Raw genomic sequence first — 72,089 nt, 5'->3', positions numbered from 1 at the left:
GACCCAGGTATTGAACCTGCATCTCTTATGTCTCCTGCATTGGCAAGTGGGCTCTTTACCACTAGAGCCAGCTGGGAAGCCCACTTTCATGAGTCTCTAGGTAATGCTAATATGAGCCTTCAGTCATCAGTATTCTCAGCAGCTGGGAAATGAGTGCATTGGGTTGCAGAGGGGATTTAGGTAAAATACTTTTATATGTATTACACTATACTTTTGACAACATATCCAAAATGTAATCACTTCTTACCAGGTCCCCTACTACCATCCTGGCTTAATCCAATGTCATATCTCCCATGGCTTATTGCCATAGCCTTCTAACTGGTTTTTCTGCTTGCATCTTAGTGCCTCTATTTCTTCTCCACACAGTACCTTGAAATATCCTTTTAAAATGTCAGAGCTTGCCACTTTTCAGCTCAAAGCTCATAAGTAGTTTCTATTTCACACATAGACTAATTTGCAAAACTCTTAACATGACCTCTATGGCCCTCCTTGGTCTATTCCTTACGTATTTCTCTGACCTCACCTCTTATGACTTTTCCTCTTGTTCGCTCCATTCCTTTGTTCTTTCTAGGCCTCACATATCCTAAACACACTCACATATCATGGTTTTGGAAATAGCTTTATTTTAGCCTGGAATATTCTCCAAGGCATCCATATAGCTAACTCTGTTTTTGTTCAGACATCTATCACTTTGCCAGAGACAGCTCTATGACCAACACATATAAAACAGCATTCTACTTCTGTCATTTCCTGTATTCATAGCTTGCTGTTTTTATTCTTCCACACAGTACTTATCTGCACCCGATATATTCTATATCTGTTGGTTTATTAGATTTTTCCTGCCATTAGAAAGTAAAGACTACAGAGTCAAGATCTTTACCTTGTTTGCTGTTTCTGTATTGCCTGACCATAGTAGATGCTCAAAAGTCTTAAAAGAATGAATCAAGTAGTAAACCAAAAGTCTTAAAGAAAATTTTCTTTAGGGAGCTGTTTTGAGGCTTGTTTCCCCAAATTCTGTATATCAGTCATATAAAAGGGAAGCTAACTATGTGAATGAGTTTCTGAGGCCAACCCCAGAACCTTCTTTGGACTGTAATCTCCCAATTTCCTGATGAAACATGTAGCAAGAGACTAACTTTTCACCAAAAATCAGTCTCTTCCTCATGCTATACACACAGATAAACTGCTTTTCCAGCCTTCCTTGCAGTTAAATATTACCATGTGACTGAGTTCTCACCTTTGGAATCTGAACAGAAACGATGCATGACATTTGGGGCCAACATTTTTAAGAAGTGGTTTTTCCCCTCCACGCTCTTTCCCTTTTGGGTAGCTATATGTAGACGATAATGAGACATAATGAGAAAATTAAAGGTCTCTGGGTCCTTAAAATATCACGTGGAAGAGAGACAGCCTCAAACCAGAAATACTCACCTGGGAATATCACATGAATGAGAAATAAATTTTTATTGTGTTTATATGTTTGAGGGTCTATTTTCTATAGAACTTAAACCTACACTAACTGTGTTAGTTTCCTAGAGCTACCATAACAAAGTATCATAAACTTAAACAACAGAAATTTATTGTTTAACTGTTCTGTGGGCTAGAAATCTGAGATCACAGTGCTTCTGAGGGCTGTGAAGGAAAATCTTTTCCATGACTCTCTCCTAGGTTCTGGGAGTTTGCTTGCAATCTTTAGAATTCATTGCCTTACAGATGTATGTATGCCTTCGTATGTATTCACATCATCTTCCCTCTGTTTCTGTCTCTTTCTCTTCACCTGACTTTCTTTTTATAAGGACAACAGTCTATTGGATTAGGGCTATCCTACTACTCATCTTAACTAGTTACATATTCAACTCTTTCAAAATAAGGTCAGATTCTAGGATATTAGGGACTTCAACTTAGAATTTAGGGGAATACAAACCTATAGCACTAAGTAAAATCTTCTTGCAATGCAGTTGTGGTGGGGAGTATATCTCTAGATATAAACAGTTGGACATGTCTCCAGGTCTTATGGCATAGGCTGCAGCAGGGTGGAGGCTAAGAGCAAGTATACGAAGGATTCTAAGAGGCTTAAGAAGGATGGCACCTTCTATTTCTTGACTCATACTTCCAAGTATCAATATATATGTCTCTTTTTTGTATGTGCTGTTGACTGCAGGAACTTTACTACTTTCTTCCTTTCCCATAAGTACTAATTTTGCAGATGTGATTAAGTAAAAGATTTTGAGGTGAAATGATTATTCTGGATTATCCAGGTAGACCCTAAATATGATCACATGCATTCTTATAAAAATGCAGAGGGATATTTAATGACAGAAGAGGAGAAGGAGAGGTGACCATGGAGGTAGAGACTGGAGAGATGTGGCCACAGCCAAGGAATGCTGGCAGCCACCAAAAGCTGAAGGAGAAAAGAAACATTTTCTTCTGGAGCCTCTGGGGAGAGCATGGTGCTGTTGACATCTTCATTTCTGACCACTTAAAATGATTTCAGACTTCTGGCCTCCAGAATTGTGAGAGAATGAAGTTCTGTTGTTTTGAGCCACAACATTTTTGGTAATTTATGACAAGATACACAAAAAAGTAAAACACATGACTTAATAATATCAAATAAGGATGATAAAATCTACCTCAGTGTATCATGGTAAGGATTAAATCAAGTTATTGAACTATAGTTGATCAACAATATTCTGTTGGCTTCCCTCATAGCTCAGTGGGTAAAGAACCTGCCTGCAATGCAGGAGACCCAGGTTTGATCCCTGGGTCAGGAAGATCCCCTGGAGAAGGAAATGGCAACCCACTCCAGAATTCTTGCCTGGAGAATTCTATGAACAGAGGAGCCTGGTGGGCTATAGTTCATGGGTTGCAAAGAGTTGGACATGACTGAAGCGACTGAGCACACACTATTATTGATAAAACTGGATATAATTATTTGGGGACATTTTTAGAAAAAGAATTTGGGTTCTGAGATGACCAGCATGATTGACTTGAGTGTATCTGTTTGTCAGGAGGTGAGGGATAGGATAGTAATGAAGAGTTGAGGCTCAGACAGAGCTGCTTCTGATTTTAGACCAGAGAGTGGCATCTGTAGTCATCACTTTTCTTACTTCATGATCAGTCCTTCCTCCAGTCATGTCTTACTCCAGTCCTGACCAAGGTAAAGAGGAAAATGAAGGACAATGGGTTTCTTTAGGAAGTATTCACTCTAGGGAGCCATAGAGAATTTAATCTGAGTGTTACTGCCATCCCTGGATGGTTAATATAGATAATGGCATTCAGAACTTAGTCACACAGATGTCAGGAGTCAGAGACAGCATAGTTTTTCTTGACAAATAAATGTGTTCTATTATTGAGTAAAACAATTATTTTTGCTGTACAACCCTTTTCTAGATTCATTTCATCCACTTTTTATTTTGGGATTATAAAATCAGTTTATTGCACGAGTACTCCAAAGGACTGATCATTTCATGGCAAAATTTCTACTTGTCTCTTTGTTTGTGGCATTAATTGCTATAAAATTATGGCATTACTTTGTAAAATCTGGACATTTTACCTCTGGTGTATCTTCTAGGGAAAGCAAGATCATATTTTCAATAATACCTTGTTTTCCTCAAATAAATACTACTCTATCAGTGATATATATATATATATATATATATATATATATATATATATATATATAAGTTAGCAGCAAAAACAAATAAATAGCTGAATCAGCAAACTGTGAATAAGGGGTTACAGGATTGACTCTCCTCTGACCCCTTATTCTTCTCCTTCTACCCCCATGTGGGATGGGAGCCCACAGAACTGTACATATTCAAAACAAAATAAGGAAATGAAATTCAAATTAAGATGACCATAGCAAGAGAGTCATAATAATATCTAATAGAATATTTCTGAGACCATTTCTCATATTCCTCATCTTTCCACATTTTAATATGTCAGCAAAGTACTGAACTAAAGAGTCAGGAGATGTAAATTACTATCTTCAGGTCTGAAACTAGCTAACTAGTTGATATTAGACAAATTGGTTTGCCCTTACGCACATTAGTTTCCCAGTTTCTAAAATGGCATGGTAAACTGAATGATCTCCAATAGTGCTTTCACGAGCCAACATGCTATCATTCTGTATCAGTTCGATTTTAGATTCCTTATTAAAAAAATTGCTTTTGACTTCCAAAGTGTTAACTAGTACATACTGCAGCAGAATTATTCTGACCAGAAGATTCAATGAATCCGAATTTCCCAAGAACTATTTCTATATTTTTTTCCAAAATTTGATGTTCAGCAACCTCATTTCCTGCTGCCTGTTTCTTCATTGGTACTCTCACATATGGTCATTGGTTGTTGTCTTAGTTCAGGCTGCTATAACAAATTACCATAGACTGTGTGGCATGTGACTTAAACAGCAAACATTTATTTCTCACAATTCTAGATGCTGAAAAGTCCAAGATCAGTGTGTAGGCAGATCCAGTGTCTGGTAAGGGCCCACATCTTACTTTACAGATGGCCCTCTTCTTATTGTATCCTTACAACATTGAGGGGCTTCCCCAGCGACTCAGCAATAAAAAATCTGCCTGCAGTGCAGGAGAGGCAGGAGATGCAGGTTTGATCCCTGAGTCAGGAAGATGCCCTGGAGAAGGGAATGGCTACCACTCCAGTATTCTTGCCTGGAGAATACCATGGACAGAGGAGCCTGGCTGGCTACAGTCCATAGGGTCGCAAAAGTTTGGACATGACTGAGCGACTAACACTTTCACAGGTTTTATTGCTTCCTGCTCTATGTTAATAGGTTATGTGCAGGTATTATAGATTCCTAGGACTGTTTGACAAACTACCACAAAATTAGTGACTTAAAAGAATAAATGTATTTTCTCACTGTTCTAGAGGTCATAAATATGAACTCATTTTCAGTGGTCAGAAATTAAGATGTCAGCAGGGCTATGTTCTCTCCAGAGGCTTCAAAGGAAAATGTTTCTTTTATCTTATAGCTTCTGGTGTCTGCCAACACTCCTTGGCTTGTAGCCATCACTCCATTCTCTGCCTTCTTCACATTGCCTTCTCTTCTCTCTGAGGCAAATCTCTCTCTGCCTTTCTCATAAGAACTGATGTAATTGTATTTAGAATTTGCCTAGATAATATCGGCATAAGATATTTAACTTAAACACAACTGAAAAGACCCTTTTGCAACTAAGATGGGCTTCCCAGGTGGTGCTAGTGGTAAAGAATTTGCCTGCCAATGCAGGAGACATAAGAGATGCAGGTTTGATCCCTGGGTTGGGAAGATCCCCTGGAGGAGGGCATGGCAATCCACTCCAGTATTCTTGCCTGGAGAATCCTATGGACAAAGGAGCCTGGTGGGCTACAGTCCATAGGGTTTCAGAGTCAGACACAACTGTAGTGACTTAGCATGCATGCACACATGAAAGTAAGATAACATTTGTAGATCCAGGCATAAGGAACCATATCTTTGGGGACCATTTTCTAGACTATTACAGTAAGTATATGTACTCTTTTTTCTTATGTCTTTTTAAAATGATTCTTCTACTTGATTTCTCTAAGATCTTCATAGGCATAAAGGTCAACTTGCTGTGTATGTATGCCAGGCAATATGGGTTAGCAGAATGGTAAATGCATCCTTTAAAGTGAATGCTTGAAAAGGAGGAAGAAACTCCTTGCTTAGGAACAGCATTCTTCTATAAGAATTATGGATGGAAATAGCATGAAACTTGGCTAGTAAGACCTGGGGTCCTAAAGAATATTTTATATCCCTCTCATATTTTTCAAATTTCGTGCATGTTAACTTGAAAAATGTTTCTTCATCCATCTAAATGAAGGTTATTTTTGTGTAAAAGTAATTAATCTCGAGTATACTTTCAGCTTTGTATTCTTAGATTTCATGGTGCTTAAAATAATAGGTTTGCTTTGTGGCAAGTCATCTTTCCCCACAGCCACTGAGAAGATTCACCTTCCCCTTTTTCTTTCCAGGTACATCAATCTTTGTGTTCTCTTCCCAAACTGTGCCCTTTACATGTGGCAACACAATTGAACTCATTGTTATAGTGTTAGTTTTACAATCTAAGACATTATTAACAAAATTGGTTAGGAATACTGACATCTGGTACCTCACATAATCAAGTGTAAAGCCACTTTTAGAGGAATTTTAAATCCCAGGATGAAAGCAGACTATGCCTGACTAAATAATCCTTTATGAATGAGAAACTATAGAGTCAAATTGTACATCTTAAAGGAAAAATATATTGCCAATAAAATTAGAGACCGCAATGGACAAGATAGAGATGAAGAGTTAATGAACTAAAAGAGCTGGAAAACTACCCAGAAAGTCACAAGTAAAAATACAGTTTACAGTTACAAAATTATGTGGAAAAGAGGCACCATAAATGAAGTTAAAAGATGAGGTATAGTTGGGAAGGAGTACTTATATAAAATCAACAAAAACATTAGTTGATGGTGTTTACTGATATGGGGAACGTGATGGAGAAGTAGGGGGTAGAAGCAAATTTGTGGGTAGGTGGAAACCAATAGTTTGGGGTTGGTCATGTTAAGCCTGAGATACCTATTCGTAGATATCAAATGGAGATATCAAGTATGCAGCTAGATCTCGACATCTGGAGTTCTGAAAAGAAGTCCAGTCTAGATTTACACATTTGTAGTCTTTGAACACAAATGAACACATGAACAGGATGGGTTAGATACATACAGGCACTTCTAAAGGACTCAGACCCTGAGTGGTGAGCTGTGGGGAAGACTACCAAACAAAAGCAACATTGTGGAAAGTACAGTTGGGTTTCTAAGAATGAATTTACCATAGAGAAGATAGAGCCTGGCCTGGTTATACAAGACAGAACAAAGAAAAGAAGTAGTTCAAGTTAGAATACCTTGTAATAATTTTAAATAAAACCAATGTTTATGGTTCAGTTCAGTTCAGTTCAGTTGCTCACTCGTGTCCGACTTGTTGGGACCCCTTGAATAGCAGCACACCAGGCCTCCCTGTCCATCACCAACTCCCAGAGTTTACTCAAACTCATGTCCATCGAGTTGGTGATACCATCCAGCCATCTCATCATCTCTGTGGTCCCCTTCTCCTCCTGCCTCCAATCCCTCCCAGCATCAGGGTCTTTTCCAATGAGTCAGCTCTTCGCAAAGTATTGGAGTTTCAGCTTCAGCATCAGTTCGTCCAATGAACACACAAGGCTGATCTCTTTAGGATGGACTGGTTGGATCTCCTTGCAGTCCAAGGGACTCTCAAGAGTCTTCTCTTGACCAAGTTCAAAAGCATCAATTTTTCAGCGCTCAACTTTCTTCACAGTCCAACTTTCACATCCATACATGACCACTGGGAAAACCATAGCCTTGACTAGATGGATTTTGTTGGCAAAGTAATATTTCTGCTTTTTAATATGCTATCTAGGTTGGACATAACTTTCCTTCCAAGGAGTAAGTGTCTTTTAATTTCATGGCTGCAATCATGATCTGCAGTGATTTTGGAGCCCAAGAAAATAAAGTCTGTCACTGTTTCCACTGTATTCTCCATCTATTTGCCATGAAGTGATGGGACCAGATGTCATGATCTTAGTTTTCTGAATGTTGAGTTTTAAGCCAACTTTTTCACTTTCCTCTTTCACTTTCATCAAGAGGCTTTTTAGTTCCTCTTCACTTTCTGCCATAAAGGTGGTATCATCTGCATATCTGAGGTTATTGATATTTCTCCCAGCAATCTTGATTCCAGCTTGTGCTTCTTCCAGCCCAGTGTTTCTCATGATGTATTCTGAATATAAGTTAAACAAGCAGGGTGACAATATACAGACTTGATGTACTCCTTTTCCTATTTGGAACCAGTCTGTTGTTCCATGTCCAGTTCTAACTGTTGCTTCCTGACCTGCATACAGGTTTCTCAAGAGGCAGGTCAGGTGGTCTGGTATTCCCATCTCTTTCAAAATTTTCCACAGTTTATTGTGATCCACACAGTCAAAGGCTTTGGCATAGTCAATGAAGCAGAAATAGATGTTTTCTGGAACTCTCTTGGCTTTTTCGATGATCCAGTGGATGTTGGCAATTTGATCTCTGGTTCCTCTGCCTTTTCTAAAACCAGCTTGAACATCTGGAATTTCACGGTTCATGTATTGCTGAAGCCTGGCTTGGAGAATTTTGAGCATTACTTTACTAGCATGTGAGATGAGTACAATTGTGCAGTAGTTTGAGCATTCTTTGGGATTGCCTTTCTTTGGGATTGGAATGAAAACTGACTTTTCCAGTCCTGTGGCCACTGCTGAGTTTTCCAAATTTGCTGACATATTGAGTGCAGCACTTTCACAGCATCATCTTTCAGGATTTGAAATAGCTCAACTGAAATTCCATCACCTCCACTAGCTTTGTTCATAGTGATGCTTTCTAAGGCCCACTTGACTTCACATTCCAGGATGTCTGGCTCTAAGTGAGTGATCACACCATTGTGATTATCTGGCTCGTGAAGATCTTTTTTGTACAGTTCTTCTGTGTATTCTTGCCACCTCTTCTTAATATCTTCTGCTTCTGTTAGGTCCATATAGTTTCTGTCCTTTATTGTGCCCATCTTTGCATGAAATATTTCCTTGGTATCTCTAATTTTCTTGAAGAGATCTCTAGTCTTTCCCATTCCATTGTTTTCCTATATTTCTTTGCACTGATCGCTGAGGAAGGCTTTCTTAACTCTCCTGGCTAGTCTTTGGAACTCTGCATTCAAATGGTAATTTCTTTCATTTTCTCCTTTGTTTTTCACTTCTCTTCTTTTCCCAGCTATTTGTCAGGCTTCCTCGAACAACCATTTTGCCTTTTGCATTTCTTTTCCTTGGGGATGGTCTTGATCCCTGTCTCCTGTACAATATCACAAACCTCTGTCCATAGTTCATCAGGCACTCTGTCTATCAGATCTAGTCCCTTAAATCTATTTCTCACTTCCACTGTATAGTCATAAGGGATTTATTTGATTTAGGTCATAACTGAATGGTCTAGTGGTTTTCCCTACTTTCTTCAATTTAAGTCTGAATTTGGCAATAAGGCGTTCATGATCTGAGCCACAGTCAGCTCCCGGTCTTGTTTTTGCTGACTGTATGGAGCTTCTCCATCTTTGGCTGCAAAGAATATAATCAACCTGATTTCAGTGTTGACCATCTGGTGATGTCCATGTGTAGAGTCTTCTCTTGTGTTGTTGGAAGAGGGTGTTTGCTATGACCAGTGTGTTCTCTTGGCAAAACTCTATTAGCCTTTGCCCTGCTTCATTCTGTACTCCAAGGCCAAATTTGCCTGTTACTCCAGGTGTTTCCTGACTTCCTACTTTTGCATTCCAGTCCCCTATAATGAATGAAAAGGACATCTTTATTGGGTGTTAGTTCTAAAAGGTCTTGTAGGTCTTCATAGAACCATTCAACTTCAGCTTCTTCAGCATTATTGGTTGGGGCATAGACTTGGATTACTGTGATATTGAATGGTTTGTCTTGGAAATGAACAGAGATCATTCTGTCATTTTTGAGGTTGCATAAACAAGACTGCATTTCAGACTCTTTTGTTGACCATGATGGCTACTCCATTTCTTCTAAGGGATTCCTGCCCACAGTAGTAGATATAATGGTCATCTGAGTTAAATTCACCCATTCCTGTCCATTTTAGTTCACTGATTCCTAGAATGTCGACATTCACTCTTGCCATCTCCTGTTTGACCACTTCCAATTTGCCTTGATTCATGGACCTAACATTCCAGGTTCCTATGCAATATTGCTCTTTACAGCATCGGACCTTGCTTCTATCACCAGTCCCATCCACAACTGGGTATTGTTTTTGCTTTGGCTCCATCCCTTCATTCTTTCTGGAGTTATTTCTTCACTGGTCTCCAGTAGCATATTGAGCACCTACCGACCTGGGGAGTTCCTCTTTCAGTATCCTATCATTTTGCCTTCTTATACTGTTCATGGGGTTCTCAAGGCAAGACTACTGAAGTGGTTTGCCATTCCCTTCTCCAGTGGACCACATTCTGTCAGATCTCTCCACCATGACCCGTCCGTCTTGGGTGGCCCCACACGGCATGGCTTAGTTTCATTGTGTTAGACAAGACTGTTTTCCCTGTGATCAGATTGGCTAGTTTTCTGTGATCATGGTTTGAGTGTGTCTGCCCTCTAATGCGCTCTCACAACACCTACCGTCTTACTTGGGTTTCTCTTACCTTGGATGTGGGCTATCTCTTTATAGCTGCCCCAGCAAAGCGCAGCCGTTGCTCCTTACCTTGGACGAGGAGTATCTCCTCACGACCACCCCTCCTGACCTTGAATGTGGAGTATCTCCTCTCGGCCCTCCTGCACCCACGCAGCCGCCGCTCCATGGGCGTGGGGTAGCTCTTCTCAGCCATGCTTCTGCCTGTAATTCATCAGGCATAGTGTTAGGTATAATGTATGTTATGCCTTTAGATCATGACCCTATGGCTATGGTATCATAATTAGTCCAATTTTACAATCGAAGACACTGAAACTTAGAGCTCTCAATTCTGTGCCGAAATTCATGCAGAATTAAGAAGCAGGTCTGGAAGTTTATCTCAGAGCTTCTCTGGTGACCAGTGAATGCCCCTAGAATCAAGCTTGTCGTTGTGAAAAAGAAAAATGGGGCTTTGTGTAAACTGGCAACTCTGCCTTAGTAAGCATTAATACTTTAGAGTCTTAAGAACCCTGTTATGGGAACCTCCTGCAGACTGATCACAATTCAGAGGGAGGAAGCATAGGCCTATTTTTGGTGGTAGGACTTGAATGTGACCTTTCATAACTGCAGGAAGATAAAACTTGGGGACATCTGAGTTATGTTGTAAGGATCTAATTGAAGACATTTTTATTGAACAGAAGAACTGCATCTAGATATAAAAAGGGCTCACTTTAGTTGAGGTATAATTAGTGAAATACAATCAATATCTACCATATTTTTGGTGGACATTCTTATATTTGAGGATAAAGGAAGAATCATGTAAGCAGCTAAGCAAACATCAGGTTTTCTATAGATGGGGAAAGTCAGGATGTATGCTTCCTAGAAAAATATTTAAAAAAAAAAATCAACCAACCAACTGAAAAATGATAAAAAAAATAGGTTTCAACCCAAATTAATATGTAAATATGGTTACAAAATAATGCAAATATAGTTCTTGTTAGAAAATAGATAATGAAAAAATAGTATAATTATAACATGTAACTGCAACAAACTTTCCAGATCACAGTAACAAAAACTGGAAAGTGTCAGATCTTGGGCGGCATGAGGGGCTTAAAATTGAATGTGCTCATTTCCTCAACTTACCTAGGGGGCATCATTAGAAATAGTTTATTATTTTATAATTAGAGAAATGGAGGCTTAAGTATGCATTTTCAAAGCTAAAATAAGGCCCAGTTAAACTAAAAGTTTACTGTCTACCTTCCAAATTAACTTGGGAGTGGAGAGGACTGCAAGTGAAAACATTACATAAAAGCAAAAAATTGAAGACAAAAGGGTGATCAAGAAAAGCTCTGAAAAACAGGAAATACTTTATAATATATATACATTAGATGCATTCAGTAATTAAAATAATAGTTTATCAGACTAAGTGGATATAAATTCCAGGTACAGTATGCTATCTACAAGGGCATACTACAAACAAAGTGACTCATGAAAATTAAAAGCAAAATAGAAAAGAATATTTAACTATTTTAAAATAAAAGAATCACTGGATTCACTATATTGATGTTAGTCACAGAAGACCTCTGACAAGTAGGAAATATCTTTTGTTCTCAAACAACCATGTAATCTTGATAAAATTGATCATTTATGAAGGCACAAGAAAAAAAAGTTAGAAGTAGTATAGACTACATTCTTTATCAACAATATAATAAATTATGAAAGTGAATATTAATAATATCAACTGAAAAAACATGCACAAGTTGGAAGTTGAGAATTATGCTTTATTCACTGAACAAAACTGAAGATTTAGGCCTAGAAGACAATCTCTCTTTTTTTTTTTTTCTTCCATTTATTTTTATTAGTTGGAGGCTAATTACTTTACAACATTGCAGTGGTTTTTGTCATACATTGAAATGAATTAGCCATGGATTTACATGTATTCCCCATCCCGGTCCCCCCTCCCACAAAACAATCTCTCAGGTATTTCTGAGGGACTGCTCCAAAGAGGTAAGGGAGGAGCCAGTATATATAGGAGTTTTGGCTGCCACAAAAGCCAGGTAGTCAGAACAACAAAATAGTACTGCTAATTAAAGAAAGCCATACATATTGAGTTAATAAAATTAGCACTTGGGCTCATTGATGCCATTCTTTGGATGTGCATCTTAGCTTTCTGTGGCCAGTATCCTGTCCTTTCCCATCCTGAGTCCCTCAGGATGCTCCCTGAGGGGTGGCTGCAGTGGCCAAGACAACATTTAGCCCATTTTTCTCCTTCCTCAGTTCCCTCGGGGCTCACCATCAGGGTGGGGATAGTGACTATGGCTTAATGGCCAGAGCATCCATTTTTTGCTGATATGGCAGGTAACATTTTTTCACCAACATTAACAAAAATTTTAAATGTATTTCTAAGGAAATAATGAGACAATAATGAGAAAAATGAGGCCCAATGCAAACCATTTGTAAGATAATACTATTGAGATCAGTACATAGATGAATTCATAGGAGGCCAAAGTTACATCAGAGGTTGTGTTAGGAGAGTTCACCAAAGTCATTTGATGTCAAAATCACAACTGTCTTTAAGAGCCTAACAAGAATTTGCTATTTGCTTTGGCACTCCCTCTGTAAGCACTGGCTAATGTACAGAGATGACCTCATGTTACCTTTGCCTGACTGCTTGTTGCTGTAGTTGCTGTTCTTGGTACAGATGTCACCTATGTTACTGCAGTTGTTGCTAGAGGTACCACAGGTGCTACTGAATATGGTGTCTGACGGAAAGCTGAGTTCTCCTCTGGCCCTATTCCATTCATTAGCTGCAGCCTGGGGGATGCTCTGTTGTTTATTGGTTGTTTTTGCTACTGTGAACAGCTGTTACACTGAGACAGCTTTACCTATGCTGTGAATATTCTAGCCTCCCTACCAATCCATTTTTCACACTAGCTGGCAAGATGAACTCAGTTTGAGCTTGCCACTTCCCAGTTTAGCATTCTTCTTAGTCTCTTGTTCTCTGTAGAATAAAATCCAAACACTTCAAGCATACGAGGCTCAATGCATTACGGTGTTTTTCATAATTTCCTCTCTCCTTTCCTACCACTCCCCAACCCCATGCCCCTTTGCCAAACTCTTTGCTTTAGCTCTGCCAAAGTACTTGTTTTTACCTCTTTTGAAATGATTGATTCTTTAATTATTATGCAGAGATTAACACATAAACTTATAAGGAATCTGGAGAAAATATTTGTTAGGAACATGACAAAGAGTTAATACTCTAATAAAGTCACTACAAATTAGTAGGGAACATAAGAGAAACCACAGTAGAAAAATGTACAATAAAACATGAAAAAATAATTAGCAGATGTGACAACAAATTATTCATAAACAGCCAGGGTATAAATAAAAATAATTTCATGATTATTTAAAGAAATGCAAATTAAAATGCCATGTTACACTTTATTTCAAATAATTTTTAAAAACAACAATAGTAAAATGTCTTATTCTAGCCAAGTCAACATATTAGAATGATTTGTTACAGATGGGAGAAAAATGTCTTGAATAAGGAGGACTTTTTCCTAGTTTGCACCAAGGCACCATATTTGCTAGTGTGTCCCCTGTGCATAGCACTTCTTATATGCCAGATAATGTCCTAAGAACTTGCCATGTGCTCATTCCTTTAATCTTTGGAGCATACTCTTTGAGGCAAATACCATAATTTTCAGTATGTTACAGATGAAGAAACTGCAGCTCAGAAATATTAAATAGCTTACAAATGATCACACAACTTATGAAAGGTGGAGCCAAAGTTGGATTCTTAATAGCCTAATGTCTTCCCTTTTACTGTGCTCTACTTCCTCATGTATTTGTATTTCTGAGAGTGTGTGTCTATGTTTTCATTATACCTCATCAATATAGATAGATAAGTTCATTGCTATTTATAGAATGATTCAGTTCAGTTCAGTTCAGTTGCTCAGTCATGTCCAACTCTTTGCGACCCCATGAATTGCAGCACGCCAGGCCTCCCTGTCCATCACCAACTCCCGGAGTTTACCCAAACTCATGTCCATTGAGTCAGTGATGCCATCCAACCATCTCATCCTCTGTCGTCCCCTTCTCCTCCTGCCCCTAATCCCTCCCAGCATCAGGGTCTTTTCCAATGAGTCAACTCTTCACATGAGGTGGCCAAAGTATTGGAGTTTCAGCTTCAGCATCAGTCCTTCCAATGAACACCTAGGACTGATCTCCTTTAGGATGGACTGGTTGGATCTCCTTGCAGTCCAAGGGACTCTCAAGAGTCTTCTCCAACACCACAGTTCAAAAGAATCAATTCTTTGGTGCTCAGTTTTCTTCACAGTCCAACTCTCACATCCATACATGACCACTGGTAAAAACCATAGCCTTGACTAGACAGGCCTTTGTTGGCAAAGTAATGTCTCTGCTTTTTAATATGCTATCTAGGTTGGTCATAACTTTCCTTCCAAGGAGTAAGCATCTTTTCATTTCATGGATGCAATCATCATCTGCAGTGATGGAGCCAAAGAAAATAAAGTCTGACGCTATTTCCACTGTTTCCCCATCTATTCCCCATCAAGTGATGGGATCGGATGCCATGATCTTAGTTTTCTGAATGTTGAGCTTTAGGCCAACTGTTTCACTCTCCTCTTTCACTTTCATCAAGAGGTTTTTTAGTTCCTCTTCACTTTCTTCCTTAAGGGTGGTGTCATCTGCATATCAGAATTATTATTTTGTGCCAAGTATTGAGGCCATACATACTTTATAGCAATCATATGACGTGGATATTATTAATTGCATTATTCATTTGAAGGAAAAGGAGACCTAAAGAGTTTATATAACATGTTCATGGTCATTCATATAGCAAGTATCAAAGTTAGGATTTGAATCGGATATGTTACACTCCAACACCTCATACTTTTCACTGCTATGTAATACTAGTGCACAATATTAACTTATATACTGTATTTGGAATGAAACCCTGACTCATGTCCTGGCAGCTGCCTGCTTCTCTATCCTCATCTCCTGCTATTCTTCTCCTTGTTGTACTCTAACTCCATGTGCATCCTTGTTCTAGCCTAAACACATGAGGTGCACCTAGATCTTAGAGACAATTCGTGTGCTTTCTTGTTTGCCTCAATTGTTTTTACGCTATATATTTGCAAGCCTCAATCTTTCACTTTCTTTAGGGATCTGCTCCACTTTTCCTTTGACCATCATGTCTAAAACTGTGACTTTCAGCAGTCTCTATACTCTTGTTTGTCTTTCTTCATAGTACATATCACAACCAGACATTATATTTTAAACCTACTTGGATATGTCTATATTCCTCATCAAACTATTAAGTCCTAGGAAGCCAAGACTTTGCTTTGTTCACAATTAGCTCTTCGGAGTCTAAATCAGTCTCTCTCTCTCTCTCTCTCTCTCTATATATATATATATATATATATATATATATATGAGTAGGATATTAAATATTTTAGACTGTGGGCTATACAGTCCCTGCCACAGCTAATAACTCATCCATTATAGCACAAAACTAGTCATAAAAATATGTAAGTGAATGAGTGTGAAATTGAGAAATCTGTGTTTCAATAAAACTTTATTTACAAAACAGGAAGTAGCTGAATTTGGCATATGGGCTGTAGTTTTCCAACACCTGGTCTAGAATATTACCTGACTGATGCTCAAAACATGTTTTTTGAATTAGTTTATGTGTCTATATAGTACACATACATGCACATACATTTGAGCATGTGTATGTATGCTTGAAAAGGATACTTGGAAGGAATAAAATAAAAATATCTCAGTAGTTGTCCTTATTGGCAGGATTATGGCTTTTTAAAATTAAAATTCCTCCCTGTGTATTTTCTGAATTCTCTGAGTTTTAATGAATACACATTAATTTTGCTGTTAAGCTTTTAATGTATGAGATAAACACAGAAAAATGTACAGTACATAAGTATATAGCCAAAGAAGTTTTACAAGTGAAACATAATTATATAAAAAAGCAACCAGGCACACATCACATCTCAAGAAAGAAAGCAATTTCACATCTTCATCATGGTATGTACTCTGATTCCCAAACCTAGGATCCATACCTACCAGAAAACTAAACAGTTGGTCTTGGTTTTTAAAGCATATAATTTTCAAATTAAGTGGGATCATGGTCCTAAAGATTCAGGAAATGATTAAATTTGATAACAATCTATAAAAGGAATTAGAAGAGTAATTTTTAGATCAATACCCTAGGAGCCCCTCTTGTACTCCCTTTCAGTCACTTGTGCACACTGTACTGGCTTCTAACAGCATAGATTAGTTTGTCTGTCTTTGCACATTGCATAAATGTATATGGCATATATTCTTTGTGTGACTTCTTTTGCTACACATTATAGCTTAAAAAAATTCTATTGGTGTATGGTTGACTCACAATGTTGTGCTAGTTAACATTATGGCTTTGAGATGTATCCACAGAGGTGTGTAGTTCTGGTTCATTTATTACTGTTGCTTGGTAGCATTCCATTGTTTGAATTTATAGCATATGTTGCTCATAAGAAATTAATTTGTGTTTGCTTGCTTCTTATTTTCCCCTTACTTCTCTTCTATACAAGAATATAGGATCCTTCTCTTAATAGTTCTTAAGTTCAAATGTTTTTATAGGACTAAAGACAGAAACGCTCCCAAACTTAATGTCTTTCATAAAAGCAGAAGCCCCAGGTTTGAGAAACAGAGTACATAGCATAATAAAGATGTGAAATTACTTTCTTTCTTCTTTGAGGTGTGATGTTCTACCTTGGTTCCCCATAGAAAGGCCACTAGGTTTTCACCTCCTTCCCTTTCCAACTCAGTTGGAAATTCCTTATAGATACTGATAATGGTGAGTCAATTTAGGTTTTCAGGACTATTAATTTTTATATTTTTTCCTTGTTACTTTACTAAATGACTAGGAGAGACTGTCTCTTCATTTGTTTGCCAGATATCATCTTAAACTGAACATAACCTGGATTTCTTGGCCCCTTTTTTTAAGTCCTCTTATGTTACTGTTTCCTTGGAAATACACATTTTCTAGCAAAACAGGTGCTCATTCCCTCCACATTAGTTTTCTAGGTTTCCTGTATAGTGATGAATTGGAAAAAAAAAATGTACTCAGAGGGAATCTTATATTCTTATATAGTTTAATATTGAACATAATAATGGAAACAAATTAATCATTTAATTCTAAAAAAAAGTTGCAAAAAGATAAAACTGGGAAAGTCTAGATAAAGATATTAAATGTCAAATAAAACAATAATATAATATTATATTTCTCTATTAAATTTAATATTTGATGTAGGCAATTTCCATGTAAATTTTACCAAGTTGGGAGGTTTCTATGATTTCCCACATTGCTGAGAATTTTGTTTTTATCCTAGATAGATTTTGAAACTATTTGCCCATGGATGAATATATATATTTTTTTCATTCAGTTTATTAATGCTTTTATTTGCAGTTATTTTTGATGTTGAAATCATCATTTTATTCCCAGGGGAAAATCCTAGTCAATCATTATGTATTGCATCCACCTTACACTGTTAAACTTGTTTAGTTCATATTTTATTTAGGGTCTTTGCATCTGCATTCCTGTCTGAATCGGGCTTAGGTTTTCCTTCTGTTATCACCTGGTTTTAGAATCAAGATTAGAGATTCCCAGTATAATTTGTCAACTTGCTATTCTCTGTGGGGGGGGGGGGAAGTGTAGATGATTAGAACAAACTATTCTTTTATACTTCAGTACAATTCACCTATAAAATTATCTTACTCTTAGCCCGGGAATTAATTTTGAAGGGAGTTTTTTTTACTACCATTTTATTAATTTAGTGGATATTGATCTATTTAGTTTTTTCTTTCCTCTTACAGTACATTGATATTTTATACTTTTTGCAATGACTTATATGTTTACTCTAGGTTCTTAAATATTTTATCATTATTTTTAAAAGCTTATATTTGTTTTTCATTTTACATTATCTATTTATATTTTATCATTTTTGTAGTAATCAGTCTTACCAGAAATCTACCCAATTAACTCATTTTTTTTCAGAGAACCACTTTTATCTGTTGTTAATCTTCTTTATCACTTTTTATTTATCATTTTTCTTAGTTTCTATCTTTATCTTTCTATTTTATTTTTCCTTATCTAGGTTTTATCTGTTGCTTTTTTTCCCCCAATTGCATAGAGTTGGTTCATTTTTTAAATGTTTGTTTGATTCTATTTTAGCTTGATATATGCTTACTATAAAAATTAGACAATAAGAAAAAATAAATAAAAAGAGAAGTGATGTCAGAAACATGACAGAGTGAAGTTACTTTTGTCTCTTTCCTTCAATCTACAACCAGTAAAGCATCTACAACTCAACAAAGGTGCCTCTTCCCAGCACAATAGGATGCTGGAGAATTCCACACATCTGTACATCTAAAGATTAGTGGACTCAAACTGAGGGAACATAGAGAAGGTAGAACTAAGGGAACAGCAGAATTGGTGCCTGCAATCCAGGGCCCCTGACCACTGCTGCTTAGTCAACAGCTTCAGAGAACGCGGTAAGAGCAGGGGAAGCAGTACACGTGGCTCTGCCCTCCCGACTGCAGGCAACTGAGCAGTAGCTGCTCTGAGGCTTGGAATCCTCTCCCTCAGGCCCCCATGTTGGAGCTTGTGAACCTTACAAAACTTGACATGACAGACGTGTCTGTGTGTCCGTGGCTACCCCACCGCTGTCCCCCTCCCCCCACACTGGAACCCTTGCCTCAGGGATCCAGGACATGAGGGAAGAGGTCACCATCCCAGTGATGACAGGGGCTCTGGCAGAAGCAAGGCAGCAATGACCCTGAAGGCACAAGAAGCAACAAGGAAGGCACAGAGCCACACTATGAACATTGTAGAGGCTAGAAAGTGCCAACTCGCAAATATAATCAGAAGCAGCTCAAGTAAGAGAGAGAGGAGGAAAAAAAAAAAAAAAAACAAACCTGTGATAGTACCTCCTACCGGAAAACAGAAGAAAGGACTCTTAACTCCTAACGTGTCATTTAACTTTGAAGTGCCTACAGAGGACCCATTCATCAGGCAACATGAAGATCCATAGAACAGTACACCAAAAAAAAAAAAAATAAATAAAAAATAAAAAAAGAAAGAAAATGACAGTTCTCCGGAAACCACACTTAAAATCACAGAATGTTGCAATCTAGTCAATAGATAATTAAAAATAGCTGTCCTGAAGAAATTCAGTGAGATACAAGAGAAACCAGAAAGGCAGTTTGATGAGCTCAGCAATAAAATTAATGAACAAAAGGATTACTTTACCAAGGAGATTGAAAGCAAAAAAAAAAAAAAGGCTGGAGCTGGAGAACTCAGTAAATGAGATAAAGAGTTCATTAGGAAACTTGGAAATAGAGCAGACCATATGGAAGAGAGAATTAGTTAACCTAAGGACAGAAATTTGGAAATGATATAAGCACAAGAAAAAAGACCAAGATACATTTTAAAACATGAGAGAATCTTTTCAGAGCTATCTGATCTTTTAAGAAGGACAGCATTAGGATAATTGGTATCCAAGAAAGAAAAGAGAGGGAGAAGGGAACAGAGAGATTATTTAAAGAAATAAGAAGTGAGAACTTCCGAAACTTGAGGAAGGAACTGGATATACAAGTCCATGATGCTAAGAGAAAACCTAAATGATCTCAAGGCAAAAATACCTTCTTTGAGACACATCATAGTGACATTTCAAAAGTCAGTATCAAAGAAAGAGTTGTAAAGACAGCCAAGAAAAAAAGGATGGTTAACCTACAAAAGAACCTGCATTAGGCTGTTGGCAGATTTCTCAAGAGAAACCCCACAAGATAGGAGGGAGTGGAATGACAGTCTCAAAATAATGAATGATAAAGCTGTCAGCCAAGAATACTCTCTCCAGGAAAGTTGTCCTCTATATATGATAGAGAAATAAAGGCATTCCCAGACAAAAGCTGAGGGAGTTCATCTCCACTAGACCTGAGTTACAGGAAGTATTGAAAGGAGCTCTTCGACCTGAAACAAAACAGCAAAAGTACATAAAACTTTGAGCAAGGTGATACAGAGAATCAGGAATTTGCAGTATGAAGGTTAAAGAGAGCAGAAAAAAGCTATGTAAGTTTGTTAATAGACTCGCAATGTAGTAAGGGATAATTTAAGACAGCAAAAACATTAAAGGGAAGAAGAATAGGATGAAATTCATATGGGTAAATGGAGACAAGATGGTATCAGCAGAAAAAAGGACTTTTATCTGTGAGATATTTTATACAAAACTCAAACTAACCATAAAATATAAATGTAGAGCAGAGACACAAAACATAAAACAGAGGAAACAGAAAAATATAGAAAACAATAAAACCAAAATGGCAGACAGAAACACAAGGGAAAAGAAGCAGTGGCGATATAGAGCAATCAGAAAGCAAAATATAAAATGGAAATACTAAGTCCTTATCTATCAATAATCACCTTAATTTTAAATGGATTGATTTCATCAATCAAAAGACACAAAGTGACTGGATGGGAATAAAGGGAGAAATTAACAACAACACAATCAGTTCAACTGTTCAGTTCAAAACAACAGGTCAATTCAGCCGCTCAACTTTTTGCGACCCCATGGACTGCAGCATGCCAGGTCTTCATGTCCATCAGCAACTCCCAGGCTTGCTCAAACTCATGTCCATCAAGTAGGTGATGCTATTCAATCATCTTATCCTCTGTTGTCCCCTTCTCCTTCTGCCTTCCATCTTTGCCAGCATCAGGGTCTTTTCCAATGGGTCTTTGTCAATTCTTCACATTAGGTGGCCAAAGTATTGGAAATTCAGCGTCAGCATCAGTCCTTCCAGTGAATATTCAGCCCTGATTTCCTTGAGGATTGACTGGTTGGATCTCCTTGCAGTCCAAGGAACTCTCAAGAGTTTTCTCCAACACCACAGTTCAAAAGCATCAATTCTTCAGTGCTCAGCTTTCTTTATGGTCCAGCTCTCACATCCATACATGACTACTGGAAAAACCATAGCTTTGACTAGATGGACCTTTGTCGGCAAAGTAATGTCTCTGCTTTTTAATATGCTGTCTAGGTTGATCATAGCTTTTCTTCTAAGGAGCAAGCATCTTTTAATTTCATGGCTGCAGTCACCATCTGCAGTGATTTTGGAGCCCAAGAAAATAAAGTCTCACTGTTTCCATTATTTCCCCATGTATTTGCCATGAAGTGATGGGACTGGAGGCCATGATCTTAGTTTTTTAAATGTTGAATTCCAAGCCAGTTTTTTCACTCTCCTCTTTCACTTTCATCAAAAGGCTCTTTAGTTCCTCTTCACTTTCTGCCATAAAGGTGGTGTCACATGCATAACTGATGTTATTGATATTTCTCCTGGCAACTTGATTCCAGCTTGTGTTTCATCCAGCCCAGCATTTTGTATGATATACTCTGCATATGAAACTCCAATACTTTGGCCACCTGATGCAAAGAGCTGACTCATTTGAAAAGACCCTGATGCTGGGAAAGATTGAAGGTGGGAAGAGAAGGGGACAACAGAGGATGAGATGGTTGGATGGCATCACCGACTCAATGGACATGAGTTTGGGTAAACTCTGGGAGTTGGTGATGGACAGGGAGGCCTGGCATGCTGCAGTCCATGGGGTTGCAGTCAGACATGACTGAGAGACTGAACTGAACTGAACTCATATAAGTTAAATAAGCAAGGTGCCAATATACAGCCTTGATGTGCTCCTTTCCCAGTTTGGAACCAGTCAAGTTCTAACTGTTGCTTCTTGACCTGCGTACAGATTTCTCAGGAGGCAGGTGAGGTGGTCTGGTATTCCATCTCTAAGAATTTTCCAGTTTGTTGTGATCCACACAGTCAAAGGCTTTGGCATAGTCAGTAAGAAGTAGATGTTTTTCTGGAATTCTCTTGCTTTTTCTATGATCCAGTGGATGTTGGCAATTTGATCTCTGGTTCTTCTGCCTTTTCTAAATCCAGCTTGAACATCTGGAAGTTCTCGGTTCATGTACTATTGAAGCCTAGCTTGGAGAATTTGAGCATTATGTTGCTAGCGTGTGAGATGAATGCAATTGTGCAGTAGTTTGAACATTCTTTCGCATTGCCTTTATTTGGAATGGAATGAAAACTGACCTTTTCCAGTCCTGTGGCCACTGCTGAGTTTTCCAAATTTGCTTGACATATTGAGTACAGCACTTTAACAGCATCATCTTTTAGGACTTGAAACAGTCAGCTGGAATTCCATCGCCTCCACTAGCTTTGTTCATAGTGATGCTTCCTAAGGCCCACTTGACTTCAGACTCCAGGATGTCTGGCTCTAGGTGAGTGATCACACCATTGTGGTTACCTGGGTCATTAAGATTTTTTTTTTGTATAGTTCTTCTATGTATTCTTACCACCTCTTCTTAATATCTTCTACTTCTGTTAGGTTCATACCACTTCTGTCCCTTATTGTGCCCATCTTTGCATGAAATGTTCCCCTGGTATCTCTAATTTTCTTTTTTATTTATTTTTTCCATTTATTTTTATTAGTTGGAGGCTAATTACTTTACTATATTGTAGTGATTTTTGCCATACTTTGACATGAATCAGCCATGGATTTACATGTATTCCACATCCCGATCCCCCCTCCCACCTCCCTCTCCACCCGATCCCTCTGGGTCTTCCCAGTGCACCAGCCCTGAGCACTTGTTTCATGCATCCAACCTGGGCTGGTGATCTGTTTCACCCTTGATAATATACATGTTTTGATGCTGTTCTCTCAAAATATCCCACCCTTGCCTTCTCCCACAGAGTCCAAAAGTCTGTTCTGTACATCTGTGTCTTTAATTTTCTTGTAAGAGATCTCTAGTCTTTCCCATTCTATTGTTTTCCTCTGTTTCTTTGCATTGTTCACTTAAGAAGGCTTTCTTATCTCTCCTTGCTATTCTTTGGAATTCTGCATTCAGATGGATATATCTTTCCTTTTCTCCTTTGCCTTTTGTTTCTCTTCTTTTCTCAGCTATTTGTAAGGTCTCCTCAGACAACCATTTTGCCTTTTTGCATTTCTTTTTCTTGGGGATGGTTTTGATCACTGCCTCCTGTACAGTGTTATGAACCTCCGTCCATAGTTCTTCAGGCACTCTGTCTATCAGATCTAATCCCTTGAATCTATTTGTCACTTCCACTGTATAATAATATGGTGTTTGATTTAGGTCATACCTGAATGGTGTAGTGCTTTCCCCTACTTTCTTCCATTTAGGTCTGAGTTTTGCGATGAGGAGTTCATGATCTGAGCTACAGTCAGCTCCTAGTCTTGTTTTTGCTGACTGTATAGTACTTCTCCATCTTCAGCTGCAAAGAATAAAATCAATCTGATTTCGGTGTTGACCCGATGTCCATGTGTAGAGTCTTCTCTCGTGTTGTTGGAAGAGGGTGTTTGCTATGACCAGTGTGTTCTCTGGACAAAACTCTGTTAGCCTTTGCCCTGCTTCATTTTCTACTCTAAGGCCAAACAAATATTCCAGGTGTTTATTGACTTCCTACTTTTGCATTCCAGTCCCCTATGATGAAAAGTACATTGTTTTTTGGTGTTGTAGAAGGTCTTGTAGGACATCATAGAACCATTCAACTTTAGCTTCTTCAGCATTAGTGTTTGGTGTATAGTCTTGGATTACTATGATATTGAATGGTTTGCCTTGGAAACAAACAGAGATCATACTGTTATTCATGAGATCGCACCCAAATACTGCATTTTGGATTTTTCCTTGACAATAAGGGCTACTTCATTTCTTCTAAGGGATTCTTGCCCACAGTAGTAGATATAATGTTCATCTGAATTAAATTCACCCATTCTGGTACATTTTAGTGGTTTATATTTCAGTGGCAGAGAGAGATGATAACTTAGTAAAATACTATATTACATGGGTTTCCCTGGTGCAATCTGAATTCCCAGAAGCTGTGGATATATTACCCTACATGCGAAAATGTCCTTTGCAGATATAATTGAGTTAGGGATTTTGAGATGGAGAGATTATTCTGAAGTATACAGGTTGGAGCCAGGAAACACTCTCAGGAGCTAAAGACCATTCAAGTTCCTTTTCAAGTGACACCTTCACAGGCATTTCACACCAGGGCTATTTACTATCTTCCAAGACAGCAGAAACTCTTATCTTTGACTTTTAAGCTCCACTTCAGTACACTCTAATGGAATCTTGTAGAACATTATTTAATCAAAGGAGAGACTATTCCTATACACAGAGGGAGAGGGGTTTATATAAGGCATGGGATCTTGGGGACCAACTTACACTTCTGTCTACCACATTATGGTAAAATTGATCTGTAAGGGAGTAAGGATGACATCAGAGCCCAATCAGAAGGCTTCTGCAATTATCCATGCCAGAGTTGATAGGAGCTGGGACAAGGTGATACAATGGAGGTGGTAAGAAGAAGTGATCATTTGTGGATACATTTTGATGTGTGATCTATTTTGAAGATATAGCAGGAAGGATTTTGTAACAGATCATCTGTGGGAAAGAGACCAGAGTCAAGGATGACTCCAAGGTTTTGGGCCTGAGCAACTGAAGAATGAAGTTGCCATTTTCTGAGTTGGAGAACACATCAAAAGGAGAAGGTTGGGGGTGGGGGGAGGAACAGTGATACTATGAGTTTAGTTTGGGACATAGCTAATTCAAAATGCCTATTAAGACATCCGGGTGGACATGGTGAATTGGTAATTGTTGCATCAGGGAGAGATGCAGATTAGACACATGAGTTTTAGTATCATTAGCATATAGATGTTATTCAATGGTATGGCAGTGAATGGGGCAACAGAGGGAGTGAGAAAGAGAAGATATCTAAGAACTGAATTCTGAGGCACTTCAATTACATTCTAGATTGAGGAGATAAAGAGAAACCTGCAAATGATCTTGAGAAGGAGCAGTTAAGTGAAATGAGAGGAAAAAAAAAAAAACGAGACAAGTTAGTGTTCTCAAAGGCAAGTGAAGAAAGTACTTCAAGAAGTAGGAAGGGAGCAACTGAGGCATATGTTACTGATGGGCCAATTGCATAGAGCTATATACCATTTGCTGGTGATGATGACAAGAGACGTCTTAAGAAGCACTTGGGGAGTGAAAGCTACACATTTGTGAATGCTGATTGGCCAGTATCCTGCAGGAATCTTTACCTGACTCCTTAAATCTAGATGTCCTGTGCAACCACAGCACCCAGTCCTTACCATTTTCGCTGTGACATGTTTATATTAAACTTACCATATTGCAATTGTGTACCTTCCTCCCTCCCTTGGTAATGAGTGCCTTGAAGCTCAGCTGTTTCTTTTAAACCAGCATCTTTAACTCCTTATAGGCCCTCAATAAACAGGAATTAAAAGAGGTGATAAGCGAATGAAAGGCACTGTTCTTTCCTATTCCTTGAAAAAATTTGCTTTCCAATTCAAGACAATTGCACCTTTTGAAAAATGCTTGTCTGGCCATTCATTACTTCTGAGGCAGCTCTGTAAATTATAGTAAATGAAATAGAGTGCTGCCTTAAAAAAATGAAGCAGAGCCACATATTGGAGTAAAAAAGATGGATTGATCTTGTGGTTTGAGGAATCTCCTTAGAGTAAGTGATTTTGATTGGGTTACTTCTGTCATATTGATCTTTGTATTGTGATAAAATGTAAGGTGACATGGCAGATGAAACTAACTGGTGATTCTGAAAGAAATTATTCCACAAAAAATGCTGGAATATTTCTGATCAAAAAGATAAGAGAAACCATAGTTTTAGGTTCATATTTCAAAGTTCCTTTTCGTGAGAAAAATTTGAATATGAAAACAAGAATCTGATCCTATTTGCAGAGAAAGCTAATGGGAAACTTTGACCCTTCACTTCTAAGTTTTCCAGGGCATCAATGCTATGTTATGACCAGTTTTTATCTTTGTTCAATGTTAGGATTGTTTGTCATTTCAGAGCAAGAGTACTAAAGTCCTCTGGAAGTTTGACAGTATAATACCCAAAACATTGATGTATTGAATATGTTAGGATAATAAAGGAAAAGAGTAATGATTTTCATAATTCCCATATAGTAGTTAAAACATTATACATTTCATTGTGCATATTTAATTAATGGCCTTCACAGATTATTTATATGCTTGAATTACTTTAATAATAATAATAAAACAGAAACTAGCATTCACTGAATACCATCAGTATGCCAGATAAAACATTACAGTGAAGAACCAAACTGTATAGGTGAAGAAAGTTGAGTAATCATCAATGATCACACAGCTCATAAATAGTGTCACTAGGTTTTAAACTCAGGCATCTCAGACTCTAGAACCAAGTTTCTCATCTTTAGCACTACTGACATTTAAGGCCAGAAAATTCTTTGCTGGGGATGCTGTTTTGTACATGACAGGATGTTGAGCAGCCTCTCTGGCCTGTATCCATTATATGCCAATAGCCTCTCCCAACTGTGGCAACTGAAAGTATCTCCAGGCATTTCCAAATGTTTCCTGGTGAGCAAAGCATCAACTGAAAAATCACTGCTCAAGAATAAGAGCTCTAGCCACAATACTCTGTTGTCTTCAGCGTAAATTCTTTAAATATTAAAGAATAGACATGGGATCCAGACGCAATCTTGAATCTTAGTTCTCCTCAGTGACCCAGACAATTTTTAACATGGTAGTTCTTAGAGGTGAACTCAATCTTTCAATTAACAGTATTCAAATGCCTGGCATTTATTGACTATCTTCATTGTCCCTAGTGCTTAATGGAAACTAAGATTCTACTTAATGTGTTATTCATGAAGGAAATATAAGGCCAGTCCAGTGGTGAAATGTCTTTAGCAGTCTTACAGTCTCAGAGTTATATATGTCATTTGATCCTCAGAAGGTATTTATTTGCATTTTCACAATCTGGGATATTTGTAGTGAAAGTTCAGGAAAGTCCATAGATGATAGGACATTTAGGTAATTGGGGGAACATCTTCCAGTCAGGCCTATAATAGAATATACTATTTACCTGGCTTAAAAGTAGACACGTCTGCAAAGTTCTTTCCTCAGCCAGCAAGCCCAAACATTCTAGAGTACTTGGTGAGCTGGCAATCTCTGCATTAACCAATAGTGTGTAGCTAGCAGGGGCAAGAATATCTCATAAACTTCTTGGAGTTGAAACAGAAAAATAATAACATACTCAGTATCACAATCAGAGCTTTATTAGTATGTAGAGATAATAATATTAATAGGTGACTTTGAGTGCTTACTATGGACCAGAAGCTCTGCTAAGTATTCCTTTAACCTCCTCAACGATCCTATCTGCTGGGTGTTATTATTTTACAGATGAAGAAACTAAAACACAGACTAAGTAAGTAACTTCCCAAAGTCATACAAGCAGTAATTGACAGAATGGAAATTTGAATGGAGGCAATATGACTCTAGCCCCCACAACAGGGCTATACTGCTTCTAAAACATTACAGTCGAGGGGGTTCAGGATGGGGAACACATGTAAATCCATGGCTGATTCATGTCAATGTATGGCAAAAGCCACTACAATATTGTAAAATAATTAGCCTCCAACTAATAAAAATAAATGGGCAAAAAAGTAATTCTAAAAAATAAAATAAAATCAATGAGCATGTATTGCAAAAAATAAAATAAAACATTACAGTCAATATACTGGATACTTTCACATGCATGTGGGTACCTAAATAACAGATGTGCTCTCTCTCTCTCTCTCTCTCTCTCTCTCTCTCTCTCTCTCTCACACACACACACACACACACACACACACACACACTATATATATATATATATATATATATGAGAGAGAGAGAAAGGAGAAAATAAGGTAGAAGAGAGAAGATTAGATATACTAAAGTATAACCATTTCACCAAAAAATATGCAGTTAGTTTGATCAGCAGTTGGTCAAATTAAGTATATATTCCCATTTTGACCTAGCAGTCTCACTTGCATGTGTGTGTATTCAAAAGAATGCTTATGTAGGTCCATAAGGAAATACATGCAAGGATGTCCATTGTAGTGATGTTTGGGTGTGGGGAGATAGGGGGCAATCTCCGTATTTATTGCTGGGTGAGTTGATAGGTAAAACATGGCATGCCTGTAATACTATGCAGTAGTAAGTTCTCCACTAAATGTAGATATATACATGGATGGTTCAGAAAACATAGCACTGAGTAAAAAAAGAGACAAAATAAAGTATGGTAAAATTTTTCATAAATCCAGAATTCATCCACAGAGAACAAAAGTGTCCTTTTTGCAAAATCATACAAACAAAAGGATTCTATTAGGTAGATTAGAATAGTTTTCCTGTGGAGGAAGGGAATGGAAAACAAACACAAATAAGATGGAAAAATAAATGAAATAGGAGTGTCTTGCTGTGTCTAATATGATTACTACCTCAACTCTCTTTACTTAAGTCCAAAAACAAAAGCAAAACAAATATAGTATTTAATAGTAGGTTGCAAACTAGTTAAATATGAAACATTGAAAAATTATTTCCACAATGAAAATATAATGGCTTATATTTTATTGATTATAGAATCATTTTGGTATTTGTTTTACAAATGTGGGGAACGATATGGCCCTATAGGAGAGTGACACACTACCTGGTCAGCTATCTTTTCAATGCTTATCTTGGTCCATCCCCAATGCTCCAAATGTTCTACTCTACCTATGCTATAAAGAGTACATAACATACTTATTATACTGCACAGAAGCCCTTTGGATAGGGCTTCTTCTTTTTGTTGTTGTTGTTGTTTTTGTCCGAGGTTTATTGAAAATATTACAGCACAGCAGAAAAAAGACTCAAACAGCTCCACGTGGTGTTTTGAAGTTCATCCCAACTGTAGGCTGAGTGACCTGCAGGTTGGACAGACTGCCAAAGTCCAAGAGCTTCAGCATTTCCTTAGTGTCAGGATCTACTTCAATGATTTCCTGATCCAGGGCTGAGACCTCAGGCACGTAGTTGTCTCTCCTCTCTCTCTCCTCCTCCTGCAGCTTGATGGAGATACCTCTCACCGGGCCTCTCTGAATCCGCTTCATCAGATGTGTGAGCTAGCCTGCGATCTTATTGCGGAGCTTCTTGCTGGGAATAATGGCGATTTCCTCGCACACCCGCTTGTTGGTGTGGAAGTTATCTGATGAATTTACCTAGAAATTTCCTTCTGATTCTCTGCTTCAGTCATTCATCTCTGCTCTCCTTTCCCTGGCTCTTTTGATCTAATTTATTTAATCTTAATCTTTAAGTTTTTGATATGCTACTCATTAACAGTGTTCACCAAATGTTTCTAGTTCTTCCCCATTTTGGGTACACGAGCCATTTTCTGGTTTCTTTTGGGTTGGATAGGACTGACCTGAACTGGCCAATGTGTCTGAACCTTCTTTGGAAGTGTGAGATCCTCCAAAGCTGCTTTTTTTTTTTTTTTTCATCTGACACAACAACCACCAAATTTTGCCTAAATCTCTGAGCAGCTAAAATATACATAGAGTCCAGCTACTCTACACTAGACATGTCTTTGGCATTTAGAAGTATTTCTTACCTTAAACCACTGAGATCTGGGGCATTCCTTATTTTGCTGGAAAGTACCCTAATACAGCCTGATACAATTTTCAACAATTAAATCATTAGTAAAGATAATTAATCAGTTACTGTAGGACTGTTTCTACAGGAGTATTAGTTGATATGGCTAATGAGTTTATACTTACTGAAAATGTGAAAGCATTAACTTAGGCCACCTGATCAAGTCAACATTGATTGCCTTATATAATATAGCATGAATACATGAACTCAAGTCAAGATGAAGAATATATTATGTATAGTTACCTTATATATATAGTAACTATATATATAAACTATATATATAAACTTTATATATATAAAGCAACTATACATAATATGTATATATATGTATATGTGTATATACATATATATGTATATATGTGAAGGTCATATATATAAAATTATTTAGGGAAAAAGCATGACAAAGTACCACCTACGGATGATTGTTATGTTCAATGAGTAGATTATATATTTTCTTTCAATGACAGTGATGTTTGTTCTTAGGCAAATATTTTGAGAACAACTCTGTGTTGTTATGTTATTCAAAATAAAATATTTGATTAAGTATATAAAAAAAGAAAGAATATTAATCCAACTAGCCTGCCCATTATTTTGCTAAATTTGTCAGAATGTGGCACCTGGTTCAATTTATCTAGTCCTGTCTTTCTTTCATCATGACTTTGCAGTGTAGCACATTTTTGCTGTCATTAGGAGATTCTTTTTTTCTCAGTTGAATGAAAAATAATTTGCAATTAATTTGACAGTTACAAATGAACATGTTCTCTTTTGTTTTGTCTGAGAGGTCTGCATAAACACTGCTTTTGAGCTGTATCTTTAGTGAAGAAAATGAATCATAGTCTTCTAAATTTACATGCCATGAGGGATTGAAAATCTACTATTACCTAGTTGGCATTGCAAAGATACCAGGTATATAGGTGTGCAGTGAGTATTTGCTTACTCTCTTAACAAGAGTAAGGTAGAGTCAACTGCATACTTTTTAAAGATATCCTCTTATTATGGTATTAATATGTATGTATGATTATATGATGGGTAGTAAGTATATTTACTATTAGGGTCAATGAGCTTCAGAGAATCTTGTCACTCTTCCATGAAAAGGTGAAAGCTGTGACCCATCCTGAAACTAGGTTTGCTTTTGTGACTGCTGCATCTAATCAAGTATGACAGAAGTGATACTCTGTGACTTCTGAAACTGTCATAAAAGATGAAAAAAACTTCCACCTGGTGCTCCTTCTCTCTCGCTCTCACTTCTCTCTCTCTGCTCACCCTTGGAACCCAGCTGCCAGACTCGCAGGAAGCCCAGGTCACATGGAGAAAATACCTGAAGGAGTTTCAGCTAACAGACTCCCTTTTGGTACTGACCAACAACCTTTATATACTACTGCTAGACACGTGAGTGAAGAAGCCTTAAAAGCAAATCCAATACGCTGCTCATCTAACTGCAGTTATGTGAGAGATCCCAGGCAAGAACCATCTAGCTGAGCACAGTGAAACTGCAGCATTATGAGAAATAATAATAAATGATTGTTCTTATTTTGTACCATGAAGTTTGAAATGGTTTATTTTGGAGCAATAGATAACTGGAACAGAGACCAAGTGGCAAAGTGATTTGCTTATGGTTACACAGCAGTTGGGTTGCAAATCCTCAAGGTTTCTTATCATCTTGTTAATGTATATCTTCATTTTGTTTTTTTTACCTTTAATCTATTTGTTGAAGAAAAGAAACCATGTATATATGGATGGGTGCTCATAGAAAAATACTCATGAATCTTCATGACCCTTACCCAGTGATAATAAATAACAAAGATTTTAGAAAAACGTTTCTAGGCTTCTGCTGTAACCTATTCTATAATATTTCATCTTTTATATGATGGTGGGTGGGAAGGAGTTGGGGATAGAATTAGAGTTTAGAGAGTATGCTTTCTTTTATCTGATATTCCCAACAGTTCCCCTAAGATATGTGTGTGTTAGTCACTCAGTGGTTTCTGACTCTTTGCTACCCCACCAGGTTCTTCAGTCCATGAAATTGTCCAAATCTGAGGTCAAAGAGGTGAACTGACTTTCCCAAGGTCATTTATCAGTTCTTCTAAATTCAAATCAGGTGTTTTATCAATTATACTATGCTGTCTTATTTGTAAAAGTATTTGTTTACACTAAGGAGAGGGAAAGGGTGTAAGAAAAACATTTATCAGTTGTTTACAGTGGAGTAGACAAGAACATCGTGCATATATCATCCAATTTAATTCTTACAAAGACCCTTTAGATTTGATGCTGGTGTTAGTAAACCACTGAACAATTGATTTAGCTGAGATTACTGAAGCTAGCTAAAAGTCACAGATGACATGTATAAGAGGCAACATTTAGATTTATTCTTGAATCATTATGTACCAGTTCACTCTACCATCATCTGAGCAATCTTCATACCTACTAGGATGGCTATAATATTAATCAGACCATTGTGCCATATTCTTGATTGAATTTATTTTATTTCTCTTAAGGTTTATTTAAAAAAACTGACATTTTTCATTTTTTATTGTTTTTCAGATTAAAAGTTTTCCTTCTTTTCTCTATCTAAAACTTAAATTAATTTTGGTATTCTTTGCTTTATATAGTTCTGTTCTGTAATTAAAAATACATCTTAAGTGTCATATCTTTCTAAAAAATCATGAAAAGTTACTTTGTTTCAAGTTTCTGAAGAGACAAAAGCTTAACTGAAAAGTACTTTTCATCCATCTTGCTGCTCTGTATTCTTTACCTCCAGCCTTTTTGTTTGACTTTGCAGAAAGAATCTAGCTCTGAGCAGTGAAAGGGCAAAGCTCCCCTCTGAGGACCATTCCCCAGTGCTTCCAGCTTTAGTACCAGAGGCTCATTCTGGCAGACCTCAAACAAAAGTTAACCTGATAGTGATATGGGAGAACTGGACTATGAATTAAGCTACAATCCTCCTGTAAGACCCTGGCTGTTATCAGGAATATCCAGGAATATGATCTGCATCCCATCCAATCCTTTACTTTATGGGAAGATAAGAGATGAAATTTTAGGTATCAAAGACCACCAGGAATATAGCTTCTTAATTTAATTAATTTTAATCATGAAAATACTTGATGAAATTTAGCAAAAGATATAACTCAGGAATAATGACTCCCAACTCCACTTAAAGTGAGTTACTGATAACAGCACTTGGATACTTTAGGCAGAAAATAAAATAAAATGTTCATATTACAAGATAGATTTATTAAAAGAATACAGCTATGAAGACACACAGATCTGGTTTTACAGAACAGGTGGTTCAATAAAAACTTGTTTTTCTATCCTACAGGATGGCAATATCTATCTTACTTACTGAGTTTTGATTAGAATAAAAAGAGGTAATGCTTTTAAAAGATTTGACATACACATTTCTTTCAATTTATTTATTTACTTTATTTTTAGCTGCACTGGGTCTCCATTGCTGTGTGAGGGCTCACTCTAATTGTAATGAGCAAGAGCTATTCTCTGGTTGTGGTGTGGGGGCTTCTCACTGTGGGGGCTTCTCTTGTGGAGCACAGGCTCTAGGCACACTGGCTTCAGTAGTGCAGCATGTGGGTTCATTTGTTGTGGTGCATGGGCTTAGCTTGCCCTGAGGCAAACACATAGGAATATGAAATTAATATATCACAACAGAAACTTTTTTTTGGTAAGTTAAAAACACTCCAAGTACTAGAAATTTAGAGATACTTTTAAAGTTTGGTATTAAATTAAATATGAGCTGATACTGCAGTGGCCTATAAAGTTCTCCATGCTCCATGTATGCTTTCTTTTTTTGTTACTGTTTTAATTAATTAATTTATTTATTTTTCATTTATTTTTATTAGCTGGAGGCTAATTACTTTACAATATTGTAGTGGTTTTTGCCATACATTGACATGAATCAGCCATGGATTTACATGTGTTCCCCATCCTGAACCCCCTCCCACCTCCCTCTCCACCTGATCCCTCTGGGTCATGTATGCTTTAGTAGGAAGATAGGTTTCTAACACAAATGGGCACAAGACATGTGGCCCAGAATCTACAGGAGGGAGAGAAACTTTAACTCTTCCATGAAGCAAAATGCCTTCAAGAACTTTCCCATCTGATAAAATAGACTCTAATACCTTTCACTAGTGCCCTGAGGATATTGTGAAAGCAGGAGGAAGCTTGCCATCTGTCCAAAGCCTTTGGTATGTTTCAGCCTCTAAGATGTCATTTTAAGTCACCATGCTAACAGATTAAAAGATTAAGAGAGAAAAAAACAGTAGTACATATAGGAAACCATCTGATCAAACTTAATTCCCATTCATGATTAAGAAAAAAAAAAAAACTCTTAATATACTACAAATAGATTGCCTTAACCTAGTAAAGGGAATCTACCAAAAAAAATGTTATTCAACATTGTAATGGAAGGCCTAACTATCCCAATAAGAGGAGGAAAATGTTTTTAAAATGTAAGAGAGAAGAAACAATAAAAAGGAAGAAATAAAATTGACTTTATTTATACAGGTTAAAATTATGTACACAGAAATTGTGGTGACCTCTACCAGTTATTAGAAGTAAATAGAAAGTAGCAATGTTTTGGGATAAAATATTTGAAATAATATATAACTTTGCTGTACACTGAATTAGCATCAGCCAATTTGAAGCTCTGATAATAAAAATGCCCTATTTGTAACAACAAAACATTATAAGCACCTAGTAATAAATATAACAAAAGTTTGGAAGATTTTATGGAGAAAATTACAAACATGATTGAAGGCAGTGTATTAGGATTCTCCAGAGAAATGGAAGTAATGGAATGCACATAGAAAGAGATTTATTTTGAGGGATTGTTGTTGTGTTAGTCACTCATTTGTGTTTTTCTCTCTGTGACCCCAGGGACTGTAGCCGCCCAGGCTCCTCTGTCCATTGGATTCTCCTTGCAAGAATACTGGGGTGGATTACCATTTCCTTTTCCAGGATTTGAGGGATTGGCTCACATGATTATGGAGGCTAAGCCCCACTATCTGGGGCACGTAAGCTGGAGGCTCAGAGGAGCTGATGGTATAGTTCCAGCCCAGGCCTAAGGTCCTGAGAACCTTACAGTGTTAAGCCCAGTGCAAGTCGTGAGGTTTGAGAACTAAGAGTATTAATGCCTGAGGACAGGAGAAGATGTATGTTCCATCTCAAAAAGAGAGCAAATTTATGTCTGCTTCATCTTTTTGTTCTCTTCAGGCTTTCAAGGTATTGGATGAAGATTACCACATTTGTTTGAGGACATTCTTCTTTGCTCAGACTACTGTTTCAAATGCTAATCTCTTTGGAAAACTCCCTTACAGACACACTGAGAAATAATGTTTTTACCAGATCTCTGGGCATGACTTAGCCCAGTCAAGTTAATGCATGAAATTAATCTTCACAGGCCATAAAAGAAGACTTTTTGTATCAGTTAGGGATTGTGTTCAGGTGTTCAATGACAGGAAACATTGAGTGAACTAATTTAAAAAAAATGAAGGCAAATCTGTTATTCCTCTCCTATAAAATGAACTCTGGAGGAGGTTGATTAGGGCTGGTACGCTGACTGCATAATGCTCTCTGGGACCTACGCTACCTTTAGCTTTCCATTCTACCATCCTTAGTGTGTGACTTTTATCATCCTCATATTCAAAGGATGGCTGCTCAGTATCCAGCATAGCATCAACTTGAAAAAGGGAAGGATGAAGCAGAACAGAAGTTGGTGCCAGTTCAGTTCAGTCACTCAGTCATGTCTGACTGACTCTTTGTGACCCCATGGACTGCAGCATGCCAGGCTTCCCTGTCCATCACCAACTCCCAGAGCTTACTCAAACTCATGTCCATTGAGTCAGGGCCAGTAGAGTCTGACTTTTTTCAAAGAGCTTTCCTGGAAGTCTTGCCCAGCAATATGCACTTAAATTTATTGGCCAGAGCTATGTTACATGGTTCTCCTTACCTGCAAGGAGGCTGTGAAATGTACTTTTTTCCCTAATTGTATTGCTACCCTGAACAAAACTGGAATTTTGTTGCTTAGGAAAAAAGTAGTATGGATATTGTACAGGAACCAGTGGCACATGCCGCAGTCGGTAACTGGAAAATTATTCCTAGTTTGTACATGTGACAACTCACTATCAAAATGATATTAATTCTGGCCTAATTAATATATGAATTCAGTGCAATTTTAATTAAATTTATAATTGGATTTGTTTCATGGATATTGAAAAATCCACATGAGAAAGAACACTGCATGGTGATTAAGATCACATACTCTGGAGCCAAACTGACTAGCTACAAATCCAGCCTCTCACTTAAAAGATGTGTGACCTTGGGCAATTAATTAACATCTCTGTGCTTTCATTCTCTTCATCCATAAAATGCAGATGATAATAATAGTACCACAGAGTGTTGTTTGCTGCAAAAAACAAGAAAGTTACTGTTTTTAAAGCACATTGAATAGAACCTGTCACATAGTAAATACATTGTATTTGTTAAACATATATTAACATTTGAAATTAAAAAGAGCCAGTGTGGACTTCCCTGGTAATCCAGTGTTTAAGACTCCAAGCTTCCACTGCAGGAGTACAAGTTTGATCCCTGGTCAGGGAACTAAAATCCCACATGCCCCAGCCAACATAAAGCACAAATGCCTCAGGAAATAAAAAGAACCAATGAGATCCAAGATAATTTTGAAGATGATTGAGTCCTATTGCATATCACAAATTATAATAAACTGTAGTAATTAAGACAATGTATTATCAATGCAGGGATAGACAGGACAATGTAGTAGAGTTAGAGAGCCCAGCAACTGATGGGAGGGAATTGAACACGGGGGAACTTGGTGCATAGCAGAGGTGGCAGTAAAACTCAGTGGAGAAAAAATAAGATTGTCAATAAATGCTGCTAGCAATTGCTTCCCATATGGAAAAAATCATATGCTACCTGTAGCATGCTCAAAAATAAATCACAGCATACTCAAAGATAAATTTCATATGTATTAAAAATAGAAATCTTTAAAAAAGAAGCAAACTAAAAAAAAAAAAAAAGCACACCTTAAAATCTTTAGATAAAAATATAAGAGAATGCCTCCATGATCTCCACATCTGAAAGGATTTCTTAAGCAGAATAAGCACAAACTTCCAAGGAAAAGATTTGTAATTTGACTACATGAGAATTTGAAAGCATTGTACAATTAAAAATATACTCTTGAGAAAATGAAAGGTTAAACCACAAACTTGGAAAAGAACTGTGTGAAGCATATTATGGATAAATATTAGTAACCACAATATATAAAAAACTCCTACAAGAAATTAAGAAAATACAAGACAACCCCAAAGAAAATATGGGGAAAATACATAATTAGACATTACATAAAAGAACAGTGGTGGGTCTGTATTTGTTGGTGTTTATGAGGAGATGCTAAGCAAATTAAAGCAATGCAGTAGCATTCATAGTCATCAGATTGGTAAAATGAGAAGACCTGATACTTCCTTTGAAGGATAATATGCCAGTTTCTTGTTAAATTGAAGATACAGATACTATTTGGCTCAGCAATTCTTTTTCTAGGTATCTCTTGCAGGTAAAAGTTTATAGCGGGATGATTATGTGTGAAGAACTGTTCTGAGTGCTTAATGGATTCTCTCACTTAACCTTCACAACAACTGCATGAGATAGGCACTGTTATTGTCCCTATTTTACAGATAGCAAACTAAGGAAGTAAGAGATTAAGTAACTTGCCCAGGTATGCTTAGCTAATGGGCTTCCCAAGTGGTGCTAGTGGTAAAGAATCCACCTGTCAATGCAGGAGACATAAGAGATGCGAGTTCAGTCCCTGCATCAGGAAGATCCTTGGAGTAGGGCATGGCAACCCATTCCAGTATTCTTGCCTGGAGAATCCCATGGACAGAGAAGTCTGGTGGGCTACAGTCCATAAAGTCACAAAGAGTCGGACAAGACTGAAGCAACTTAGCGTGCACACATGCATGCTTAGCTAATACCTGAATTAAAACACAGGAAGTCTGGCTCCAAAGTCTGCATTCTTAGCTAGCACTATCAGATATCTTTCACACACAAATGTTCAATATTGTTGGTAATAACAAAATAATAATAGTGATAATAATAACTATTGTTATTAAAATTATCAAAATGTTTTAGTATAAAATGGCTGAATAAGTTGTTAAACATATGATAGAACACCACATGCAAATTTAAATTAATGAAGTAGATCTACAAATATTAACACAGGTCTTAAAACATAAAATTAAGATATAAAACTGTGGTTTTGCACCTGCAAATTCAACCAACTGCGGATTGTGTAGGACTGCAGTATGTATTTAGTAAAATAAATCTTTGTATAAGTGGACTTAAGCAGTTTGCACCTATGTTATTCAAGGATCCACTGTGTTGGTCACTTCTGGCTGAGATTAGGGAATGAGATTATGGGATTAGGGAAGAATTTATACTAGATAAATTCAACTATAATTCAACTGAAAGGAAGTTTCAACTAGATTTTTAACATTTTATTTCATTAAAAATATCAAGCAAACTCCTGCAACACAACAACAAAAAGGCTAACAACTCAATTTAAAAATGGGCAAAGGGCTTATATAGATATTTCTTCAAAGCAGGTATACATGTTGACAAGTACACAAAAAGATAATATCATTTGTCATTAGGGAAATGTAAATCAAAGTCACAATGCAAATTAAAGCATCTTCATACCTACTAGGATGACTATAACATTAATCACAAATATTGGCAAGGATGTGGAAAAATTGGAACCCTTGTACATTGTTGGTGAGAATTTAAAATGGAGTGGCTACTATGGAAAACAACTTTGATGGTTACTTAGATGTGTTGAGAGTTTCCCTGGTGGCTCAAATGGTAAAGCGTCTGCCTGCAATGCGGGAGACCCAGGTTCGATCCCTGGGTTGGGAAGATCTCCTGGAGAAGGAAATGGCAACCCACTGCAGTATTCTTGCCTGGAGAATCCCACGGATGGAGGAGCCTGGTAGGCTACAGTCCATGGGGTTGCAAAGAGTCGGACACGACTGAGTGACTTCACTTTCACTTTCACTTAGATGTATTGAACAGTCTTTTGAACAGTCTCTTGGACTCTGTGTGAGAGTGCCAGGGTGGGATGATATGAGAGAATGGCATTGAATCATGTAAATTATCATATGTGAAATGAATCGCCAAAAAAAAAAAAAATAAAATAAAAAATTAAAACCTCAAAAAAAATTAAACGTAGAACTACCATATGACCTATAAATTCCACTCCTAACTGAAAACATTATTTTCTTGGGCTCCAAAATTACCACAGATGGCGACTGCAGCCGTGAAATTAAAAGATGCTTGCTCCTTGGAAGAAAAGTTATGACCAATCTAGATAGCATATTAAAAAGCAGAGATATCACTTTGCCAATGAAGGTCCATCTAGTCAAAGCTATGGTTTTTCCAGTAGTCGTGTATGGGTGTGAGAGTTGGACCATAAAGAATGCTGAGCACTGAAGAACTGATGCTTTTGAACTGTGGTGTTGGAGAAGACTCTTGAGAGTCCCTTGGACAGCAAGGGGATCAAACCAGTCAATCCTAAAGGAAAGGAGTCCTGAATTTTCATTCAGCATCACATTGATGCTGAAGCTGAAGCTCCAATACTTTGGCCACCTGATGCGAAGAGCTGACTCATTGGGAAAGACCCTGATGCTGGGAAAGACTGAAGGCAAAAGGAGAAGGGGTGGCAGAGGATGAGATGGTTAGATAGCATCACCAACTCAATGGACATGAATTTGAGCAAACTCCAGGAGATAGTGGAGGACAGAGGAGCCTGGTGTGCTGCAGTCCATGGTATTGCAGAGTTGGACACAACCTAGTAGCTGAACAACAATAATGATAACTTGGGTTCTATATAATTTGTAGTTTTTGTATTCTTGAAATGTTTCAAAATTATAGATGTCAATGGTAGATTTATTCAGAAGAATAAAAGAAATACACTACTGGAAAGGAAAAACACTCAATTTGGGAAAGTTTAAGATTTCTGGGCATAGGGACTTCATTAATTCACTGACCAACGATATCACAATGAATTGCATTGTGCATGCTAAGTTGCTTCAGTTGTGTCTGACTCTTTGCGACCCTATGGACTGTAGCCCGCCAGGCTCTTCTGTCCATGGGATTCTCCAGGCAAGAATACTGGAGTGGGTTGCCATTTCCTCCTCCAGAGGATCTTCCAACCCAGGGATCGAACCTACTTCTCTTATGTCTCCTGCATTGGCAGGCGGGTTCTTTACCAGTAGAGCTACCATATTAAAATTAATGAATTAATGCAACTTAGATCCACTCAAGTAATTTGGAAACAAGAAATGCATGCTTTTATGTGTGCAGAAGTTTTAAACGCATTTGACTGTCAAGCAGAAAAGGGTCATACACCTTGACAATCTCAGCATTTTGAGTCGAAAGATGCATTTAAATTTTAAAAGGCAAGCAGAGCAGATGTACTACATTTGCACTGTTCCCATTAGAATTGCAGGCTATGAATCAGCAGGAAAGAATGCTATCCAGGCTACTTCCAAAGCTATGTCTAATTGTGTGAAAATTCTTTGTATTTCATGTCCTATCTATATATTGTACAGTGAAGAGGACTTTTTTGACATGAATTTTTATAAGAGAAAATTAACTAGTTGTTCGTTTTCAACTGTTTGATGTTCTCGAAACAACTAAGCTTATGTTTCTATGGTAATAAAAAGAATAACTGAGAAATAGTTTTTAAGTGTGCCATGTTGATAAGAAGAAATTCGGATTGGGTGCAGAACTGAATTGAGATTGTGTCTCTATCATTTATTAACTAGGTGATATTGAGTCATTTGCTTACTTTGTCTACTTCTTCATCTCATCATATCAAAAGGAATGGGTTGACACCAGCTCATTTCTTATTTTATAAACTAAGGTAAAAACTGTTCCAGAATCTTGGAATAAAAGTCAATTTAAAAGAGAGTTTTATATGGGCAATACTAGTTAGGTCAAATAATACTTTTTTTTTTTTCTATTTTCTTCTGGACACATTTAAATAGAAGGATGAACACGATTAAGAGGAAGGCCAAACTAATGGCAGGTTCATGATAAGTAAATGCTCTTTATTATACAAAATATTATGTGGCAGGGTTTGGTTTTCATACACCAGCCTATTTGCTTGTTTATTCCATTGCAAAGCCCCTTTATGTATATCAAGAAACTGGGGATATATTTCTGTTTTGTTTGATTTTGAATTTTGTTTTTAGAAGGTTGTGTTTGTCCTATAAAAGTAATAAGTTGAAATAAGGCAAGTAGGTATACATTATTCTGCAGCAGCGCTGTCCAATAGAAAAACAATATGAACCATATATGCAATTTTAAATTGTCTGATAACCACATTAAAAATTAAAATGAAATAAAATAAATGAAACATTTTAATGATGTAGAAATGGAAACCCACTTCAGTATTCTTGCCTGGGGAATTCCATGGACAGAGGAACCTGGCTGGCTATAGTCCATGGGGTCGCAAAGAGTCAGACACTACTGAGTGACTAACACACACACACACAGCTTATTTTACACAATATCTGTAAAGTATTACCATTACAACATGGAATCAGTATAATAAAAAAATGTATCAGTGAGATATCTTGCATTCTTTTTTTTTTACTTAGTTTTGAAATCTAATGTGCATTTTATATTTAGAGCACATTTTGCTTTGGATTAGCCACATTTGGAGTTTGGGGTTGCCGTATTGGACAATGCAGGTCTTGAAAAAGGTTGCATCATGGTTTTAAAAAATGACATAGCAAAAGTTATCTCCAGCCTTTGCATGCCATCAGGTCACTAGTGGGGGCAGTGAAACTTTTTACCTCAAATTGGAATTTGAACCCACATGGCTGGGACTCAAACCCAGCCAAAACCCAAGTACCTGCTTTCAGAACCTAATGAAGCTCAGGTTCTTGATGTCTCATCACAGAAGAATTCAGTGAGAGACAAAGTGATAGGTAAGAAGTGGATTTATTCAGATTCAGAGAGAAGCACACTCCACAGACAGAGTGTGGGCCATCACAGAGGGTGAGTGTGGCTGCGAAATGTGGCATGGTTAGTTTTTATAGGCTGGGTAATTTCATATGCTAATGAGCGGGAGGGTTATTCCAGCTATTTTTGAGAAGGGGTGGAGATTTCCAGGGATTGAACTACAACCAGCTCCTTGGTCTTTTGACAGTGCCTTGGGACTGTCATGGTGCCTCTGGGTGTGTCATTTAGCTTGCTGATTGAGAATCAAGGACTTGTTTGCCATTTTGGATGCATTTGATTCTAATCGGTTTATGTTGTGTCCCTGGGCTATGTCACTCATTCAGAAGTTGTACTCTGCCCCTTTCCCTCCTGTTACAGATATGCACTCATTTGTATAAAGAGCCCAGGCCAGCTGGTGAAGGAAAGATTTTTAGTACATCTTCTGCCCTCCAAGATTCAAATGTTAAGGAGATCTCTCAGGGTAGACAACAATGGCAAAGTTAGGGCTTACTTGCAAGTAATTTTAATGTGGAATAGTTTTGCAAAATTAATTTTTGCCAGAGGTGATTTTGTTGCAAACTTCAAATTAACTCAGTTCTAATGAATTTGATTAGTTGATTATTTGAGCACAGTGTCACCATATCTGTCAGAGGCTGTTGGCAGAGGATGGAGAATGATTCGTCATTTTCTTCTTATTGCTGGGGTGTCCCCCAGATGTAGTGAGCATGATGGAAATAAGTAGGCTGCATGCAGGACTTGCATATTTGTACGTGGTCTTTTGTAAATTGAGTTGGCTCTCAGGGGTCTTTCAGCTTCCTTAGATGCAAAAAATAAATAAATGAGAGTCTAAGAAAACTTCGTTGTCAGAGAGTCCTCAGATAGTCCTATGCCCTTTATTTTATAGTAGAGTCCCTCAGGCCATCACTCAAGAAAGTTTCCTGTCTTAATTTACAATCTCACATATAATAAGAGTAATTATGATGTTACCCTCTGCTTTTATTTCATTTTCACTTTTGAAATCCCCTTCACATATATTATTTAATTTTGTTTCTGCAGACTTTCTGCAAGTTAAAGAATTAGGTCCTAAGACCTTGGATGTAGAGAAAATCTGTTCAGGTCCCTGAACATCACTCTTCTTATCTTGTAATGTGAATAATAGCACCTTTCTCACATAGTCTTAGATTTAAATAAGACAACGATAACCCTATATGCAAAACAGAAAAAGAGACTCAGATGTATAGAACAGACTTGTAGACTCTGGGAGAAGGCGAGGGTGGGATGTTTCAAGAGAACAGCATCGAAACATGTATATTATCTAGGGTGAAACAGATCACCAGCCCAGGTTGGATGCATGAGATGAGTGCTCGGGCCTGGTGCACTGGGAAGACCCAGAGGGATCGGGTGGAGAGGGAGGTGGGAGGGGGGACCGGGATGCGGAATACATGTAAATCCATGGCTAATTCATTTCAATGTATGAGAAAAACCACTGCAATGATGTAAAGTAATTAGCCTCCAACTAATAAAAATAAATGGGAAAAAAAAGACAATGTATTTACTATCTTATATACAAAATGCATTACATGTTGTGTGTGATCATTAGATGTTAGTTGTCCACATCAATATAAATTTAGAGTAAGAATTTAGCAAACTTTATGGTCAGTTTTAGACATATTGCAATCATAATAGCTAAGGTAAACATTTTGGCATATAAACTCATCGACTCATAGAACTAGAAGGATTTGAGATTCTACTCAGTTACATACTTTGAGGAGCTACCATATGCCAGGCACTGTGCCAGACACAAATAATATAACCTGCACTGCAAGAGACAGAGGCCGAGGAGGGAAAGTTGTGTGCTCACAGTCACATGGTTAATGCATAATGACAGTGGCACTAAGATATAGATGGTCTAATAAGTTCAGGCAGTTTTCATGACATTAATTCCACCTTTTCCTCCCCTAAACTCTTAACAGTTTGTTATTTAGCTCATGAGTCCACAGAAACAGCACATTGAAGGCAAGCTGAACAGTACATGAGTCAGACATACTGACGGCAGTAGTGACAGTTGACTTCCAGGGCTCAAAGGAGGAGGCAAAAATGCTGCATTCTTACAGCCCATGACAGTCTCTTATGCTCACAATCATGACCCTGGGTCTTCTAAAAATAGAGTTGGGCATATTAAAGAAACAGAAAACTTGGAGTCAGAGAGATTTTCATCAAAATGGTTAAAATAACATAACACTGGAAAGGATATTGGACAAATCCAGTCAAGTAGTTTTCAGTTGCTTTTTTTGTTTTAAGTGACTGGGAGGCCACTGACTACTGCTTCCATGTAAGTTTTCATTTGACAGAAAAGTTCCAAATACTTCCATGCACACACACACACAGTGTATGTGTGTGTATATATACATACATATGTGTCATATATAATATACAGCATGTATGCCATATGTCATATGTGCTATCTATTTAAGCACTGACACGGTTCAATCACTTTCTGTTGCCCTGAAAACCTCCCCTGCTCCCTATTTCCCTTTGATGACTAGGCTGGGCCACTAGACTAGTTTCTAGGATCTCTAGGCTGATCACATGACTTGATGGGCCAAGGAGATTCTCTATCTCAGGAATTTATATTGTGCATAGAGGTATGGAGAAGGAAATGGCAACCCACTCCAGAATTCTTGCCTGGAGAATCCCATAGACAGAGGAGCCTGGCAGGCTACAATCCACAGGGTCACAAAGAGTTGGACACGACTGAGCGACTTCACTTATACAGAGACAGAAAGTGGGTAGAAGTAAGTCATCAGATAGCAGTACCCTAGAGAGGAACTTCATGAGTTACTTTTGAGCTAATCTCCATGTGTGCATGCATATGAAGTCGCTTCAGTCATGTCCGACTCTTTGCAACCCTATGGACTGTAGCCTGCAGGCTCTTCTGTCCATGGGATTCTCCAGGCAAGAATAGAGTGTGGGTAGCTTTGCCCTCCTTCAAGGGATCTTCCCGACCCAGGGATCAAACTTGGGTCTTCTGCATTGCAGGCAGATTCCTTATCACTGAGCTACCAGGGAAGTGCATTCAGTTCAGTTCAGTCACTCGGTCGTGTCTGACTCTTTGCAAACTATGAACCACAGCAGGCCAGGTCTCCCTGTCCATCACCAACTCCCAGAGTTTACCCAAACTCATGTCCATTGAGTCAGTGATGCCATCAAACCATCTCATCCTCTGCCATCCCCTTTCTCCTTCTGCCCTCAATCTTTTCCAGCGTCAGGGTCTTTTCAAATGAGTCAGTTTCACATCAGGTGGCCAAAGTATTGGAGTTTCAGCTTCAACATCAGTCCTTCCAATGAACACCCAGGACTGATCTCCTTTAGGATGGACTGGTTGGATCTCCTTGCAGTCCAAGGGACTCTCAAGAGTCTTCTCAAACACCACAGTTCAAAAGCATCAATTCTTCCATGCTCAGCTTTCTTTATAGTCCAATTCTCACATCCATACAGGACTCTGGAAAAGCCAGAGCCTTGCCTAGACAAACCTTTATTGACAAAGTAATGTCTCTGTTTTTTAATATGCTATCTAGGTTGGTCATAACTTTCCTTCCAAGGAGTAAGTGTCTTTTAATTTCATGGCTGCAGTCATCATCTGCAGTGATTTTGGAGCCCCCAAAAATAAAGTCAGCCACTGTTTCCACTGTTTCCCCATCTATTTGCCATGAAGTGATAGGACCAGATGCCATGATCTTAGTTTTCTGAATATTGAGCTTTAAGCCAACTTTTTCACTCTCCTCTTTCACTTTCACCAAGAGGCTCTTTAGTTCTTCTTCACTTTCTGCCATAAGGATGGTGTCATCTGCATATCTGAAGTTATTGATATTTCTCCCGGCAATCTTGATTCCAGCTTGTGCTTCTTCCAGCCCAGCATTTCTCATGATGTATTCTGTGTATAAGTTAAATAAGCAGGGTGACAATATACAGCTTTGATGTACTCCTTTTCCTATTTGGAACCAGTCTGCTGTTCCATGTCCAGTTCTAACTGTTGCTTCCTGACCTGCATACACGTTTCTCAAGAGGCAGGTCAGGTGGTCTGGTATTCCCATCTCTTTCAGAATTTTCCAGTTTGTTGTGATCCACACAGTCAAAGGCTTTGGCATAGTCAATAAAGCAGAAATAGATGTTTTTCTGGAACTCTCTTACTTTTTCGATGACCCAACGGATGTTGGCAATTTGATCTCTGCTTCCTCTGCCTTTTCTAAAACCAGCTTGGACATCTAGAAGTTCATGGCTCACGTATTGCTGAAGCCAGGCTTGGAGAATTTTGAGCATTATTTTACTAGTATGTGAGATGAGGGCAATTGTGCGGGAGTTTGAGCGTTCTTTGGCATTGCCTTTCTTTGGATTGGAATAAAAACTGCTACTCTAATTCCCATCCTGCCCAAGATTGGATTATCTATTTTCCTTTAATTTGGTGAGTTATCCCAGTACCTCCCAATAAATCATGTTTGTTTAAGTTAGTCTATTTGGTTTTGTTTGCAGGAAAGCTGCTTAAATGAATTGCACCAAAGCTCCTTAAAGCCTCAGAGCATGAATGTGATTTGCTCAAAGTCACACAATGAGTGGTTAAAAACTGGAGAGGATGACAAGTTTGTTGATCACCAACCTGGTCTCTATAGCTAGATGCACATCCTCTCCCCCAGTGTGGAATCCTCTTTTCAGAATGGTTCTAAATGAATGATTCTGAATGATTCTGGATGGATGAGGTATCATTTTCTCAGGCCAACACAAAACTGAGGGGTAATAATAAGCAAGGACTTTGCAGTTCTTGTGCTTAAAACATACCTACATAATGTAAATATGTTCTTTGCATAGTATTTTCTCTTCCAGACTTGCTCAAAGAAAATGAAAAGTTGGGCTGCTTTCCTTGATTTGGCACACTCAACCTGCCGATATCTTCCTATTTGAGGAAGGGATGTCCTTCAGCTATCTGTCAGGATTGTCCGGGCTTTGCTGTAATAACAAACAAATCCTGAAATTTCAGTGGCTTAACACATACATGTGTTCTTATTTACATATGAAACATTTACATATGTTCATCTCATTTACATATGCTCCATCTACTCTGCAGACCAGTTCCTTTCCAGAAGTACTTCAGAGAGCCAGTTGGTTTCCATCTTGTGGCTCTGCCATCTCAACAAGAAGCCTCTGTGATCACACTGAGGGTTAAAACCAAGCAAATACTTTTCACTTACCAGCTCTAAAAGGACAATGCACTTTATTCCTGCTCACAGCAGTGGTTTACCTAGTATTTTTGATACCTGAGTTGGATAATTTTAAAATTATTTTCAGTAATAATCATTGCATAAAACAATAAGAAAAATGGCCAGAAAATAAAGCAATCAGTGAACTTGTTCTTTTTATGTGTGTGTGATTTTCATATCAAGTCAAAAACAAATAAAAAGTAAAACATCTTATTGTAAGGTCATGGATTAATATTTCATTTTTATACAAGTGCAACTTTTGAAAAGAGGAGGAAATTACATCTATATATTGGTATGATCCAGTAATACATAACAACCAAAAATAGTGTTATAGCTTGTGACTTTGATTTTTGCAAGTTTGGCAATGATTCATCAAAATCAATCTTCTCATATTTATGTTTATTGATTCAAGAATAACATTTGTTAGCTTCAATTTTAAAACTTAAATAATAAATGGCAGGTTTACACATAATCAGGAAACTTCTCAAATGTAAGGATAAGTTTGGTATAGATTTTAAAATTCTAGTTTCACAGTAAATTGTGGAGATTATAATACTATCCATGCCTTTGTTCCTTTAGGATTGATTCCATGGGCATTTCAGTATTTCTGCAGTCAAAAATAGTTTTAAACAAAAATTTAAATGTCCATGGCCACACAGAATGAGAGATTTGCAATAACTCAGCTTCTAAGTCTGTCTTCACAATCACTGTGCTATAATGGTTTATTTGGTATCCACTGCTTAAACACAGGGATATGTATTGCATAATAACACAAGAGACAAGAACTGTTCTCTGAGAAGCTCAGATGATTCCCGACTCTGACAAATTCCTTGGAATTTGTGTAGCTGAGTCTGTGTGTCAGAGCCGACTGTATACCAGACAATTCTCCAAAATAACTTCCATGTAGAATATAATATTTCTTAAAGGGTAAGTAATAACTAAGTGCTGACTTGAGACTAAGCTACATACTATTAAAACTCAACAGTAACCACAGCAAGTGGGCTTCCCAGGTGTCTCAGTGGTAAAGAATCTACCTGCCAAGCAGGAGACATGGGTTTGATCCCTGGGTTGGGAAGATCTCCTGGAGAAGGAAATGGCAATCCACTCCTGTACTCTTTTTTTTTTTTTTTTTGAAGGTGAAAAAGTCTTTATTAGTTCAGTCTTGCTTCAGTACTCTTGCCTGGGAAATCCCATGGACAGAGGAGTCTGACTGGCTACAGTCTATGGAGTCACAAAAGAGTCAGACATGACTTAGAGACTGAACAACAGCAACAAACCACAGCAAACATTTCCAACTTTAGGGTCGCCAATTTTTTCATGGAGGAATGATACATTACTGACTGTATTTTAAAATTGCTGAAATGAGGTAATAGGTTGGTTTTAGCACTGTGCGCTAGGTGACTGTTTCCACCACTATGAAAGTGAAAGTGAAAGTGAGAGGGACTTCGCTGGTGGCTCAGATGGTAAAGCGTCTGCCTGCAATGTGGGAGACCCAGGTTGGATCCCTGGGTCAGGAAGATCTCGTGGAGAAGGAAATGGCAACCCACTCCAGTATTCTTGCCTGGAAAATCCCATGGACAAAGAAACCTGGTATATAGTCCATGGGGTCATAAAGAGTCAGACACGACTGGCCCACAGTCGGTTGAGCCGAACTGGTCACTTGGTGATGGTTGGTGGTTTAGTCTCCAAGTTGTGTCTGGCTCTTGCAATCACATGGACAGAGGAGCCTGGCAGGCTACAGTCTGTGGGATTCTCCAGGCAAGAATACTGGAGCAGGTTGCCATTTCCTTCTCCAGGGGATCTTCCCAACCCAGGAATTGAACCTGGGTCTCCTGCATTGCAGGCAGATTTTTACCAACTGAGCTATGAGGGAACTGGTCACTTGGCCCTCTTCAATTGCACGGGATCTGGAAAGAGTGGCATAGTGATTTTCAGTGCTTCAGCAAGGCCCACTAGCTCTGTGACGCAGTTTGAGCAGGATATTTTCAGGCAAGCTGTGTACAAGGGCAGCAGGGTGTATGTGTAGACTCAGAAACAGCTCAAGCAGCAGTGAGTCAGGCTTTGTTGGGTCTGGCAGAGATCACGAGACTAGATACACACACTTTAATGGACACATTTTTATAAATAAGGGGACTTAATTTTCTGATTGCTTTCAGGGCCTTCATCAAGTCTCAGGATTCAGTGCTACCTTCTGGGGTTTGACCATACACCTGATAAGTTGAATCCTGTTATCTATAACAGATAAAATTGGCAAAATATGCAGTAATGTAGTGTTTTAAAATGTGTTTGCTAAGAATCACCTGGGGCAACTTGTTAACTTACATAAGTTACCAGACCTTTCCCCGAGGAAATTCTACTTCTGTAGGTTCTGGGTTGGTGCCTAGGAGTCTATAACAAGTATAATAGATCATTTTTATCTTCAAGCAATTTTGGAGAACACTGTTGTAGTCATGAGTACCTTCTCTGTAGTCAAACAGATCTCAGTTTGACTCCTTAAAGTTTGAGTTTCCCTGAGTCTAGAGAGGAGGTTTTAACTGTTCACTTCTGACAGCTTCTTGCCTGACCAAAGACAGTCCCAGAACTCTTCAGCCACTGCTCTGGATCATTTGATAGGTGTGGTGTAGTAAGTAACAGAACAAATTTTCTCAAGTTGTTTGTAGGGATAGGTTGGAGGACAGAGACCTATAAGGTAGTGTATTCAAGATAACTAGGGAGAGAGGCGTCATAGTTTAAATGAATTTCCCAGTAGCATTTAACATGCATCTCACACCTCCTAAATCCATGCATTTCAATGCTGGCTGCAGTGGAATCACTTGGGTAGTTTAAAAAGAGAATGATGTCTGGGCCCCTGCCCCGGAGGTTCTCATTTAATTTTTCTTGGGTGTGGCCCAGATACTGGATGATTTTTAAGCTCCCAAGGTGATCATAATATTCAACCAAAATTTAAACCTACTCCCCTAGATTGAAAACCAGTGACCCATGACTTCCACCTGGCAAGATAGTGATTGGGATTTATCCTATAGACAAGCATGCCCCTGATAGCTTGTAGCAGTAGGAAGTATAATCAAGGTTTCGCTTGAAACCAGGGTAGACTGGCCCAAGTTATGGTGATCCATATTTGCATACAGATATCAGATCAGTATTCCCAGATCTGAAAATGCTTAAAGGACTTGAAAAAATATTGGCATAAAGAAGACAATGTAAAATAAGTGAACAACAGTGTAATCTCATACCTGGAGGGACTGAAATACTTGATAGTGAACAGAAGAGGGTGCTCTGACATAAGAATCATATTGCATCCTGGTTTCCAAACTAGGTATTAGATGAAGGCTTGGCCTGACAACAAGGTGGAAGCACCATTTATTAGTCCAGCAAGTGATTGAACACCCAGCTAAAAGCAACTTAAACAATAAGTGTTTGTTGATCTCATAACTGGAATTGGGGGAGAGGCAATTTCAGGTTAATCTAGCTAAATGATTTCAGGGCTGTTAACTGGCTCTTCTATTCTGTGAATATCTTTGCTTTCCCCCTCATGCACAACAGATGCCTGCCACAGCTCTAAGAATCCTGTCTTTGCAGTTACATACAAAAGCAAGAAGAAAGAAGTTGAATCTGAACTACTCTATCCTCATGAAGATTTTTTTTTTTCTGGAACCCCCTAACCCTTCAGCCCCTGCAGACTTTCTTTATATTTCACTGGCCAGAACATGCCAACCTCAACATTAATCACTATCAAAGAGGTATGTATGTGTGCATGCTAAGTCACTTCAGTCGTGTCCAACTCTTTGCGACCCTATGGACTGTAGCCCACCAGGCTCCTCTGTCCATGGGACTCTCCAGACAAGAATATTGGAGTGGGTTGCCATGCCCTTCTCCAGGGGATCTTCCTGACCCAGGGATCGAACCCGTGTCTCTTGTGTCTCCTGCATTGGCAGGTGGGTTCTTTACCACTAGTGCCACCTGGGAAGCCCCATCAAAGAGGTAGGGAGCTAACTTATTGTCTTAGATCATGTTTCATTGCCTGGGACCTGTACATTGCCATTGCATATCTGCCAAGGAAAGGGGGAATGAATATCAGAAGGCCTTGTACAACATGGCTGACTTTGAGTTTAAAAGATCAGGATATAACCCTCTTTATATTTTCCCTGTCTGAAAAGTGTTTGGTCTCAGGATCTGGATTACTTTGCCCAAGAATGATGACTGGGGTGACATTGGCAAGGAGCCAAGCAAGTTATTACAGTATTGAGTACTGAGTTTTGTATAAATCAGCAAAATTGCTAACCAGAGTTCAGAGTGCATGTCTTTTATGAACAAAGAGTGATGAAAGACATGTCCTCATATACAAAGAGACTTTACAGGAAATGGTTCAGCCAGCCGGAAAGTTTGTTTTAATGACTGCCATTTAAAGGTTGGGTTGGAAAGCTACCAAGATGTATTTTCATACACACACACACACACACACTTAGAAGCACACAGAGGTTAGGAGGAAATTTGTTCCTGTTCTTGTTTGGAGATGCTTATCAGCATATGTAAGGATATGTTGGGGTCAAACAATCCTTCATTTAATCTTATTTGATACTTCTGTTCCTCTCTGCATGAATTTACATGGCTTTGAGAATCTCATCTGAGTGAGTAAAGCCAACGGAAGTGGGCTGTTGTATATATTTGATGAAATAAGGGATGGAAATCATGCACTGTGTTTTTATAATTCTGAGCTTACTCCCAGTAGCAACATTAACACATTATATATGTCATTATAAGTATCTTCTAGTAAGTTTTTGGATTAATCTGAGAGATGATTACTGTCTGAGATTGCTTTTGTACTGAACTTGCTGAGAGCTGTAAAATGGAATTCTCTTAAATGAAATGTGAATGAATTTTGGTGACTTAAAAATATTAGAGATGGTTGTAGCTTTGTTGAGGCTTATCACTTCATCAAGTAGGTTTAAATCCATGGAAACTTTGATTCATTTTAAAAGAATATAAGAGAATCTTCATTTAAGAGAAGAAGAAATCACCTTTTCACTATTTCACCAATACATCCAATGGAACACTAGTTCTACATAATATTTCATTTAAATAATTGTTTCATGAGTTTAACAGTTTCATGGCTTAAATAGAAAATCATCTGTTCAATACCCTTCTTGATGTTGTCAATGTATGTTAGAATCTTTGAAGTTTTTGCAGCTGAGAAAGCTGCCGACCTTCTTTACCCTAGTGTTTTCTAAACATATTTAAGAGCAGATTTTTTTTGTAACATAGTGTGAAACAGGTCTTCTTTGGAGAACATTTGAAAGATGCTAACTCCTTGATAATTAGAAAAATGGTAAGACACTTTCAGAAATCGTCAGTCCAAAAGTCAGTCCTAGAGAGATTAAGGTAACAAAACAAGCAAAGGACTAGAGGCAGGAAACAGTGGAAAGTGTTTGAAAAATTAACAATTAGTCCAGAGAAGAGATTCACATCCTTGGTGTGATGGGGGAAATGGAGCTGCACAGGTAAGCAAGGGTTAAGAAGGGCCTAGAATGTTAAGTTAAAGAGCTTGATTTTTTTTTTTGACCACGTGATGCAGCATGCAGGATCTTAGTTCCTTGACAAGGGATTGAACCCATGCCCTCTACACTGGGAGCACAGGGTCTTAACCACTGGACCGCCAGGGGAGTCCAAAGAGCTTGGATTTTCTCGTGAAGTATTAGTTATTGGAGTTTTTGAAATAGGGTACATTTTATGTATTTCAAGAAGATAATGCTAATCAGCATGATGTCGGGATTGGTGGCATAAGACCCATTAAGAAGTTAATTTCACTGGTCCAGATGAGAGATTATGGGGCATGAACATAGGCAGTGGCAATGGACTGAGAAGAAAGGGCCACTTAGAAGAGTTACTGGAGAAGCAGAATCAGCAAACCTTGCTGACACCATGTAATGTACATGGGGTTGCTGAAGATGCCTTCGATGTTTCCTTTGTGGTTAATTGGTAGTGTTGTTAATTAAAGAAGAGCACCAGAATATATTGAATATAGATCATATATTACTCTCTGATCAAACCCTCCCCAGGTGTTCATTGTACTCAGAATAAAATCTATCCCAAGAGTAACTACACTCTGCCACACTGATTTTTTTTTTCCTTTCTCCCATTTATTTTTATTAGCTGGAGGCTAATTACTTTACAATATTGTAGTGGCTTTTGTCATACATTGACATGAATCAGCCATGGATTTACATGTATTTCCCACCCCGATCCCCTCTCCCACCTCCCTCCCCACCCCATCCCTCTGGGTCTTCCCAGTGCACCAGCCCCAAGCACTTGTCTCATGCATCCAACCTGGGCTGGTGATCTGTTTCACCCTTGATAATATACATGTTTCGATGCTGTTCTCTCAAAACATCCCACCCTTGCCTTCTCCCACAGAGTCCTAAAGTCTGTTCTCTACATCCGTGTCTCTTTTTCTGTTTTGCATATATACAAGCAACTCCTGCAGCTCAATTCCAGAAAAATAAATGACCCAATCAAAAAGTGGGCCAAAGAACTAAACAGACATTTCTCCAAAGAAGACATACAGATGGCTAACAAACACATGAAAAGATGCTCAACATCACTCATTATCAGAGAAATGCAAATCAAAACCACAATGATCTTTTGCCTTTTTCTTAACTGTTCTAGCCACAACTTAAGGCTGTTGCATTGGCTGTCTTTCTTCTTGGAATACTCTTCTCCCAAACTTTCTGATGGCTTCTTCTATCCTTTCATCCAGGCTTCTGCTCAAATACTGTTTAGTCTAATGAGCCTGTCTATATTATAATGTTCCACAGAGAATTGTGATGTTGTCTATGGTTTATCATGTTAGTGCCTTTTTATTTTTCATTTGCTAAAAACTTTGTCAGGAACATTTTTTTTTAATTTTACCATTTTTTTTCTATTTATTGAGAAAGTTTTCTCATCTTTTAAAATTTTCTATGGGGATGATGTCAGCAACATGGTTGAAGAAGACATCCTACAGTGTATCCACCCTCTCCAACATCAATAATTCTGCACCTATCCAGGGACAAACAGAAGTCTTTGTGGGAACTGTGGGATCCAGCACCATACACCAAGGGAACTGGGAAGAAGCTCACTTACCTATGCATTGAATAATTGTGCATTGACCTCAGTCCTGGCTGTGGACACTGCAGTGACTCAGGAACCAGCTCCAGCCCCTCTCAGTCACCATATAGGAACCCTTGGAGAACACTATCTTAGACAATCACATGCAAATGAGAACTTTTGTGGAAGTCCTGATTTCCACCAGAGAAGTTCTAACACACAGTTGAAGCCAAAACTCCCTCCAAAACCAACCCAATAAATGGGTCCAGATGACTTTGGACCCATTGGAGGAGAGCAAGGGCACCAGTTTGACTTTATCCATGTCACCCCTCCCCAAAGGTGGCACAGCTCAGTGCCAAGCAAGACTTTCTCAGCCCATGATTTCTCCTGCTTGGGAAAATGCGAGCATGACTGAGCTTTCCCCTAGATATATGGGACATTGCCAAAAAGGCCTATTTCTATCTTATCCCGGTATCCAGCACCCTAAGTCATGAGCTGCTTAACTGGGGTGGGTGGTGGTGGAAAGAGGCTGGGATAGCAGCAGATTGCACTCTCAAAGACAAGTAGAGGGACATGGATCCTGCTAATTGCTTCTCAGCCTCCATCACTAAGTCCTATCAAGAGAGTAGAATGGTGGTTTCCAGGAGCTGGGGAAAGGGAAAATGGGAAGATTTTGACATAGGGTACAAAGTTCCAGCCCGGTGATTAGACTTGTGTGCTGAGTTGCTGAGTCATGTCCAACTCTTTGCAATCCCACGAATGTAGCACACGAGGATCCTCTGTCCTTGGGATTCTCCAGGCAAGAATACTGGAGTGGGTTTTCATTTCCTACTCCAAGGGATCTTCCCAACCCGGGGATTGAACTTGTATCTCTGGCATTCTCAGGTAGGTTCTTTACCACTGTGCCACAATACTGTATTATATACTTGAAAGTTGTTAAGAAAGTAGATTTTAAATGTTCTCACCACACAAAAGAAGTGATAATTATCTGATATGATGAAGGTATTAACTAAACCTACTATAGTAATCATTTCACAGTATTCAAATGTGTCATCACATACATGTTAAACTTACACAATGTTAAATGTCAGTTACATTTCAGTAAAATTGGGGAAAAAAAGGAAATGTGGCATATATGTATATACAATGGAATATAATACAACCTCAGAAAAGAAGGAAATCCTGTCATGTGCTAAATTTGGATTCATCTTGAGGATATTATGCTAAGTAAAATAAGCCAATTATAAAAGAATAGATACTCAAAATTTCCTGGTGGTCTAGTCAGTGCTTTCTCTGTCAGGAGCCCAGCTTCAGTACCTGGTAGGGGAACTAAGATCCCACAAGCTGGGTGGTGCAACCAAAACAAAACAAAATGAAAGGGCAGATACTGTCCTTTAGATACTTCTATTCATATAAAATATCTAAACTTGTCAAATAATAGAAACAAAAAGTAGAAAGGTGGTTGCCAAAAGTTGTGGGTAAGAAGGAGGGAAAATTAGTGTTTAATGAGTATAGAGTTTCAGTTTTGTAAAATGAATAGTTGTAGAGATCTGTTGTACAACAATATGACTATACTTAATATTACTGAACTGTGCATTTAAGAATGGTTAATATAGTAAATTTCATGTTATATTTTTAACCACAATAAAATTAACTGAAAAAATAATTAAAATTTCCTAGTGATGTATCAATAATTAATTATACTAGTAAATTTTCAAGCATTAGATAATAACTGTATCTCAGTAATTTATAAAATCATTGGTATACAAATATAAACCAGTGGTCTATCATCTCACACCTGTTTAGTTATTATTAAAAAACAAAAGACAACAAGTGTTGTTGGTGAGAAGAAATTAGAACCACTTTATGTTATGGTATAAATTTAAAATGATGCAGGCATTATGGACAAGAGTATAAAAACTAAATACATAGAAATATCCTGGTGCACTGGGAAGACCCAGAGGGATGGGGTGGAGAGGGAGGTGGGAGGGGGGACTGGGATGGGGAATACATGTAAATCCATGGCTGATTCATTTCAATGTATGACGAAAACCACTGCAGTGTTGTAAAGTAATTAGCCTCCAACAAATAAAAATAAATGGAAGAAAAAAAAAACAAAAGAATGTTGAAAATATAAAAAAAAAGAAATATATTTAAGTATATAAAATATAGAAATTAAAATTAGAATGCTCATATTAACCGCCAATCCTACTTCTTGTATTTATCCAAAAGAATTAAAATCAGAATCTCAAGTAGATACCTGCATTCCCATTTATTGCAGCATAATTCATAATAACCAAGTTATGGAAATGACCTAAATGTCTACTGACAGATGAGTGGATAGAGAAAGATGTAATGTAATATTATTAAGCCTTAGAAGAGGAAATCCCACAATTTGTGAAAACATGGGTGAACTTGGAAAATGTTACGCTAAGTGAAGTAAGGTCGAGGCAGAAGGACAAATACTACATGATTCAAATTATATGAGGAAGCTAGTCAAACTTACAGAGAGTAGAATGGTGGTTGCCAAGGACTCATGGGGATGGAAATGGGGAGTTACTGTTTAACAGGTAAAAAGTTCCACTTATGCAAAATGAACAAGTTCCAGAGATCTGATGCGTAACATTGTATCTATAGTTAAAGATACTGTATTGTATACTCAAGAATTTAAGAAGGTAGATCTCATATCATGTGTTCTTACAACTAATAAAACCCATTATTGAATATGTTTTATATATACTTCTAGATTTGATCCTTTACTTGTTTCTTTGTTCATACATACATGTGTGTGTGTGTGTGTGTATGTGTGTCTGTGTATATATGTAAAAAATCAATCTACAGGGGCCTCCATTTCTTATATGTTCACATGTTGCATATAGCATAGAAATTGCTTTTTCTTTAGAAGTGTACAGCAGGGTTTCTCAGCTTTGGCACTACTGGCATTTTGAGCAGGATAATTCTTTGTTGTGGGATCTGTCCTGTGCAGTGTAAGATGTTTAGCATCATCACTGGTCTCTACCCATGAAATGTCAGTAGTACTCCACCCACCCCCAAATTGTGACAAGCCCGATGTCTCCAGATATTTCCAAACTGCCCCCTGAGGGTCAAATCCCCCAAACACACACTTACCAATTAGGAAAAATTGGTGTAAAGGAACTCTACAACTAACTGCCTAGGCCTGATGACTTTTAAAGGAAATTTCATAGTATTTCCTATTCCTTTCATGATTGTTAGTCTTTCTAAGTTTTCTTCTTGTGCAAATTTTGTTACTTTTTATATTCTCACAAATCATTTATTTCCTAACGAATGTCTTCATTACTAACGAAATCTCCTCTATATCTATGGGCTTCCCAGGTGGCTCAGTGGTAAAGAATCGGCATTTGCAATATAGAAGACATGGCAAGATCTGAAAGTTCAGTTCCTGGGTTCAATCCCTGTGTTGGGAAGATCCTCAGGAGAAGGAAGTGGCAATCAATTCTAGCATTCTTGCTTGGAAAAATAATCTTTCCTGTTTCCATATTTTTGTATTCAAATTTACTCTTTTGTTTTCATTCAGTTCAGTTCAGTCGCTCAGGCATGTCTGACTCTTTCCAACCCCATGAACTGCAGCACACCAGGCCTCCCTGTTCATCACCAACTCCCGGAGTTTACCCAGACTCATATCCAGTGAGTCAGCGATGCCATCCAGCCATCTAATCTTCTGTCGTCCCCTTCTCCTCCTGCCCTCAATCTTTCTCAGCATCAGGGTCTTTTCCAATGAGTCAGCTCTTCACATCAGGTGGCCAAAGTATTGGAGTTTCAGCTTCAACATCAGTCCTTCCAATGAACATCCAGGACTGATCTCCTTTAGGATGGACTGGTTGGATCTCCTTGCAGTCCAAGGGACTCTCAAGAGTCTTCTCCACACCACAGTTCAAAAGCATCAATTCTTTGGTGCTCAGCTTTCTTTATACTCCAACTCTCACATCCATACATGACCACTGGAAAAACCAGAGCCTTGACTAGACGGACCTTTTTTGGCAAAGTAATGTCTCTGCTTTTTAATATGCTATCTAGGTTGGTCATAACTTTCCTTCCAAGGAGGAAGGAAATTCAATTCAATTCAATTTCATGGCTGCAATCACCATCTGCAGTGATTTTGGAGCCCCCCAAAATAAAGTCAGCCACTGTTTCCCCATCTATTTGCCATGAAGTGATGGGACCAGATGCCATGATTTAGTTTTCTGAATGTTGAGCTTTAAGCCAACATTTTCACTCTCCTCTTTCACTTTCATCAAGAGGCTCTTTAGTTCACTTTCTGCCATAAGGGTGGTGTCATCTGCATATCTGAGGTTATTGATATTTCTCCCAGAAATCTTGATTCCAGCTTGTGCTTGTTCAAGCCCAGCGTTTCTCATGATGTATCTGCATAGAAGTTAAATAAGCAGGTTGACAATATACAGCATTGACGTACTCCTTTCTCTATTTGGAACCAGCCTGTTGTTCTATGTCCAGTTCTAACTGTTACTTCCTGACCTGCATACAGGTTTCTCAAGAGGCAGGTCAGGTGGTCTGTATTCCCATCTCTTTCAAAATTTTCCACAGTTTATTGTGATCCACAGAGTCAAAGGCTTTGGCACAGTCAATAAAACAGAAATATGTGTTTTTCTGGAACTCTCTCGCTTTTTTGATGATCCAGCAGATGTTGGCAATTTGATCTCTGGTTCCTCTGCCTTTTCTAAAACCAGCTTGAACATCTGGAAATTCACAGTTCACATATTGCTGAAGCCTGGCTTAGAGAATTTTGAGCATTACTTTACTAGTGTGTGAGATGAGTGCAATTGTGGTTAGTTTGAGCATTCTTTGGCATTGCCTTTCTTTGGGATTGGAATGAAAGCTGACCTTTTCCAGTCCTGTGTGGCCACTGCTGGGTTTTCCAAATTTGCTGACATATTGAGTGCAGCACTTTCACAGTATCATCTTTCAGGATTTGAAATAGCTCAACTAGAATTCCATCACCTCCACTAGCTTTATTTGTAGTGATGCTTCCTAAGGCCCACTTGACTTCACATTCCAGGATGTCTGGCTCTAGGTGAGTGATCACACCATCGTGATTATCTGGGTCATGAAGATCTTTTTTTGTACAGTTCTTCTGTGTATTCTTGCCATCTCTTCTTAATACCTTCTGCTTCTGTTAGGTTCATACAATTTCTGTCCTTTATTGAGCCCATCTTTGCATGAAATGTTCCCTTGGTATCTCTAATTTTCTTGAAGAGATCTCTAGTTTTTCCCACTCTATTGTTTTCCTCTATTTCTTTGCATTGATCACTGAGGAAGGCTTTCTTATCTCTCCTTGCTATTCTTTGGAACTCTGCATTCAAATGGGTATACCTTTTGGTTTCATTACATTTCCCAAAGATTTGTCTATATCATTGTTATTTAAAAAATTTATGAAGTAATTTCCTGATTTCTTCCAAGTACTAGTTACTCTACCATATGGATAAAACAAGTTTACTGCCATAAATTTCTGAAGCAGTTTCTGGATACAGATTTGCAAAGTTCCAATTACAATATGGTAAATGTTAGCATAACAGCATAGATCGGGTACTATGTAAATAGAAGAAGGGCAACTAAATAATAACTCTAGCATCAGGGAAAACTTACCAGAAGCTTGAGTTGAGTCATGAAGGATTTGAAGCAAAACATCTAAGGTATGAGTAAGTGGAGTGGTTATAACTCTGCTAGAAATTCAATGAAAGTATAGCTGAGTATGGGAAGATATTGGGGATAGGTTATGGTTTAGGCAGATAAGTGAGTTTGGAGGTAATTTCTGGTGGGAAGAGCTGCAGACATAAAGCTCTAAAATGAAAACTCAAAAAATTGAAATTGTTTTTATATTGGAAATAAAAAAATAGAATTTTTTTTTAATCTCCATAATGAATGACAGGAATGTGTGTGCTGTATGAAAATCAGGATACTGAAGTATTTAGAGTGCAAACCCATCAAAGTTCACTTTCTTTTTTTTTCATTTATTTTTATTAGTTGGAGGCTAATTACTTTACAATATTGTAGTGGTTTTTGCCATACATTGACATGAATCAGCCATGGATTTACATGTGTTCCCCATCCCAATCCCCCCTCCCGCCTCCCTCTCCATCCCATCCCTCTGGGTCTTCCCAGTGCACCAGCCCTGAGCACTTGTCTCATGCATCCAACCTGGGCTGGTGATCTGTTTCACCCTTGATAGTATACTTGTTTCAATGCTGTTCTCTCAGAACATCCCACCCTCGCCTTCTCCCACAGAGCCCCAAAGTCTGTTCTATACATCTGTGTCTCTTTTTCTGTTTTGCATATAGGGTTATTGTTACCATCTTTTTAAATTCCATATATATGCATTAGTATACTGTATTGATCTTTATCTCTTTCTGGCTTATTTCACTCTGTATAATGGGCTCCAGTTTCATCCATCTCATTAGAACTGATTCAAATGAATTCTTTTTAATGGCCGAGTAATATTCCATTGTGTATATGTACCGTAGCTTCCTTATCCATTTGTCTGCTGATGGGCATCTAGGTTGCTTCCATGGCCTGGCTATTATAAACAGTGAGATGAACATTGGGGTGCACGTGTCTCTTTCAGATCTAGTTTCCTCGGTGTGTATGCCCAGGAGCAGGATTGCTGGATCATATGGCAGTTCTATTTCCAGTTTTGGAAGGAATCTCCACACTGTTCTCCATAGTGGCTGTACTAGTTTGCATTCCCACCAACAGTGTAAGAGGAAAAAGACAACCTCTTTAACAAGTTGTACTGGGAAAACTGGTCAACCACTTGTAAAAGAATGAACTAGAACACTTTCTAACATCATACACAAAGTTCTCTTTCAATCATATGTATTCATTATATGTCTGTATGTATCATATTCTTCCCAACTCTCCTTTTCCCTTTATGATTGTACTTTGTTTAAGTTCCATTCTCATTTACATAACTGGAGGGATTTTTATGGTGCCTCAAGAAACTTGCTCTTAATGTGAAAAAAATGTTTCACACCCCTTAGCATTAGTGTTATGGTCATTGTACATATGCTTCCCAAATTACTTTTATGAGGAATGGCAGGTCTGCCTTTGTATCCATCTGATTTCTGGCATGATTCATAGTCCTACCAGGCAGTGCACCACTGGGAGAGTGAGTCAAGGTCAGGGCCACTGAAATGGAAAAGGTTGAAGTGATAATGTTGTAAAATTAATCTGAGCCGAGAGTCTGTCTTCTTTTTACCTCACTAGAAATTAGAATTACTTGTGTTGTGATTTGGAGATATGTGCATTGCTTTTCAATTCAATTTTTGGTACTGTTGTTTCCAAAATTATAATGTGACATGTTCAGTTCTTTCCTTATATTCATGTCTCTAAACAGAACTGCTAAGTGATATTGTATCTTGCCAAGAGGTAAGTGTACCAGTCTTGATGGGGAATCCCAGGTGACTTTAAAGAGGTAGGGCAGAAGCAATGGAGCTAATCAAATAATCGTTTAGTAGAGGAATCTCTGATGCAAAGCACAGAAGTTTTCAAAGACCTATGCCAAAAGTTAAAATCACTCGGTGTACTAGTTGGCTATTTTAAGAGTAAGACCCATATGCACTTAGCCAGTGTGGGATGAGGTAGTACTCTCAATGGCTAATACTTCCTTGTGGTTACACAAGCACACTTAATTTTTTTTTATTCCAGTTTTATTGAGATATAATTGACATACAGCACTGTATAAGTTTAAAGTGTACAACATAATGATTTGACTTACATACATCATGAAATGATTACCACAGTAAGTTTAGTAAACATCTGTCATCTCATATAGATACAAAATTAAAGAAATAGAAAAAATATTTTCCTTGTGATGAGAACTCTTAGGATTTACTCTCAACAATTTTCATATATAACATACAGTACTGTATGTTTCTTTAGTGACCTATTGGTTATTTAGTGGTATATTGTTTCAGTTCAGTTCAGTCGCTCAGTCCCATCTGACTCTTTGTGACCCCATGTGACCCCATGGACTGCAGCATGCCAGGACTCCCTGTCCATCACCAACTCCTGGAATTTACTCAAACCCATGTCCATTGAGTTGGTGATGAATTCCAAAAAGCTCATCCTCTGTCGTCCCCTTCTCCCACCTTCAATCTTTCCCAGCATCAGAGTCTTTTCAAAGGAGTCAGTTCTTCGCATCAGGTAACCAAAGTATTAGAGTTTCAGTTACAGCATCAGTCCTTCCAATGAACATTCAGGGTTGAATTCCTTTAGGACTGAAGTAGTTTGATCTCCTTTCTGTTCAAGGGACTCTCAAATTGTCCAACTCTCACATCCGTACATGACTACTGGAAAAACCATAGCTTTGACTAGACAGACCTTTGTTGGCAAAGTAATGTCTTTGCTTTTTAATATGCTGTCTAGGTTGGTCATAAATTTTCTTCCAAGGAACAAGCATCTTTTAATTTTGTGGCTGCAGTCACCATCTGCAGTGATTTTGTAGCCCCAAAAGATAGTCTGTCACTGTTTCCGCTGTTTCCCCATCTATTTGCCATTAAGTGATGGGATTGGATGTCATTATCTTAGTTTTCTTAATGTTGACTTTAAAGACAACTTTTTCACTCCTCTCTTTCACTTTCATCAAGAGGCTCTTTAGTTCTTCTTCACTTTTGGCCATAAGGGTGGTGTCATCTGCATATCTGAGGTTATTGATATTTCTCCCAGCAATCTTGATTCCAGTTTGTGTGTCTTCAAGCTCAGCATTTCTCATGATGTATTCTGCGTAAAAGTTAAATAAGCAGGGTGGCAATATACAGCCTTGATGTACTCCTTTCCCTATCTGGAACCAGTCTGCTGTTCCATGTCCAGTTCTAACTGTTGCTTCTTGACCTGCATACAGATTCTCAGGAGACAGGTCAGGTGGTCTGGTATTCTCATCTCTTTCAGAATTTTCCACAGTTTTTTGTGATCCACACAGTCAAAAGCTTTGGTGTAGTCAACAAAGCAAAAGTAGATGATTTTCTGGAACTCTGTTGCTTTTTTGATGATCCAACAGATGTTGGCAGTTTGATCTCTGGTTCCTCTGCCTTTTCTAAAACCAGCTTGAGCATCTGGAAGTTCACAGTTCACGTATTGCTGAAGCCTGGCTTGGGGAATTTTGAGCATTACTTTACTAGCGTGTGAGATGAGTACAATTGTGCAGTAGTTTGAGCATTCTTTGGCATTGCCTTTCTTTGGGATTGGAATGAAAGCTGACCTTTTCCAGTCCTGTGGCCACTGTTGAGTTTTCCAAATTTGCTGACATATTGAGTGCAGCACTTTCACAGCATCATCTTTCAGGATTTGAAATAGCTCAACTGGAATTCCATCACCTCCACTAGCTTTATTCGTAGTGATGCTGTTCTAAGGCCCACTTGACTTCACATTCCAGGATGTCTGGCTCTAGGTGAGTGATCACACCATCATGATTATCTGAGTCATGAAGATCTTTTTTGTACAGTTCTTCTATGTATTCTTGCCACCTCTTCTTAATATCTTCTGCTTCTGTTAGGTTCATACAATTTCTGTCCTTTATTGAGCCCATCTTTGCATGAAATGTTCCCTTGGTATCTCTAATTTTCTTGAAGAGATCTCTAGTTTTTCCCATTCTATTGTTTTCCTCTATTTCTTTGCATTGATCACTGAGGAAGGCTTTCTTATCTCTCCTTGCTATTCTTTGGAACTCTGCATTCAAATGGGTATATCTTTCCTTTTCTCTTTTGTCTTTCTATTAATACATGATTGTCACATTGTTTAGTCTTCAGTGGTAATGGAAAACATTCCTTTGACTTGGGATAAATACCCCACCTCCAGCCCCATAGAGCACCAAGTGCTTTCTAATAGAACTTAATGCACTGTTTTGCGCTTCCCAGTTGGATTAGTTGTCAAAAATCTGCCTGCCAAGCAGGAGCTGTGGGTTCGATTGGTAGGTCAGGATAGCCTGTAGGTCAGGATTCTTTACCAGCTGAGTCACAAGGGAAGCCCGGTATATTGTTTAGCCTTCATGTTTTTGCATTTTTAATTTTTATTTTATTTGCTTTATAGTATCAAACTTCTGTGATCAGAAAAAATGCTTGATATATTGTCAGTCTACTTAAATTTACTGATACTTGTTTTATGGCCTAGTATATAATATATCCTGGAAGATATTCCTTGTGCAGTTGAATAGAATGTGTATTCTCCTTTTGAATGGAGTATTTTCTTAAAGTCTGTCTGATCTAATGTGTCATTTAAAGCCAGTGTTTTCTCATTGATTGTTTTGTGTGTGTGATCTGTCCATTAACGGTTAAATGTTAAACTATCAAAATTGTTAAAGGAGTGTTAAAGTCTTACCCTGCTATTATTGTGTAATTGTCATTTTTTCTCTTTATGTCTGTTACTATTTGCTGTATGTATTCAGTATGGGTGCATATATATTTATAACTGCTCTATCCCCTTCTTGGATTGATCCCTTGATTCTTGTGTAATATCCTTCTTGTCTCTTGTTATGCATGTGCCTGCTTAGTTGCTTCAGTCAATTCTGACTCTTTGCGACCATATGGTCTGTCTGCCAGGCCCCTCTGTCCATGGGATCCTCCAGGAAAGAATACTGGAGTGGGTTGCCAATTCCTCCTTCAGGGGATCTTCCCCACCCAGGGATCAAACCCACATCTCCAGCGCCTCCTGCATTGCAGGGGGATTCTTTACTGCTGAGCCACCAGGGAAGTTTCTTGTTACAGTCTTTGTTTTAAAGTGTATTTTGTATGATATACGTATTGATACCCTGACTTTTTTTTTCATTTCCAGTTGCATAGAATAACTTTCATCATCCCCTCACTTTCAATCTGTTTGTGTCTTTGGATTTGAAGTGTCTCCTATAGGCAGCACACATATGGGTCTTATTTCTGCAGCCATTCAGCCACTGTATGTCTTTTGAATTGTGCATTTAGTCTATTTACATTTAAAGTAACTATTGATAGATAAGTATGTGTTGCCATTTGGTTAATTGGGGGTTGTTTTCATAGTTCATATATATATGATAATTATACACACACACACATAATACTATCAGCTGACTTTTCAGCAGAAACTATAGTTCAGAACGGAGTGGCACAAAATATTTAAAGTGATGAAAAAGAAAACTTACAACCAGTTCTCTGCGAGTGACACAAAATATTTAAAGTGATGAAAAGGAAAACCTACAACCAGTTCTTTACCTGGCAAGGATAGAGAACACTTAATTATAATATGTTCTTTTACATACATGTCTCCCCTAGTAACTAATACACTTCTTGAAGGAAGGATCCCTTGTGTTAATCTTTGCAACTGAATGCTCAGCATGTTTCCTATGAAGTGTTTGGGGGAATAAATTGAATGTTGTTCTCTCTTATCATGTAATTGGCTTCTATTAATACATGACTGTCACATGGTTCAGTCTTCAGTGATAATGTAAAACATTCCTTTGGCTTGGGGTAAATACCCCACCTACAACCCTATAGAGCACCAAGTACTTTCTAACAGAACCTAATGCCCTGTTTTGTGCTTCCCAGGTGGATCAGTGGTAGAGAATCTGCCTGCCAAGCAGGAGATGTGCGTTTGATCCCCAGGTCAGGGTGGTCCCCTGGAGAAGGAAATGGCAACCCATTCCAGTATTCTTTCCTGGAAATTCCAAGGACAGAGGAGCCTGGTGGGCTACAGTCCATGGTGTCGCAAAAAGTCACAAGACATGTCACAAGACATGACTTGTGACTAAACAACAGCAACAGCAACAATGTACTATATTACAATTTTCTTTTCCATATCTGTTTCTTGTGATCTTTTAAGTGCACAAATTGTGCCAGATTCATCTCGATATCCTTCAGAGCCTGGTATATAATATGTGTTCTATAAATGTTAGATGGATAGATAGACAGGTACATGGATGGATAAGTAGATGATGACTGGAAATAACATGAGGGAACAGTACTTAGAATCGCAATATCTTGTAATTCCCATCTCTGTTCATTATTAACAGTTCTGTTTTAGGCAAGTCACTTCACTGTTTGAAGTTTTATTTTCCTTAGTTATAAAGTGGAAACAATAATTCTTATTCTGCCTTTCTCAGTGGGTTAGTAAGAAGACAAAGATCAAAATAAAATAAAAGCTGTGAGATTTTAAAGAAACTTTTAATGGTCTATGCAAGTTATGGGTGATTAAAAAAGAAAAACAAGTCAAAGGATGACCTAGCTTTATCTTTCCTATGTAAAGCTAGAAGAGTCTGTTATAAGACTTAAAGATTCTTTTGATCGTGGAACACAACACACTGACATGGAGATAGATGAAAGGCCAAACTCTTTGTTACTTACAGCTTTGAATGAGAGAAGGCCGCCAGGCAGGGACACACAACAGGTTGGTTGTATCTGGGGAAAAGATAAGAGCAAGCTGGAGCTCTAGAGGTAAGCTTATGGACGGCAAGTGGAGTAGGCTTAGCTAGGTTTTGTGAGCTCCCTGTGAATTGGCTGATTTGGATAACTTCCCATACTCTCAAGTATCAGGGCTATCCCTAGTTGTCTTGTACCTGAGCCCAGGGATGATAAGAGCATGGTCATAGTGGCCCAGCATGTGAGAGCACATTTCAGAAAGTGGTTTGCATGTGGACTTAATTAGTTACTCAAGAAGGAGAACTGGGACTTCTCTGGTGGCGCAGTGGATAAAAACATGCCTGCCAGTGCAGGGGCACAGGTTTGATTTCTGATCTGAGAAGATTCCATATGCTGAAGAAAAACTAAGCCCATGCACCACAACTAAGTCCACACTCTAGAGCCTGTGAGTCACAACTATTGTGCCCATGTGCCACAACTACTGAAGCCTGCACACCTTAGAGTCTACACATCTCAACTATTGAAACTCTGCACCTAGAGCCTGTGCTTTGCAACAAGAGAAGCCACCACAATGAGAAGACTGTGCACCACAATGAAGAGTAGCCTTCGCTTGCCGCTAAAGAAAGCCTGCACAGAGCAATGAAGACCCAGCACAGCCAAAACGAAAGAAAGGAAGAAAGAAGGCTCTAGCCAGAGCCTCAAAACTAGGTCTCTACAACTTTTAAAATACATGTTAAAGTATAAAGACCTGTAATGTACATATTTTACACACATAAAATTATCTTTGCAGATGATATGATTGTCTATGTAGAAAATCATAAAGAATCAACAACTTCTAAAATTAATAAGCAGTTAACAGCAAGGTTGCAGGATACAAAGTTAATATGCAAAAGTGAATTGCTTTCCTATGTACCAACAATGTACAAGTGGAATTTGAAATTAAAAGCTTGATATCATTTGCATTAGCATCCAAAACAAATGAAATACTTAGGTATAAATCTAACAAACTACGTACAAGATTCATACAAAGAAAACTACAAAACTCTGATGAGCAAAATCAAAGAGCTAAATAAGTAGATATTCCATATTCATAGATAGGGAGATTGAGTATTGTCAAGATGTCAGGTCTTCCCAATTTGATCTGTAAATTCAAAGCAATACCATGCAACAGCCCAGTAAGCTATTTTATGGATATCAGCAAATCAATTCTAAACTTTATGTGGAGAGGCAGCCTCCATTACCACCTCAGGATGGTCACTAGTTGATAGTAAGAAGCTGGAGATCTAATTTCTGCAAAGAAATGAATTCTGTCAACATTTATGCAAACTTAAAGGTAATCAAGAGCCCCAAGAAGGAATGCTGCCTAGCTGGCACTTTGATTGAGATTCTGAAGCAGAAGACACAGTTAATGCCTGGATTCTAGACCAATGGAAACTGTTATAGAATAAATTTCTGTTGTTTCAAGCATTAAGTTTATGATAAATTTTGATATAGACATTCACAGAGTTTTCAAAATTCCTAATTCTTTTTTTTTCACCAGTGCATTCCATATTGTTTTAATGAATAGATTATCCTCTGGAATTTTCTGCAGGATATGATGAACTGTTGAATTTTCTGGCCTTATATAATAAATAATGCCTGCTTCTCTGAGCTTTTTGATTACTTCTCACCACTTGTCCTAGCACATGTTTTTTACTTAGTATGGGTACTTTTTCCAAGATTCCCAGAGCCATTTTAGTAGTATGTCATCACTTTCTCCTGTCCTTGCTAGAATAGTAGTAGTTTAGTTGCTAAGTCATGCCCAACTCTTGTCTCCCCATGGACTATAGCCTGCGAGTTTCCTCTATCCATGAGATTTCCCAGGCAAGAATACTGGAACAGTTGCATTTCCTTCTCCAGAGGATCTCCCCAACCGATGGACTGAACCTGGGTCTCCTGAATTGCAGGCCGTCTCCAGGGAAGCTCAGGGATAATCTATCCTTGCTAGATTATCCAATCCTTAATAATGGTGGATTTCTCCAATATTGGGCTTCCCTTGTGGCTCAGTTGGTAAAGAGTCTGCCTGCAATATGGGAGACCTGGGTTTGATCCCTGGGTTGGGAAGATCCCCTGGAGAAGGGAAAGGCTACCCATTCTAGTATTCTGGCCTGAAGAATTCCATGGACTGTATAGTCCATGGGGTCGCAAAGAGTCAGACACAACTGAGTGGCTTTCATTTTCACTTTCTTCCATATTAATCACCACTTCTAGTTATATTCTGCTTCTCTTGATTCAGTGTCTTCCTACTAGGTTCTCTAGTTCATTCCATGTATAATCACCACTTTTCTCTCCCTTTGCCAGCCCAGTACTTTCCTCAGCTAGTTTATATTGTGACTTCACCTTAGCTATTTGTTTGTTGGTCAGAAACAGAGGTGGGGATTGATTGCAAGAGGATTCTGAATTGACTTGCAAGGCAGAAACCTTTGCTTTCTTTTTGAGCAATGGGTGAATGCTACTTTAACAAAGATCAGTGGACCACTCTTCAGTTCCAAGGGGTTCAGGGGAATCTGTGGATTGAAGAATTTCAAGTGTATTGACAAAATGCCCTCATCCCAAGATTCAGAGCCCCCTTCACTTCTTATGATTGCTCTGTCTTTTGACACAGGGTTGAGATTCCAGCTTCCCAATGTCCTCTACCCTTATAAAGTCTTAAACCTGATCCTCAGCCTTTTCTGCCTTCCAACTGAAAAAGATGAGTTTCTTTATGTGCTGCCAAGAAAGCCCTTTGATTTTCATGTTTTGTCTTAAATTGGTAATTTAACACCCTCATCTTTTCATTGCTTTTCTCCAGTATATCAATAATACCCATAAGTTATCGAGTTCCATATTTCTTATAATTATTACTCACCTCAAACCTTTGCAATGCCTGAGATATTATGTATACTGTTGCACTTCTTTTCATCCTATATCCCATTCTAGTTTATCACAGTTGCACTGCTACATCATACCAGCGGCTGGTAGTATTCCAGCTACCACAAGAGATGACGTCCTCTTATCTATGTGACCGGTGAGTGATTTCGCTCTAAAATTCCATATTTGAGACTATTTCTTAGCACTGTTAGGCTTTCTGGTGGCTCAGACGGTAAAGAGTCTGCCTGCAATGTGGGAGACCCAGGTTCGATCCCTGGGTTGGGAAGATCCCCTGGAGAAGGAAATGACAACCCACTCCAATATTCTTGCCTGGAAAATCCCATGGACAGAGGAGCCTGGCAGGCTACAGTCCACAGGGTCGCAAAGAGTCAGACATGACTAAGCAACTTCACTTTTTTTAGGATTGTTATCAATATGAGTTGCCTTGGGTCATGTTTCCCAAGAAAGCAAAAGTTGCATATAAAAGGTTTATTGGAGAATGACTTGGCCCTGATGGGGATATCTGGCTGGAGATGGCACCATGTACTACAATTTCAAAAGAGGCTAGTAGTCTGTGATTATAGACTGTATTCTAGTTAAGGTTTTGCTCTTCAAACTTAAATATTTTTTCAGGAGAAAACTCTAAAACAAAATGAACCATTTAACTATACTTTTTCAGTCAATAAATATTTATGTAATGCTTACTATGCCAGGCACTATGGTAGACACTGTTGATACAACAACCAGCCCTACACAGTTGAAAGAATAAAATCATCCCCTTAAGTCCTGCCAGATGGAGACTGCAAATTAGAATCATCCTTGAGTTAGAATTTAGTCATTATAAACATTATTTTAAAAGCTTTAGCTGCATCTTTCTGTTGTTGCAAGAAAGGCCATAAAAAGTATATGGCTCAGCAACCATGTTATTTTGCATTCCCAATCAGCTAAAACAAAACAAAACAAAAAAAAAATTCAAAAGAGAGGAAGGTATTAAGGCAATGAAGAGGAGGAACTAACACTTCTCTGTATAATATAACAAACTAGCATCAATGTGAGAGATTACAAACCATGAGCCAGCTAATCAGTTGAGACTATACTATTAACATCCTTGAGAATTAGTGATTGTCTTTCTCCTTTTTTAGTTGGTTTTATTAAGGTATAGTTTGTATACAATAAATTTTTACAATCTGATGAGTGTGAAAAATTAATATAATCATGTAGCCACCACCCAAATCAAGTTATAGAACATTTTCATCACCCCCAAAATTTCCTTGTGCTCCTTTGCAGTCTGTCATCTCCTCCCAATTGATCAGATTTTTGTCACTGTGATTTTGCCTCATTTATAATGTCATGTAAATAAAACTATGCAGTATTTAGTCTTTTGTGTCTGAATTTTTTTTCACTAAGCATAATCCTTTTGAGGTTTGCCAACAAAGACTTGTATGCAAATATTTATAGTAGATTTATTCATAATAGCCCTGAACTGGAAGCAACCCAATTGCCCATCAACTGGTGAAAGGATAAAGGAACTGATACACTCATACAGTGGAATACTATTCAGCAGTTAAGTGGACAAACAGTAAATAAACATAATAAGGGTCTATTAGTTTATGTTTATGTTATGGACTTTTATACTGATTAATTTTCCAAATCAGAGAAGAAAGTTATTCAGTGTCTGGATACAGCTAAGTGTTAAAAAATGGGCTTAGATTTTGAGCAATGAAGAAGTGACAAATACATACTATTGTTTCCTGTAAGAGCATTGCCTTTTGCTAATCTATTTATATCCTCCTGACTTCTCTTTCTCATTACCAATATCTCTTTTATAAATTGACTTGCCAGGATTAGGGCGGAGCAAGCTTGACAGATGAAAAATTCCCTATAAGAGTCTGAGATGTAGCAGTGGTCACTGGCATGAGAATAGGTAAAATGCTTTGGGAAATCAGTTTAGCTGTAACAAGCATCTTAAATATAGCCATACATATTAACTGAGTTTACTTATAGAACTCTATCCTATGAAAATAGAAATGCAATTCAAGATTATCACATGGTGATGTTCAATACATTTTTATCCATTTTACTTTATTTTATTCTAAATAATGGATGGTGGTAGTGGTTTAGTTGCTAAGTTGTGTCCAACTCTTGCGACCCCATGGACTGTATGTACTCTGCCAGGCTCATCTGCCCACGGGATTTCCAGGCAAGAATACTGGAGTGGGTAGCCACTTCCTTCTCCAGGGTATCTTCCTGACTCAGGGATTGAACCCGCATCTCCTGCATCTCAGGTGGATTCTTCACTGCTTAGCAACCACGGAAACCCATTCTAAATCATAGATGTTATTTATTAGAGTTATGATAGATTTACAGAAAAATTGAGCAAAAATGCACAGAATTTCCATATACTGGCTCTACCCCCCCCTCCAGTTTCCTCTATTATTAACATCTTGCTTCAAAGGTGGCATATAGCATATTAGTTATAATCAATGAATCAATATTGATATATTAACTAAAATTCATAATTTACTTTAGGGTGTACACTTAGTGTTGAATAGTTCTATGAATTTTGGCAAATTTATAAGATATATCCATCATTATAATACCATACAAAACAGTTTCACTGTTGTAAAAATCCTGTGTGCTTTACCTATTTATCTCTTCCTCTC

Source organism: Odocoileus virginianus, unplaced genomic scaffold, assembly GCF_023699985.2.
Source record: "Odocoileus virginianus isolate 20LAN1187 ecotype Illinois unplaced genomic scaffold, Ovbor_1.2 Unplaced_Scaffold_9, whole genome shotgun sequence".
NCBI classification, from domain to species: domain Eukaryota; kingdom Metazoa; phylum Chordata; class Mammalia; order Artiodactyla; family Cervidae; genus Odocoileus; species Odocoileus virginianus.
The sequence above is the reverse complement of the archived record's forward strand: the minus strand, read 5'-3'. Positions refer to the sequence as shown.